Source organism: Oryx dammah, unplaced genomic scaffold (assembly GCF_014754425.2).
Source record: "Oryx dammah isolate SB20612 unplaced genomic scaffold, SCBI_Odam_1.1 HiC_scaffold_28, whole genome shotgun sequence".
Taxonomy (NCBI): Eukaryota; Metazoa; Chordata; class Mammalia; order Artiodactyla; family Bovidae; genus Oryx; species Oryx dammah.
Genome location: NW_024070212.1, coordinates 26,669,184 through 26,741,272, shown reverse-complemented (window position 1 = coordinate 26,741,272; position 72,089 = coordinate 26,669,184). Strand labels below are relative to the sequence as shown.

The 72,089-nt window shown below is 46.2% G+C and overlaps 1 protein-coding gene across 1 annotated transcript; it reads right to left on the bottom strand.

Moving 5' to 3' along the window:
• Nucleotides 1-14,897: 14,897 nt before the first annotated feature.
• Nucleotides 14,898-70,741, bottom strand: NGF (nerve growth factor). Its single transcript, XM_040230967.1, has 3 exons — nt 70,710-70,741; nt 24,483-24,606; nt 14,898-15,792 (listed from the first exon to the last, which is right to left on the bottom strand). Exon 3 carries the CDS (start codon nt 15,778-15,780, stop codon nt 15,055-15,057), a length of 726 nt encoding a protein of 241 aa, XP_040086901.1. The 5' UTR covers nt 15,781-15,792; nt 24,483-24,606; nt 70,710-70,741; the 3' UTR covers nt 14,898-15,054.
• Nucleotides 70,742-72,089: the final 1,348 nt, after the last annotated feature.

Sequence of the window (72,089 nt, the reverse complement as noted above, 5' to 3'; positions counted from 1 at the left end):
ATTTATTTTCTTTGATGTTTCTTGAAGAAACACAGAAGCACTTTCTTTGCTTTATCTCATTTGGGTTACCTATAAGGTAACTCTACTCCCTATGGGTAGTAACCTAAATATAATTGGCAGATATTTCCCCCTCTACTTAACACCTACTAACACCCTTTTGGACTAGTGTTCTATAGAAAACATTTTGGGAGAAATGGCTGTCACTCCAGCTGTCTTTCCAGAGATCTTGCGATTGTCAGTAAGGTTTAGATTTTTCTGTCAAAGAAATCAAGGTAACATCATCATCTGTAAATCACCAAATGTATATGGACCAACTAGTCATTGATGTCAGGTGTGTTAAAATTTTCTTGGGCTCTTCATGATTACAAATTATCCTCCATGTAACTGTCCCAGTGACCTTTCTAAAAGTGAAAATTGGAGCTTTACAGGCTTACCATTGCCTATTCAACAACATCTAAATTCTGAAGAACAACATTCAAAGCTCATCATAAATGACTCCTACCTGCTTTTCCAGTCTTATCTCTCCTGGCTCTTGTGGACATTATGGACTCTGTTCAAACCACTTTCTTATGGTTACACACTATCCCATTCTTTCCTTTACCTCTGTGCCTTTGCAAATGTTGTTTTTCTCTGCTTGGAATTTCCATTTGTCCTTGTATTGTTCTCCAAGCCTCAGCTCAATGCTCCTCCTGTAAAAGCGCCGTCTCCCCCCACCCACCCTCCCACCCCCTGCCTGCAGCTTGCCTCTGTAGGCAGAGCTAAGAGCTTTGTCTCACCTCACATTATCATTTATGATATTTATATCTATTCCATTACTTACTCAATAATTGGATCATGCCTGGTTTTTCCACTTGACTGTGAGCAAATACTCTTGTCTTATTCATATTTTTTTGTCTTCAGTGTCTAGCACATATTAAAAAGTTAATATGTGTTTGTTGAAAGAACAATGATTAAATAAAAGAACAATGAAAGTAGAGGATGATACCACTTGGTCACAGATTTGCAGCCAGTGTTAAATAGTACTGGAATGAGAGGAAAATGGGCTTAAAATTGCATGGTTCCCAGCTGATTTCTTACCGGTAAGGAAAAACACTGAACAAATGAAAAGCATTGCTGAATGATGTGACCCTTCAGTTCAGTTCAGTTCAGTTGCTCAGTCGTGTCCGAGTCTTTGCGACCCCATGAATCACAGCACGCCAGGCCTCCCTGTCCATCACCAACTCCCAGAGTTCACCTAGACTTGCGTCCATTGAATCTGTGATGCCATCCAGCCATCTCATCCTCTGTTGTCCCCTTCTCCTCCTGCCCCCAATCCCTCCCAGCATCAGTCTTTTTCAGTGAGTCAACTCTTCTCATGAGGTGGCCAAAGTACTGGAGTTTCAGCTTTAGCATCATTCCTTCCAAAGAAATCCCAGGGCTGATCTCCTTCAGAATGGACTGGTTGAATCTCCTTGCAATCCAAGGGATTCTCAAGAGTCTTCTCCAACACCACAGTTCAAAAGCATCAGTTCTTCGGTACTCAGCTTTCTTCACAGTCCAACTCTCACATCCATACATGACCACAGGAAAAACCATAGCCTTGACTAGACAGACCTTTGTTGGCAAAGTAATGTCTCTGCTTTTCAATACGCTATCTAAGTTGGTCATAACTTTTCTTCCAAGGAGTAAGTGTCTTTTAATTTCATGGCTGCAGTCACCATCTGCAGTGACTTTGGAGCCCCCAAAAATAAAGTATGACACTGTTTCCACTGTTTCCCCATCTATTTCCCATGAAGTGATGGGACCAGATGCCATGATCTTCGTTTTCTGAATGTTGAGCTTTTAAGCCAGCTTTTTCACTCTCCACTTTCACTTTCATCAAGAGGCTTTTTACGTGACCCTTAGGGAATGGTGAAACTTATGTAGAGAAAGACGTCAGAGAGGCACCTAGTGTTTCCTCACGAAGGACTTTTGTTTTTCACCCATATCGAATCTTCTCTAGCACCCACAGTTTCTTCTTCTTCTTGCTTCCTTATGCTTTTCAGTAGGTTCAAAAACTCCATGTTAAACACAAAAATCAAACAAAAACCATCTATTACGCTTAAAGTTCTATCTTGAAGATCCATGATAGACCCAATCAGAGTCATTGCACATGCTGTATTTTGATTTCCTCAAGGCATTGACAGTGTAGCTCATGAAAGCCTTGCAGACAGAATGGGGAAAGGTGGATTAAGAGTTATCTGTCAGGCAAGTTTAAAGAAAACTGGCTGTAGATTGGACTTAATCTGGAGGTAGGTTTTGGTGACAAGCCAAGCAACTCTCTTCCATTGCCTCACCTTCCTCCCAGCTCCCTCTCTTGGGTTCTATTCTAGCCACACTGGCCTCTTGTCAACTACCAGGACCTTTGGGCTCTCCTTCACCAGACCTTTCTCATAAGCCCATTGTCTCTGCCTGGAAGTTTCCTCACTTTTACCCTCACCTGGTTGATCCCACTCATCCCTCACCTCACACATGACTTTCCCCCAGCAAGATCAAATCCCTCTGTGGGGGGTGCTCCTGGTCCCACACACTTCTATTTGTAACTGTCATCATTAATATAATTTCATTTATATGTGGGCTATCTTGCTTCTTCACTAGACCATAAGGTAGTTTTTCTTTTTCCATATCTGATGTTTTTCCCCACTGTATTCCCAGCTTCTATGCAGCTGTTGGCTTAGATGAACAACTTTATGAATAAGAAAGTTAAGGTCCAAGTTAAGCAAATGCAGGTATTTGGATTTGCTTAACTTGCAAGTCTGTGGAAGTCTGCCTGGGGTCCAAAGCTAACAGGAGCCAGCAAATAAACCAGGCAAGAGAATCAGGACTCAGACCAAGAGAGTTTGCAATTACTTCTTTGGACTAAGGTCTCATTTGTTGGTGTTTCTTTAAAAGCTCCAGATTGGCCTTATCCTTCCTCATAGATAAGAAGATCAGTATGTTACATTATGAAATTAAGTTTCATAAAGAACGCAAATGATCAGTGATCAGTCGAGTTATTGAGCGTCTCTTATTAGTCTTATGCTCGGACCTCTAGGGGGAGCCCAAGGCTTCCCCCTCCTCTCACAAAATGGAAGGGGTGGGGCTCTTAGTGAGAGCAATAATGCAATTATAAATGGAACTAGAGTGAGCAATTGCTGTTTTATTCACCCCTTTCCAGCTGCTCTCATGTTCTTTTCTTTTTCTTCCCTGCTCTGCTTGTCATCAGATGTGCTTGTTTCAGTGAGTTCATAAAAGTTCTACAAACATCAGAGGTGCTCCTATTCAGGTTGCTGGAGTGGGAGACATTATACGGATTTAGGAGCCAATGCTTGCACCAGCAGCATAATTAGAAGTAAAGATCAAGCTTATGCCTGGTGCATTCTTGGTGCCTTTATTCCTTAGGCTGTCATTATAGTGGAAGTAGCTGGCAGAAGGTATAGCTAACACATCCCTGAGCCAGACACTGTGATAGGCTCTGGAATTCGATCATGAGTTAGACACAGTTCCTGCCCACAAAGACTTTAAGTCTCACCATTCAGTAAACCACACGTCTGTGTTTAAGCTAAATAATCACTGGCAAAAATGGGAGATGGAGAAGTCCTGGTTTAATAACAGTAAGAAAACAACAAAACAAAACAAAAAAAAAACCCAAGCAGTTATAATTTACCATAAACTCAAAAGGAAATTTTAGAATGATGTGGCAACTGAAAAAGGTTGTGTAATTTTAGACGCCATTAATAGACATATGCCATGTGGATCAAAGGAGTTAATAGTCCCATTGTAATTAGTGCTGGTCAGTCCACATCTGGAGTATTGTGTTTCCTTCTGGACACCACATTTGAAGAGGAACATGGATAAATTAGAGTGTGTCCAGAGAGGGCTGGCCAGGATGGTAAAGGGGCTGAAAACCCTTTCATACAGAGTTGATTGAAGGACCTGGGAATGTTTAGCCTGGGAAATAAAAGACTTAGGTGGGGGACAAAATAGCTATTTTCAAAGATTTGTCATATGGAAAAGAGCATGTGCCAATTCTATGTGTTGTTCCAGAGAACATTTCCTAGGGACAATACTTGGGTGAATGGGTCTAAATGTTGGGGAAATATTTTTAGTTCAATATGAGGAGAAACTTTCTAACATCTAGGCTGTCCAACAGTGGAATGAAAATCCTCTTTTCTTAGCACTTGACTTTCTTGTCTCCTTTTCTGCTTCTCCTTCTCAAGGTCAGAACTGGTTTACAGGTTCCCATTTCTTCTCTAAGAGTCTCAAATCTTTGATCCTTTTTGGTCATTCTAATGGAATGAAGTCCAGGAATTTGCTTCTATATGAGTGAAACTAGCTCTTGACAGCTGACAGTATGCTAAGCGCTCTGCTGCTGCTAAGTCACGTCAGTCGTGTCCGACTCTGTGCGACCCCATAGACGGCAGCCCACCAGGCTCCGCCATCCCTGGGATTCTCCAGGCAAGAACACTGGAGTGGGTTGCCATTTCCTTCTCCAATGCATGAAAGTGAAAAGTGAAAGTGAAGTCGCTCAGTCGTGCCCGACTCTTAGCGACCCCATGGACTGCAGCCTACCAGGCTCCTCTATCCATGGGATTTTCCAGGCAAGAGTACTGGAGTGGGTTGCTAGTGCTCTACAGAGGTGATAACGCTTATTGCAAAGGCATGAGGTAGATAAAATTATCAATGATATATCATTGTCTATTTTAGAAGCAGAGAAATAGCTTAAACAACATGCTCAAAGTCAAATATCTAATGCTATGGACTGAATGGTGTGCCCACAGGGCTACCCTGGAGGTTCAGGCAGTAAAGAATCTGCCTGCAGTGCAGAAAACCTGGGTTCAATCCCTGGGTTCGGAAGATCCCCTGGAGAAGGAAATGGCAACGCACTCCAGTATTCTTGCCTGGGGAATCCCACGGACAGAAGAGCCTGGTGGGCTACAATCCATGGGGTCAAAAGAGTAGGATATGACTTAGCAACCAAACCACTGCCAACAGCAATCAAAATTTAGATGTTCAAGCCCTAACCCACAATGTGACTGTATTCAGAAATGGGGTCTTCAAGGAAGCGATTAAACTTAAATGAGGTCATAAGGGTGGGGCCCTTACCCAGAGGATTAGTGTCCTCATGAGAGCTCTTCCTCATTGTCTTTCTGTCTTTCCCAGCATGTGAGGACACAGTGAGAAGGCAATCATCTATAAGCCAGTAAGAGGGCCCTTGGCGGGAACTTTGATCTTGAACTTCCTGGCCTACAGAACTGTGAGAAAATACATTTCTGTTGTTAAAGTCAATCTATGGTTATTTTGTTATCGCAGCCTGAATTGGTTAATATAGCTAGTCAGTGGGAAAACCAGGATTTGAACCCAGCAATTCTACTTCCATAGCCTACTCTAACTACCCCGAGGCTATGTTTGCCTCTTCCCTACCAAAATATAAATTCTTAAAATAAAAAAAAAAGAATTTTGGTTGATTAGGATTTGGACCAATGTGGACTATTGGAGCAGGGTTATTGTAGTTGTGTGTTTTTTTATGGTTAATAAGGGGCAAAGAAAAGCATGTAGCTTGTATGGGTGTGTCAAGAGCAGAGATGTTCAATGTGTTCCCCTGGATTTATCATTATTTGCCACTTGAGCTGTGCACAGTGTCTTTGTCAAAAAAAAAGCAGTACTTAGATCCACTCCATTGCCCAGATGGTCTGCACATGTCACCAGGCTGAGAGCCTTCTTCATTCAGTGGCACAGTCAGGATTCTGATTTAAACATTGCCCTTCTTTTTTTGACACTCTCCCCTCATTCCACTGGGATCTGGGTATTCCGTTTTCATTGCATATTTATTGCTTTACAGAGGACAAAGCCTTTTAAAATGAATAAGAAAATTGAAAAGCCTTTTTTCCTCCTAAAAGCCTCTATGACTCACCCAATACACACAAACCACAACCCAATAAAGCCATGATTAAAGTCTATGTAGAATAAATCTCTGAATGAGTAGAGTTTCAAGTTCTGTTACCACAAGTCATCCAAACGCTTTGATGTATGTTGGGCCCTCTTGCTCATAGAACTCTGTCCCTATCATCACTTTCCCCAGCCATGAATCCTAAGCCTGTGTGATTTCTCAGTGGATAAGAGTCATGTTTAACAGGAGGCACATAGGGAAGGCTTCCCGGAACACATGGAGAAAAATCAGGAAAATGCCCCAAGTGAAAGGTAAATCCAGAAGAAAAGAATCAGCAGCAAACAGATAGTTTTCCCAGCTGTAATCCTTGTCTGTATTGAATCCAGAGGCTGCCAGAATAAGTGAGCAAGACTGATTTAGAGGAAATATTGCCCACATTTTCATCTTCTGGCTCTTGTTCTGTGTAGAAAATAACCACAGCTCAAACAATCTCTGAAACAAAATATTTTCCAGATAAATTTATATTTATCACCTAGAGCTACAAATCTCTGGCACTGAATGATGCCAACCAAAGAACTTCATTAAGTTATATAAATATATGATTTCTGATATAAGAATACAACATTCATTTGGTTTTATTGCTTCCATCAAATATTAATTCAGAGAGAACTAGGTGGCCATCTGTTCTGATAAACTTTAAGTAGCTTGAAATCGTCACAATTGCTTCTAGCAAAGTGTCTCTTAGGGCAACTGAAAGCCACACTCTTTTGTGTGTGTCCATGATATTTTGCTCAAAATAGTAATATTTTTACTTAAGGATAAAAGAGAGATTATAATGGCAACAGCAACTGTTGTAAATACAGAAGGGACCTGACTAAATAGAGAAGAAATCGAACTGGTTGTTATTTTTAAATGACATTCTTCAAATATAACAAACCATAAATAAACTGTATATCACCCTTTAAGGATGAGACCCAGAGGTGGAAACTCTACATATGGTTACCAAGGGATCTAGTTTGAGATTTTCAAGTGCTTCAATGACTCCTGATGTGGTTTGGCTATGAAATTCATCTACTTGAAGCTGATGGGTGACAAACTCTGAGATGGAAAAGTGCTACTTGTTTTACACACTGAATTGTGACATTTTTTCATTTTTACAGCCATTGCCAATAGTTATATCAAATGTTATGTAAACTGTCCTCAGTGCAGTAAAAAACAGCCCCTCTGGGGAGTTTTAGGACAGTTCACAGTGTCTAAGGCCAATGAAAATGATTTTTCATCCCTCTGTTATCAAGACAAGGAAACTACAGGTCAAAGAGGAGAGGGAGCTATGGTGTTTGCTTGTCACTAACTTTTTTACAACTAGGATAAGCCTGGTGTTGTGTGGCTGGTGCCTTTGTTTCTTTCTGTCTCAACACCAAATACACCTTCGAGGTCTAACACTTGCAACCCTGCCTCCGCCCCGGGTTTCTCTTTGCAATAAGTCTCTGCCTCCTTGAGACTTGGTTGTAGCTCCCATTGCATTCTTCCCAGCATGATGTGAATTGGATCTGCCCTTTCTGACTTCTCCCTTCTCAAGGGAGGGACAGCAACTCAGGAGTGTAAGGCAGAGGCTGAATTCCCAGTGACTGGAGCAGAACCAGCTCTGTTGTACCCAAAGCCAATTTGGACTCTGAGAACTAAAGATGTGTCTGGTTAGAGTTCCCAAGGGAGAACTGAGGTCTAGACCATGGGGAGGCCATGTGTGGTCTATGACCTTGCTACTCAAGTGTGTAGTCCCCGGAGTAGCCTCATGGACAACGTCTAGGGACTTGTTAGAAATTCAGGATCTCAGCCTCCTACCCACATGTTGAATCAGATCCCCAGGTGACTCAGGAGAACATTAAAGTTTGAGAAACACTTCCCTGAAAAACTCAGGTCAGGATCAAGGTCAAGGGCACGAGGTCAAGGGTTTAGAACTCAGTGAGGACAGAAACGAGTGAGAGGAAGTCAAGAACAAACAAGTGGAGGCCAAGGTGAGGGGGCAGGGTGATTGCTGCCAATACCAGGGGGTATTTGATGTGCTATGGGTGTGTGGCTGTAGTTATATTTGGACTAAAAGTTGAAAGAAAGATCAAAATTCTGTGTCTAGCCTACAGTTCAGACATACAGCTGGAGGCCAAGGAACCTCCTCTTCGGTCTGCTTAGGGCCCAGCATGGCACCTGCATGTCGCTGCTGTGCAGCTGGTCTCTGCTCATCCGATTAAGTCCCCTCAGCCTCTCCTGGCAGTTATACAGCGGCTGCTGCTGCTGCTAAGTCACTTCAGTCGTGTCCGACTCTGTGTGACCCCATAGACGGCTTCCCATCAGGCTCCTCCGTCCCTGGGTTTCTCCAGGCAAGAACGCTGGAGTGGGTTGCCATTTCCTTCTCCAAGGCATGAAACTGAAAAGTGAAAGTGAAGTCACTCGGTCATGTCCGACTCCTAGCGACCTCATGGACTGCAGCCTACCAGGCTCCTCCGTCCATGGGATTTTCCAGGCAAGAGTACTGGAGTAGGGTGCCATTGCCTTTTCCAAGTTATACAGCATGGGTGATTAAATGGAGAGTTGCCACAGAGATTGGAGATACAGAGATTCTTGTTTCTCTGTCAAGAGTTTTCTGATAAGATTAAGACATTTTGGTATATTTTGTAGCAAAAATCACCCTGATAAATCAGAAAGGAAGCAGTATCATATCCCTTGAGAGTCCAGGCAGTGCCCCAGAAGACCCAGGCTCCCACTGGGGTGTTGACCCATCAATGTGCCATTTCTGCAAAGAGGAGAATGGGGCTGCTGGTTCTTGCTATTATTGTTGAAAAGTTCCTGCCTAGATGCCAAATCTGGAGCCTCGTTGCATACCTGTGAATTGTTATTGCCAGCCTCTGCAGAGCCTTTGGAATGAGCTCGGCTTGCAGCAGCCTTCTCCTGGCAAGAGTTAACGCTAAGGTGCAGCTGAAGGAATGTGAAGGCTGGAAAGCCAGCTCGGGGGATTGCTATTGCAATCAGAAGACAGCCCAAGTCCGAGTTCTAAAGTCCTTTGAAGGGATGCCAGCTCGGACACATGTTTCCAATTATCATATGCAATCTCGAGACAGTGTGCAAGCTGCACTTTCATTATGTCGAAGTGAAAGGGATGGTGAGGGCTAGATAAAGGGGGAGAGGCCGCCAGGCCGGAGACTGCACCTAGCCGTGGCTCCAAGTGTCAGCCAGGGCGTCAAAGCTGGCCTCCCACCCAAGTCCATCCCTGGAGCCAGGGAAGCACGGTGCCCACTCTGAGGGCCCCTCTTCTTCCTATTTACTTTGAGCTTCAAGGAAACCAGCTGATAAAGCTGGAGGAAGTCCCATATTCAGAAGCTATTTGACTAGCCCATCGGCATTTTATTGAATACAAAGATTGAGTGGACAGCATACGGGGAAATAGCATTCACCAGTAGGATTTCACACTGTTATTATCTGAGTTTTCTCATGCTCTGTGTTTACAGGTGAAGTTGGTTCCTTTGCCAGTTTGTACCAGATTGGCCAATAAGTTCAAGTTTTTCTGTAAGATGCGATGGAAAACCTGAATGAATTTATTGGCTGACCCAATCATTCAGACCGAGGTAAAAGAACAGGGGCAGCTGTTCTCTCTCTGTCATCCAGAGCTGGGCAACCTCGTATCTGGGTTTTACCTTGTTTGTAAATCTAGAAGAAGTCCCAGCACAGACAATAATTTCACTCAACTTCTTTTCCTAAACACACTTCAGAAGCTGTTTCCTTCAGGAAGTCTTCCTGGGTTTACTATTTCCACCTGACTGCTTCTCATCACTGTGGCCATCATTCAGAATCACTGTGGCATCATTGCAGTGATTTGTCTGGTGTTCTGTGATTTTAAGTCAGCGTGTGGGTGCGTATAAGCGTGGAATGTACACTTCCTGGCTGCTTTATAGCTCGCAAGGACTCTCTTTGTGAGTGTATCTGTGTGTGCTCCTTCACGTCTGAGCTTTGCAGACCCATGGACTGTCGCCCACCATGCTCCTAGTTCCATGGAATTTTCCAGGCAAGAATATTGGAGCAGATTGCCATTTCCTACTCCTGGGGATCTTCCCAAGGGATCAAACCTTGGACTCTTACATCTCTTGCCTTGGCAGGTGGATTATTTACCACTAGCGCCATATGGGAAGCCCCCGGTGTATCTGTATATTGTGTCTTTAAGTGGACATCTAGGAATATATAGATATTTATATACACATCTATATATATATATAGATGTGTATATCTTTACATATGGTTTATACATAATAATTTACTATGCGCCAGGCACTGGACAAAGTGCCTTTCAACTCAACAAAGTAGGTGCTATTGTCATCATTCATATTTTCCGTATAAGAAAACTGAAATGCAGAGAATAAAGGTAACGTCTAATATCACTCAGCCCAGCTAGTGGTGAGGCCAGGGTTTGACTGTGGTGGTCTGATTGTGCTCTTCATTAGATGGCAACCTTGAAAATTGCTCAGATGATTCCCAGGCAGTGGCTTCTGGAATGACCTTCAGTTTAGACCATTAACCCGTTTCCTGCTGATACAGTGCAGACACAGAGGGGGTGGAGATGTGGTGGTGGTGATGGTGTTTGAGAAAAGATGGGGATTAACTTCTGTCTTAATTACCTTAAGACACTGGTGGAGTGCCTGCCACATGCGAGGTTGGGCCAGGTGCTGAGGGGACACAGATGGAGCACTTCCTTCATTTTAAGAAATAGCCCTGGGTTGGAGGGATTCTCCTCAGGAGACTGCTGCAGGAGGACCTTCCCAACTTCATCTTGGACCCGAGGTCCCTGAGTCATTTCCACAAACCCAGGTGAACTTTGAGAAGGTCAGAGCTTTCCAGTTGCAGACCCAAGTGAATTGGAAGAAAACAGAGCCCACGTGCTTGACACGTGGAAACTCTCAAAGCCAGTGGTTTATAAACTTGCCAAGGGATGGGGAAGTAAACACATCCCAGATAGCCAGGAAGCAGTTCTCTGGCAGGGATGCATAAAACAGAAAGAACAGCCTTCTGGTATTCTCCTTAAGGTGGTCTTGGTTTTAGAGCCCATAGACTTGTTCGGAGCTGATCGATACGAACTACTAAATGCTGTGCTCATATAGAACAAGCTCTTAGTAAATGCTGATGATCACTATCAGCATTGCTTGTCACAAAAGGGACTGTGATATATCCTGCAGAGCTGTCTGTTCATGAACCTCCTTTGCCTTGTTGAAAGCTGTCCACTCCATTCTAACAAACTTTTAGAGTCTCTCTACCAATTCTACTTTTCAACACTAAAATTTATTATACACTAGGCACACACACGCACACACACACATATACACACACATGCTCAGTTGTGTTCAATTCTTTGCAACCCCATGGGCTGTAGCCCGACAGGCTCCTCTGTCCATGGGATTTTTCCTGCAAGAATACTGGAGTGGTTTGCCATTTCCCCTTCCATGGAATCTTCCCAACCCAGGGATCTAACCCATGTGTCCTGCATTGCAGGTAGATTCCTTACCACTGGAGCCACCAGAAAAGTATTGTTATCCCCATTTCACAGATGAAAAGTTGTATTCCATGATGTCTACTAGCCAGATTTCCTTTACCCAATCTATGTATCTGACAGCAAACAGATATCTACTGAGTACCAGCATTATTGTCACTCTCCTACAATTAACACAGAAGTTATTAAGTTTAGAACAAATTACTTTGCCTTGCACTTGTATAGAACATAACTGTTTACTTTCAAATACTTGGTTTGGCTTCGTGCTCACAACTCTGGGATATAGGAATGATTATTTTCATTTCACAGCTGCAGGAACTGAGGTCAAAGAGGAGCTTGCCAAAGTTGCACAGATAGAAATGGGGGAGCTGGGCCTAAAAGCTCGCTCTGCTTACACCAAGCCCAGTGTTCCGATTGTCACACTGGCTGCTTCCTCAGCACCAGGGCCCCGGGGATCCCACAGCTCCAGTCAGGCCTGTGAAAGAAAGACTGAGCTTACCACTGAGGGGGACCCTGTGGTCTCGATTGCCCACACTTCTACTCAGGTCTGCTGAACAGCTGTGTCCCCATTGTAGGTTTTCTTTTAGGAGGGAATGCAGGTCCGGGGGAGGCTGGTGCCGTGCTTGAGGGAGGGGGAAGTCACGGGGACAGACTTGAAATATAAACTAGAATCCATGTGTCAAAATGTGGCTCTTGTCCCCCAGAACTGGGAATCTTGTCTCAAGCTGAGGGGAGCGTGAGCCTCACCAGGAGGGCTGAGCCGTGTCAGCCTGTGGACAAGCCAGGGTCTGCACTCATTTTGGGGGCAGGTGTGCTGGAGGGAAGAGGGATCTGGGCTTTTGTGGACCCCAGTTAAGAAGACCTCAGTGAGGCAAGTGAAGTGGAAGTTTGCGGGATTTGCAGGTGCTGAGCTTGGGCAGAATATAATGGGCAGTTCTGAGCTGTTTTTTCAGCATATTCAAGTGTCTGGGGCTCTGGTGACCCAGCAAGCCCCTGGGGGGCAGCCTGGGTGGGTCTGGAAGCCAGAGCGCCCCGCTGTGTGGATGCTGTGGGAGGGGGGACGGGTACAAACTATAGAAGGCACCAGGCTCTGGGTTGTTTTTGGACCTTTCTGAGTCTTTTCAGCCAAACTCACATCCCCTCTCATTGTGTGAAAACTTTGGCTCCCACGCTGGGACTCCAGAACTCAGCCTAGAGCAAATGTTGCCTTTGAGGGAGGCCTTAGTGTTAGCGGAGAGGGGGCACCTTCTCTTACCCAGCTGTCAGCCTCAGTCTTTCCTCAGTGGTTTGAGGCTGCCTTCCCTCCAGGCAGGCAGTGGGGTCCCAGTCACCTCCAGGGTCCTGCAGGGCTGGTGGTGGCTCTCCAGGCTCTCCACAAGTTGCAGCTGCTCACAAACAGCCTTGCTTCCCTGTGGATGCTTCTTGAATGCCTCGATCTCTCCCCACATTCAGGACCCAGGAGGCCTGTCTGAACCTCAGAGGAAGGGCCCCCCCAGAACTGTTTGTAGGAGGGGCCGGGAAGGCCAAGACCACTGGTTTTGGAGCCCGGGAAAAAGCCACAGTCACAGGTCAGCAGGAGGGCTGCCTCCCTGCAGCCTTTATCTGAGCAAGTATCTCAGCACAGAATGTTCTGGTTGGTGTTTCTTGTACATAAATCTTTATTCCAATTGCAGTAGCTTTGATAGGAAAAATAGGGCCCATTTCATTATGTTTTCACCCTAATCAAATGTCTCTCATGCCAAAGCTCCCTATGTTTCTAATTTGCCCTGTTTGGATTGGGTTGAGGATGGCGGGCAGGCAGGGAGAATTACAGATGAGTGGATACCACCATTTACTTTTTTCTTTTTTAATCAGAGGGGCAGTTTGGGCCTGTTACAAAAAACTAGATCGGCCTTTTACCCTGGGGGGAAGAGGAAGGGTAGGAAAGCAAAATTTTTGTCCCTATGTAAGTGCTCTAAGTGAAAAAATTCTGTGCCTTTGGGGAAGAAACAAAACACAAAACAGACAAAAATGTTGCAGGGGAAAGTGACACCTTGAGGATGGACAGAGCCCTGCTCCATGCTGTACCTGGAGTCCCTGTCACCTCCAACTATCTCTAAGACTCTCTTAATACAGCCAGTGTGGATGAGCACACCCCCAGCTTAAACACACACACAATCCAAAAAACCAAAACAACCCAAGCAACTACCCAGGGTGTAGGATTTCTTAGAGGCCCAGGGATCCTGATGCTGGTAAAGATGACACACCTTCCTCCTCTGCTGTGCTCCCCATCATCAGACCCCCTGACCCCCTGTCTTTCTCTTGTCTAGTGTTCTCTGTCAGGGAGGAGCAGAGTCCTCACCCCTCCTCCGCCCCTTACCCGGCTGTTTGTATTGGTTCTCACTCATCTTTGTCATCTTCTCTGCAGGTCCCATGACCCCATCCACCTTTGGTCACTTGTGGAAGTCACCCCGGTAGGAATTAAAAAGTTCTTTTAAAAAAAAAAGTTATTTTTGGTCTGGTCTCTGGCTCCTGTGATTCTGGACTGATGCTGGGGCCACTGGAAGTTGCTGTGGGGCTGTGAATGGGTGGCAGGAGTGTTAGAGGTCGTCATGTTTTCTGCGGGAATGGAGTCTTTCTGCAGGAAGCCACCGGGGGATAAATTGAGGGCCAGCCATTAGAACTAAGGCAATCTTAACATGTAATCAGATCTACCTTGACAGGCCTCCTGAGATTATTTTGTTACAACTCTTTGAGAGAGCTTTTCAGCAAAAAAAAAAAAAAAAAAAAAAAGCAGGTCATCCACTCACAAAAAGAGCCTGCCTCAGTCTTTGGTGCAAGTCTCCTCCTATACATCTAGTGAGCCCTTCCAGGACCCAGCCTGGGCCCTTCTGAGGTGGGAGGTAGCTCTATGCCCGGCAGGGATCTGCCTTCTAATGAGGCTCCATGAATTTCCCCAAATGAAGCATTCAAGGCTCAAGAATCTGGGCTGTGGGGCAGGTAATCCAAGGATTAGGTATCTTTGGCTCTGGAATGCAGAACAAAGTTGCAATCCAACAGACGTCCCTTCCTAATCATGCCCAGCTTAGGCTAATATCTGAACCCAGTTAGCCTTCCCTGAAGTGGCATGGCTGGCTGGGAGTGACGGGTGGGTGAGGGTTACAGGTGTGTCTGAGAGAAAGAGTAAGATACCCCAGGTGGCTCAGTGGTAAAGATCTGCCTGCAATGGAAGAGATGCATGAGAGGCTGTTTCAATCCCTGGATCGGGAAGATCCCCTCAAGGAGGGCATAGCAACTTACTGCAGGATTCTTGCCTGGGAAATCCCATGGAGATAGGAGCCTGGTGGGCTACAGTCCATGGGGTCACAAAGAGTCAGACACAACTGAGCACACACACACTGAGAAAAAGCCAGGGGGTACTGTGGACCCTCCTCCCTGCAGCCTCCGAACCAAGACTTGCGAATGGTCACCCTGGGCAGAATGACTGGAAGGCCAGCACACAAGCTGCTTCCAAAAATTTAATAAATAATGATTTTTTAAAACTGTATAAACTATAAATTACCATGCAGTCCTTATAATTTAAAATAATTTACAGGTTGAGGTAGGGAGGGGCGCAGGAGAGTGTAGAGGGGAGCAGGGAAGGATTGCGGGCTGCTGTAGGTCAGGCTCTCCGCCCAGTCTTCCTGCTGAGCACACACACGCAGGCCGTGTCGATCCGGATGAACCGCCAGGCAGCCTGCTTGCCGTCCATGGTCAGCGCCTTGACGAAGGTGTGAGTCGTGGTACAATACGAGTTCCAGTGCTTCGCGTCAATGCCTCGGCACCCGCTGTCCACGGGGTTGGGGTCCCGGCACTTGGTCTCAAAAAAGTACTGTTTGAATACACTGTTGTTGATGTTCACCTCTCCCAGCACCATCACCTCCTTGCCCTTGATGTCCGTGGCGGTTGTCTTGTCCCCCACCCACACGCTGACGCTGTCGCACACCGAGAACTCCCCCCGGTGAAAGACGGGGTGGGATGACGACCGCTTGCTCCTGTGAGTCCTGTTGAAGGAGGCAGCCCCGCCCGCCTCGAAGTCCAGATCCTGAGTGTCTGCGGCCACAGGTGGGGGTTGGGTGCTGAACAGCACGCGAGGTGAGCGCAGTCGCCGCTTTTTAAAAAGTTTGGGGTCCACAGTGATGTTGTGGGTCTGCCCTGCCACCCTGGCGGCTATCGGCCCAGCCGGGGCGCTGTGGGCTCTGCGGAGGACTGTGTCAAGGGAATGCTGAAGTTTAATCCAGTGGGCTTGAGGGATGGCGTGTCCAGCTGGGACATTGCTCTCGGTGTGCGGTGCTGCCTGTATGCCGATCAAAAGAGCTGTGATCAGAGTGTAGAACAACATGGACATTACGCTATGCACCTGGAATGAAACAGAAATGAGGATTATTCCGCGGGGCGCTGAGTGTTGGTTGAGGGTGGTTTCTGGGTCCTTCGGAGTTGACCTTCCCAGAGGATGACAAGGAGGCTTCCCCAGTGGCTAAGGGCAAGGTGACCCTGGAATTTCAAACTAGGACCCTTCTGAGAGCGAAAGGCGGTGCTACGACTGTTACACTAGGATGACAGCTTAAACAGGGCTGGCTCAGACAACCTGGGTGTCTGGGCCCCTCAGCCAGAAGGGGTGGGCTTTTCCTGGAAAGAGCAGACAGAGTCCCAGAAATTCTGCCCAGTGCTGTGGTATGAACTGGGTGGCACTGCTTAAAGAGTCGTTCGAGTTCTCCACCCGCCAGTGAGGCAGTCTCACCACGGGCAGGTGGTGTGTGTGCGGCAGAATGGCTTGGGGAAGGTGAGTCTGACACCTCTCCCAGCGCTGTGCCCTGCCCAATGGTTTGAATTCCCTGGGAAAGCAGTGGGAAGGGCTGCTGGGGATTTATCTTGAAGCCTCAGCCTTGAACCTACCCTCTGCAGGTAGGAGCACCAGGTCAGCTCTGAGATTTGATGATTGAAAATCCACAAACATGCCAATCCATGTCTGGCAAAAAAAAAAAAAAAAGGAAGTATATATAGCTCTGGGACGTCTGAGCCAGTCTAGCTATTCAGCCACCAGTGCATGCCTGTAAGCATGATATTGATAATGTTTTCTCTTTTCATGAGTGATGTTTTTCAGCTTTTCAAATGCATTCACTTCAAGTTTCTTGTTAGCTTGTGACTTAGGTTAGGATTTACCATCTCTCTTTCATATGTGAGGAAAGTGATCCACAGAAATGAACTAACAGGCCGACAGTTACAAAAACTGAACCAGAAATAGAATCTAAACCTGACCCCTTACTAAGCCAGTCTACCCTTCCACCCTTCCTTCCTCCTTCACTTTCTCTTTCATTTTTAAGTGTGTCTTTTCAAAAATTATTTAATCTTAAGTGACAATAGACCAAATAGTGTAAATCATATGTCCCCACTAGCAGTACAGGCTCCTTTTGAGCTCCTGCCAGATGGGACTCTGCACCTAACTGTACTGACCTGCCTACCAGCGACCACCCCCAGGGCAACCTGCCGTGAAACTAGCTCCGTTCTTGAGCTCACTTCTGATGAGCTCCTACACACACTTGCAGATGTGTATCAGACGTTACCTCCTCTGGGAAGCTTCCTCAGATCTTCCTGGTAGGGTCAGAGGCACCCCCTAGACAGGGTGTTAAACTTCCAATGCACTCCCTCCCCATATCTCTCCCCCAGGTCATTCTGCTCTCTGCCCACTCTTCCAGCCTGGCATGGGTACCATCTCTTCCTTGAGACCTTCTCAGATCACCCAACCAATAGCCATCTCTCCCTATTCTCAATTCAGAAGTGTGTGTTTGTTCTTTTCTACTAAATCAGTGTAATGAGAAGAACTCTGCACTGGGTCTAGGGTTAGGAAAACTCATTTGGATTCCTAGTCCTGCTACTTGTTAGCAGAAACCTACTTAATGTTTCTGAGCTCTGATTTCCTCAATGATAAAAAGCGGGCAATAAACTATTTCAGGGCTTTTCTGGTGGCTCGGCAGTAAAGAATCCACCTGTAGTGCGGGAGGCATGGGTCCATGGGTTTGATCTCTGGGTCAAGAAGATAACCCCAGGAGAAGGAAATGGCAACCCACTCCAGTATTCTTGCCTGAAAAAATTCCATGGACAGAGGAGTCTGACGGGCTACAGCCCATGGGGTTGCAAAGAGTTGGACATGACTTAGCAACTAAACCACCACAAAGTCTATTTCACAGGGCTGTTGTTAGGATTAAATAGGTGCTTATACACCTATTTGGAAAAGGCAATGGCACCCCACTCCAGTACTCTTGCCTGGAAAATCCCATGGATGGAGGAGCCTGGTGGGCTGCAGTCCGTGGGGTCGCTAAGAGTCGGGCACGACTGAGCAACTTCACTTTCACTTTTCACTTTAATGCACTGGAGAAGGAAATGGCAACCCACCCCAGTATTCTTGCCTGGAGAATCCCAGGGACGGGGGAGCCTGGTGGGCCACTGTCTCTAGAGTCGCACAGAGTCGGACACGACTGAAGTGACTTAGCAGTATACTCCTATTTAATTCTGAGTCATTCCAATATCCTGTGATCAAGGACTTTGTTTTCTTCAGTTATATTGCTGCTAATTCGTTCTTGAATCACACTCCATCCACGTCTTTTCATAGCACATAGTTTTACTTCAGTCAGGCTTCTTTTCAAGCCTAATGATTTGAGACTATCTCCCCACTAGTTATAGGTCCTAGAGGGCAGAGCCTGTCTCATCCACCTGCATGGCTAGTGGATGAGATTTACTAGATTTACTTTTTTTGATGGAAATGTCATGAGAGGCATCAAAAATGAGAAAAATACAATCACAGGGTGTTCCTGCTGGGGGCTCCCCATCTGTTCTCTGTAATTGATTATTGTTAAGCTAATTTAAATGATATAAATGTATGTGATTGTCTGGGGTCAGGTGGGGGGCGGCGTGCGGATATTGTCTGTTCATGATTGTCTCTGGCTGCTGTCCAATTTTGTAGCATTTCAGCAAATTCATTTCAATGTTCTTTAGTGAAGACAATGGCAGCCCACTCCAGTACTCTTGCCTGGAAAATCCCATGAACGGGGAGCCTGGTGGGCTGCAGTCCATGGGGTCGAGAAGAGTCGGATACGACTGAACAACTTCACTTTCACTTTCCACTTTCATGCATTGGAGAAGGAAATGGCAACCCACTCCAGTGTTCTTGCCTGGAGAATCCCAGGGATGGGGGAGCCTGGTGGGCTGCCGTCTATGGGGTCGCACAGAGTCGGACATGACTGACGTGACTTAGCAGCAGCAGCAGCAGCAGTGTTTATATTTACATGTCTGTTCTTTGAATTCTCCTTGGACTTGGTCATAACATCTTACTGGTTCTCGCACCAGTTAATTTAATTGAATAAAAGTTGATACTTGTTCATGAAAAAATAAACGAACAAAAATATGTTTTTTTCTACCCCTTTTCGCTCTAATGGTTTGTGCTTAACCCTATTACCTCTCCTTGTGTTGTGAATCATGGTTTACTTCTCTGTTTCCCTCAGAGCACTTCGGAAGTGGTGCCATCTGAGTTTCCTGGGGCCCTGCGCAGTGCCTGGCGTGTAGAAGGTCCTCAAACTCTACAAGGGGAGTGAGTGAGAGAGTGAATGGGGATGTCCACAGCAGCTTGCCATCTGCCTTCTTTCCACCATGACGCCTGGTTTCCTTTGGATGCTGTGCGTATGACCACATGTTGCATTCCTAATCTGTTTTAAAGCAGTGCATTCTTCTTCTCGGTAATGTGCTTCTCTTCAGCTGCTAGACAGCTCTTTGGTGAGATACCAAGAATAAAACCACCAAATTCTTTTCTCTTTGGTTACTTCAAAAAATGTTTGTGCTTGCTCCAGTTCTCCCACCAGCCATGCAGAGAAGGCAGTACCACATCTGGCCTTTTGGCCGCTGGTTCTGCAGGCTGATGGTCTCGCAGATAAATGTCCAGCTGATTAGTCAGTTGGCTGCTAATTCAAGGCTTCAGCTTTCGCTTCTTTCTGCTTCTCAGAAACATTATCTCTCAACAGGTAGATGAAGGGAGAAGAAATGAAATGGAAATTCATCCCTTCACATCCATATTAGTAACACTAAAGAGTTTGGATAGGGAAATGAAAAGACTACAATGTAGCCATCAAATGTGTTTGATGATAATAAGGGACACACTGCTCCCTATTTCCCATTACCAGAGGCTCCCACCTCATTCTACAGTCTCCCCTTGGCTGAGCTCATCCTCTTCTACAGAGTCAACAGAAATGTCTGTGCAGTTGATGCCCATGCCGGGATCTCTGGTCCAATTCCTCTTTTGAAAGCCAGTTCTGAACTCTCAGTTTCGTGATAGGCAACTCCCCACGGGTGTCGACGTTTTAAAACCAAGCTGTCCAAAACAAGAACCTTCGTTTTCAACATCCCCACCAGGACCACCATCCTCTCCTTTCTCTTTACTCAAAAGCAGCTGCCCCATTTTGGGCCACCTGATGATTTAGGAAAGTAGTTTCACAGCTACTATCTCTCGTGAGCCTCTCTCCCCATCCTCCTCAACATGTTTCTCTGCATCTCTGTTTTCTATTCCTGGAACCACCATTTGCTTCATTTGCCAGCCCCAGGCCTCACCTCCTCACTGGACTCTGCGTTTTCCTCTCTGCCTTTCATCCAGCCCTTTTTGTCTGTTTTAGTGTCATCTTTTGAAACTGTGCTTTTTGTCCTCACCTCTGTGTTTCTGGTTCAGGTCATGCAACAGTCTCCCAACTTATGTCCTGGTTGCCTACCATCCCTGGTTGCTCCATTTAACTTGCTAAAGCACTACTCTGATCACATCACCATGCTCAGGAGATCCAGAGGTGAGCAGTTGTCTAGGGAGCCACTAGGACTGCTCAGCCTGGCCGATAGACCCTGCCTTCCATCTACTCCCTCCACATATTTTGCATTCCTGGCAAAGAGATCTCCTCACAGGCTGTGCCGGCTCTGTGCTTCCCCACCGCTGCCCTCAGTTCAGACTCTTCTGTGCCAGGCATTCTCCCCTTTACCCTGCCCCCCACCAACCAGTGCCTTTCTTGCTCCCCACCTCTGCTGGTCAGAGTCCTTACCGTTGGCTACAAGAGTCAGCTTCAATGCCACGTTCATCGCGGAGCTTTTCTTGTTTTCAGAGAGACCGACTCTCTTCCTTCTCCATAAAGGAGAAGCATTTCTTTAAAATTCTCTTACAGCATTGTATTCTGCTCTTAGCCTCCCTCCTAAAGGGCAAAGTCCCTGGAGGCAGAAGCACATCCTGTTCATCTTTCCCCGTGCAGGTGACCTAACCCTCATAAGGAGCTCCACCTCTAAGAGCCTGAGTGTGTGAACAAGTCTCTTCCTTCTGTGTCCCTTCATTTCTCCATCTGTTTATGGTATCTTTCAGCTCTGACACTCTGAGTGTAAGCGATTATAAAGTTTTCTGCTCTGCCTAGAACTCTGCTGGTTCTACTCAACTGACTACACGGAGTTCTTAAAGTCTAATGCTGCTCCTCAATACACTGTCAAGGTGACCCGTGGTTGTGGTGGTTGTTTATTTGGTAAGTCATGTCCAACTCTCTGCAGCCCCATGGACCGTATCCTGCCAGCCTCCTCTGTCCATAAGATTTCCCAGGCAAGAATACTGGAGGAGGTTGGCCATTTCCTTCTATAGGGGATCTTCCCCACCCAGGGATCCAACCTGCACCTGCTACATTGGAAGGCGGATTCTTGACCATTCGGCCACCTGGGAAGCCCCTAACCTGGTCTTCACTGGGGGTATTTGAACACAATGGAGATTTGAATCATGAAGAGATTGCTCTATTGTTTCATTAAGATTTTAAAATGTTGCAAATATATCTCTCCTTTAGGCTTTAGAGCAAAAGGATTTTTTTTCCTAAATTGACTTACTCATAATAGTAGGCCCTGATAACAAAATCTTTTGTTTAAAAAATAATGAGTAGATAAGAAATAAAAGAAAAAATTAGTACGTATTTTATTCTAGTGATTTAAAGTACAAGGCACAGTTCACAAAAGAATATTCTCTCCTTGGTTGATGTGAACCAGGGAGGAGTTTTATTTATTTATTTTTAAAAACAAACTTTGAAGCTTTACTTCTGAAGTGGTGACAGCCCTCACTGGGGTTTCACTAAGCAGAGACCTGTGAGTAGAATGATTACCTGGGGAAGATGCAGTTAGGGGCTTGCAGGATGGAACATGTTCTGTTTAATGTGTGAATGTCTGTGTTTGTCCTGCTCCCATGAGAATGGAAGATAAATGACTAAGAGTAGGGGGACCCGCCGGGGGCCTTCTTCCATCTATTCAAGGGCCACCCAGCTTCCTTGCCCTCTTCTGGGCTGGAGGTACATTCTGTGGTTTTCCAGTCATTCACATACTCCAGTAATAAGAGAAATTTCCTGCACGTAGGTGTTCTCACCTGAATAGGTGGTGAAGCTGCTGGGCAGAGCTAAGTAACTGGTCCATCTCTGTGGCCAAGACAGCCAGTGCCTTTCAGTGAGTGTGCCTTTGGACATGCCTTGTAGGGGGAGTGAGAGAATCCCTGCCTTGGCTGGAAGAGTGCTGAGAAGGAGCTGTTAGTGATTCTTAGACTGGCGATTATCTTAGTGAACCAGGGTCACGAAATGCTAGCTGGAGAGGAAATCCTTGTGGCTGAGAAAATCCAGCCTCCTTCTCCATCTCATTCGCCACATTAGAGTGTGGGTCAGGAGTCGTTTCGTGTTTTACACTTGGCCTCCACTCCAAATGTAAACTGACTGCTGTCTTCAGCTCTAAAGACTGGGACACAATTGGTTGTTGGGGCCTGCATGGAGTGAGAGAGGAATTTTAGGGCCCCTCAGCTTCCCAGGCAGAAATCCCTGAGGCTGCCACAGAGAAAGGCACTGACATTATAAAATCCAGGTCCTCTGCTAGCATCTCCCAGGCTGAATTTATTATGGGGAAGCATGAACTGGAAGGCACGTCAGAGCTGATCAAGTCCAGAGGTTCAATGCATTAGAATCTGCATTGATTTTAGCCCCTGGAAGGCTTATTAAACTACAGACTGGAGGGCCCATCCCCAGAGTCTCTGATTCAGTAAGTTTGGTGTGGGGCCTGAAAACTTGCATTTCCCACAGCTTTTCTTGGAAGAAAAGCTATGACAAACCTAAACAGCATATTAAAAAGCAGAGGTATCACTTTGCCGACAGAGGTCCATATAGTCAAAGCTGTGGTTTTTCCATTATTTACGCATGGAGGTGAGAACTGGACCATAAAGAAGGTTGAGTGCTGAATAACTGATGCTTATGAATTGTGGTGCTGGAGAAGAATCTTGAGAGTCCCTTGGACACAAAGAGATCAAATCAGTCAATCCTAAAGGAAATCAATCCTAAAGGAAATCTTTTCTTGGGAGAAAAGCTGTGGGAAATGCAAGTTTTCGGTCCCCACACCAAACTTACTGAATCAGAGACTCTGGGGATGGGCCCTCCAGTCTGTAGTTTAATATCTGTAGTTTTAAAATCAATGCAGATTCCAATGCAGGGGCTAAAATCAATGCAGATTCTAATGCATTGAACCTCTGGACTTGATCAGCTCTGACGTGCCTTCCAGTTCATGCTTCCCCATAATAAATTCAGCCTGGGAGACGCTAGCAGCGGAGCTGGATTTTATACTGTCAATGCCTTTCTCTGTGGCAGCCTCAGGGATTTCTGCCTGGGAAGCTGAGGGGCCCAGTGAATATTCATTGGAAGAACTGTTGCTGAAGCTAAAACTCCAATACTTTGGCCACCTGATGCAAAGAGCAGACTCATTAGAAAAGACTCTGATGCTGGGGAAGATTGAGGGGAAGAGAAGGGGGTGGCAGAGGATGAGATGGTGGAATGGTATCAATGATTCAATGGACATGAGTTTGAGCAAACTCCTGGAGATAGTGAAGGACAAGGAAGCCTGGCGTGCTACAGTTCATGGGGTTGCAAAGAGTTGGACACAACTTAGTGATCTAACAATAACATCGTGTCCAATCCTTGAATCTTAGAGAGGAGAGAAATGGGCCTCAGAAAGGCATGGCGACCTGGGGTTATGCAGCTAGTGAGTGGCAGGCTCTGCATGTGGGCGCTTGGCACTGCTCTGCCTCAGCTGTTCTGGAGGTGAGAGGGCTGAGGCTGCACACACAGTATAACTGATAGATCCTGGGCTGCATTTATTCAGCCTCTAACATCAAAATGAAAATCCCATTCAGCAGGCTGTAAGTTTTACCTTCCTGAAGCCATAAATGCAGATCCAGGGAGTAATTAGGTACTTAGTTATTTTATCTGGTTTATCAGGTTTTCTCGACATCATGTAGGCTTGATCCAAAAGCACTTAAAATGCCCATGACAGAAGTATGCAGTCAGAAACTGCCAGCAGGTGCGGGCACCTGTGGATTTATCGTCTACTTCAGGGCAGAATGGAAACGGAATCTACTTATCTGAATTCTTAGAGACATCTTAAAATGAATGAGGAGAGATCATAATTACATCTTATCAGTTTATTGGGCATAACTGTCTCATTACCCAGCGCAACAAATCTGGCAGGTGGGTCTTATTCTTCCCATTTTATAGAGAAGGAAACTGAGACACAGTAAGAGTAAATATCTTGACCACAGGCAGAAGCCTCGTGGAAGGGGAACTCACCCTTGTTTCCAGACTTGGAGCTCTCCCTACCCTCTGCTCCACAGGCAAGGGCATGAAGAGTGATCAGGGACCTTCAGTCTCCTAAGATCACTTGTTCAGACAGATCAAGAGCTGTGTGGAGGGTCTGGTGCTGTCTGTCTCTTGGAGGTCCTGTGTTCTGATCCTTTAGACAGGGTGGCTCAGTATCTAATCATGTCCCTGAAAACTGTGGGACCAGCCTGAAAGCAAGAGTGACATCCTCTTCAGACAGGCTCTAGGGGCCACATGTGGGGCGTCACTAGGAGACCCCCGGGCCCCTTCTGATTGACAGCTAGCACCGAAGTCCCATCCTCAGCCGCAGGCTTGTTTTCAGCTAGCCTGGCATCTCTAGAACTAGGAACCTTGGTGAGCCAGATGCCCTGTGGGTGCTTACCTTAGAGTGGCCAGGACAGAAAGCTGCTCCCTTGGAAAAGCCGTTATTGGGCCCAGACGCTGAGCTGAGCTTGGGTCCAGCATGCCATCCAGCCCCTTGGACTGCACGACCCCAGGCCAGGACTCTGTGGGAGGAGAGAGCTGGCATTAGATGGGTGCTTCAGTACGTTGTCTAGCAGATGGGTAGCTGTGCCCCAAGCAAGAGGATAAAACTCATTTTCCTGAGTGCTAGGACTCTGCCAGCATCAGAGCCAAAGAAGCTGGAGCTCAGCTACCGAAATTGCCAGGGGCTTGACCTTGCCCAGACGGGGGTGGCATCCACCTCTCATTCTGGTGCCCGAACTCTTGGTATCTCCCTGGACACAGTCTATGGTTGATCTTATGCCCTATGTAGGTGCTTCTAGTCCCACATCAGAGTCCAGCTCTAACAGGTCCCTAATCCAGCATCAAAATGGAATCCTTCTGTACATTATACAGAGATATAGCATACCCAACTCTGGACCAGTATACCTAAGGTAAATTATTCAGAAGATAAAGTCCTGACAATGAAGAACAAGCTGGTGCCTTGATGAAACTCCAGACCAAGTCATGGTGGAAAGCAAGACAACTTAACCACTTGATAGATAACAGAGAGCTCTTACAGAACTAGGATGACAATCTCAGAAATCAAAGTTTAGCAAAGACATATTTTAGGAATCAGGAGCTAGGGAGCTGGTACAATGAGAGAAAAAGTTCTATTCAGTTTTAGGTTGTAGTTCCTGGAAGCAATTAGGTTTCTATTCTCCTTTTACCTTTATAAACCTTGTATACGTAGGCACTTCAATCATTCATTCAACAATATTTCCTGAGCACCTATTTCTACCATGTACCAAATACTGTCTTAGGTGCTAGGGACCCAGCAGTGAGTAAGATCAACAAGGTCTGTACTCCATGGAGTTTACAGTCTTATATAAATAAACATAACATCTTATATTCTCTACATGCCCTGCAGGTAAGCCGGATAGGATGATAGAGGGTGATGGTGGGGTGTAGTGAAGGGCCACTAAAGACAGGATGCTTAGTGGAAATGGTCTTCCATCTCTGAAGAAATGATCTTCAAGTTGAGATCTGAAAGATGAGAAGGAATGGGGGAGACAGCATTTCAGGCAGAAGGAACAGTAACTGCAAAGGTCCTGGGGGGTAGAAACAAGTCAAAGATGCCAAGCATGTAGGAAAGAGACCTAAGAAATGAACTGGAGAGAGAGAAGAATGTAGTGAGCAGCTATGTGTGCAGGGGTGTAGTGACAACTACGGTTTCACCCTATAGGCAATGGGAAAGGAGAGGAAGGCTTCAAGCTGGAGGGTGACATGAGATATTTTTACAAATGCGTGAGTGAACTATTAATGTCTACTGTAGAATTTTATTGTAGGTATGGATAGCTCCCCCCGCCAAAAAAGTTCCAAAATGACACCTTTATCTCTCCTATCTAGATTATCTTTTCAGCTCCTCAACCCCCCTTTCCCAGTGTGGACCCCCTCCTCCATCTCCCTGTAACACCCACTCTCAGCTTGAACAACTGAAGCAAAGGTTGGTGAAGACACCACAGCCTCCAAATCCCTGATCATGCAGAGGAGCTGGAGGACAAGGTGGTGGAAAGGGCATGGAGTGATTTTCCTGCTGCTGCAAACTGTGAAATTAAGGACTGGGATGTTATCTTTTCTCTTTCTTACGCATTCTACTTAAAATATCCTTTTTCTTCAGAAGTACCAGAAATAGCTTCAAAACCTCAATTGGGGTTGAGGCCTAGAGATGAACACTTAGTCAAACACTAAAAAAAGTTAGATTTTGTAGCAAAGGCCTTGTTCACCCTGAATCACGGTTGAACTGAGCACAGGCCTCCAGGTAGGAGGTGGGCATTCCGGGATCTGGTTCCATCACTCACGGGAACAGGATCTGATCGATCTAGTCCACAAACCCTTCAACTGGGTGTTTGACCATATCTGACTGATCACCAGACTGGAAACTACAGAACTTTGTCCTGGCCCAAGTTGCCAAGTATCTTTAGGCCTCGCTGATCTTTCTCCACAGATGAGGAACCAATAGGGATGCTAGCTAGCTAAGGTCCCCTGAAGCTCTGATCGCTGTGATTCTATGGGCACTAATATCTCCAGCCTGCATCTATACTGAGCATCTAAGGAATGCTTTCCTTTCTGTACAAACACTGGGATTCATTTATTTCATTGATTAAACTCTAAACTTGCAGGCACCGCACCAGCCACTGTGCTAGGTACTAGGGACACAAAGAAGAATGAGACATAAGCACAACATCCAAGAGCAAAGAAGCTAGAGGTGAGGAAAGCAAATACATGAACAGCATTTAAAGCACAATGTGCTAAGAATGATAGATAATTCTGACATGATGTGGGAAACAGCAGAGGGAAGAATTCGTTTTATCTGGCCAGGTCATAGAGGAAGTAACATCTGAGCAGGGTTGTTAATGATGAATAGGACTGCATCAGGGAAGAAGGGAAGGAAAGCTATCACAGAGCCCCAGAAGTCCCACTGGCTTAGGAGGGGGTGTTGGGGAGGGTGAGAAGAATATGTGGTGGTCTTATACAGCAATAGCAGGAACTTATGAGCTTGCAGAACTCACTGCTGTAGCCTACCTGCTGACTATACCTTCCAATGTGACACAAAAGCCCCTACTTAAATCTAGGGAACAATCAGGGAAGTAACAGTGACTCTCACTGAAAACATTCTATATATTCCACTATATGCCAGGGTGGCCTCCAATCTAGCTGATTTGAAGGGGAGGGATGGTTGATCTAAATCAAACATTCCACAACTCCTAGGCAGAACTGCCTTCTTGGGGGATGGGCTGTAGATCGACCACAATAGCCCCTTTTGCACGCCAGGGTCCCCTGCCAACCACATCTAGATGTTTGAGACCCTGTCTTGCATCTCCTTTGGTCTTCTCTTGTTCAGTGTAGGTACAGGTAGTTTCCTACTGGAGACAACAATTTCCTGCCCAGAATACTGAAATCCTAAGTGATTGTCATAGATATTATTGTCATTGTTTTTAGTCTCATGCTAGTGAAGGTTGGGGCTCTAAAATTAAATCTGATTTAAATATTACCAATTTCTAATGCAATGATATTAGGAACAAACAGCCCCAAATGCATATCTATTTTTAAAACCTTGTCTTTTCTCATGCAGTAATCACTTAATCAGAGAGCTTTTTCACTTTTATAAATGCATGGAAATAAATCCCAGCTCATCTCAGGACCATATTCTATTCCTTCTTCAGGGCATGAGGGAATACTACCGTAATCTGGTATTCCTTCTAGACCAGGATAATGCTGGGTCTCAGACTTGAAAGCACCATTCTCAAAGTGAGGTCTACCATAATACCAGCAATATCTCAGAATTTCTTAGAAATGTATATGCACCATAGGCCTAGCCATGCTTAGTGAAACCCAGCAACTCTGAATTTGAATCCCTACTGCTGATACTGATGCATACCTATGTTTCAGAAGCACTGTTTTGGAGGGTTCCACTCTGGACCCCCTCCAAATGCAATCTCCCCCTGGAGTGAGGGACTCAGGGCTGACAGACAGTGACAACTCAAGAGTCAGAATACTTCTGCAGGCTGCCTGCTTGACCATAACTTTCCATATTACAATTAATATTATGTCTAGATTCATGCCTCAGAACCCAAGATCAATCAGCCTGAGTCAGCTGGAGCTAAAGGTTCTTCTGAAGACCCCCTGAAGTTGAGCATGTTTGTATGGCCCTCTCTGTTGACACTTGTCTCAGCCTCCCTTGCACTCTCATAACGTCTCAATGATATTTTGGTTAGTTTTGAAATACAAACTATATTTTGTAAAGCTTCCAAGGTGACCCCAAGGAAAGGTCAGGGCTGAGAATCACGGCTGCACAGGATGAATAGAAAACTTAACACTGGCTTTGATGAGCTAGCAATGAAGAAAAACGATCAAGAAATGAACATATCTCAGAAAATATAAAGTGCAGGTATGGTCACACCACAGGCAACAAGAATGTGTGAGCATATAGCTCGCAGACTCTTGAGGGGAAGTTGTCTCTGTCTCCCCTTCCCACACTCCACCCCCAGAATTATCTAGGTATAACTGACATTTGTGAATTTTGAAAGTTTTTTTTTTTTTTAACTCCTTGCACACCACTTAAAATGTTCTTTGGTGTTGGAGCTATGATTAGCTTATTATCAAGCCCAAGGACTATTTGCTGACATTTTTAAAAACAAAAATTGGGAGATGCTTGACTAAAAAGACTTCTTAGACCACTCATCCCTCACAGGTACTGGGACCCAATGGCTAGTCCTAAAACCAGCTTACATCACATCAAAATGCTAGAGTAGATGGCGTAAGCTTCAGCCCCCTCCCTCCTGAATTCCACCTGCTGGAGTTCTGTGAGCTGGGAAAACTCACTATGGAGGTTGGGCAGCAAGAACACGTTGCTGAGGGCATAATAATAACTGTTGGTGCTGTTGCTGTGGTTTTCATTGCTGTAACTGTTCCCCTTAATTCTTCCCTCTCTCTGTTAGTTCTCACTCTGAGCCTCTACACAAAGAAAATCTGAAATCTTTTACATTGAAAGTCTCTTTTTCTAATTTTTAGCCTAATCAGACATTTTTTAGTATGGAATATGACTGTGAGGTTTGCTGACTGGGAGCTCTTTCTTTGGGGAAAAAAATTCAGTTTTGGCCTTTTCGAGATGATTTGACATGTTTTAACTGTTTAGTGGTTTTGGCACAACCAATAGGAAAATAGTGCATTGGCAACAGGACTTAGGAAGATATTCAGGTTCAGCAAAACCGCTATTCTTTTTTTTGACTGAAAGTTTCAATGCTGACAATTCTGAAGTGTCTTAACACATTTCTCTAAAAGAGAAAAGGTCCTATGGCTCTTTTGGAGATTCTCGGATAAATTACAAACTCTTCCTAGCAGTTCCCCAGAGAGGCAGCTCAAGGAAGAAATCATCATGGTGCTGACCTTGAGGTTCAGAATCAATCCGCATTTGGTACAAATGTGTGTAGCCTTCTGGGGCGTGTGGTGGGACACAGTTGTCAGGGTACTTGCCCGACTGGATCTATGAGTTGTGGACTCACAAACCATGCAATGTCAGAGCCATAGAGAGGTTTTCATAACATGGGTAATCACAACGACACGAATGTGGCAGAAGGTAAGATATCTAACACAGCAGCCTTCCATAACAGAGCTGAAGCCAGTACATTTTTGCAAGAATGTGCTACTAAATAACAGTCCTTGTAGTGTGGCCCATCAGCTTAGTAATACTAATGATATATCTATGATCTACATTTGAGTGCCAAAAACAATCCAATAGTTTTTCATACTTTTCTGCAACCCTAAGAAAATGTCTCCTCAGTTCCAACTGGCTGATTCTTAAACCACAAGAAAAAGATCCATTTCAGTTCTGTGCTGGGCTTTTCCTGGCTATTGTTTGCATACTTGGGACTAAGAGCAGACACAAGTATTGGGGAAAAGGGCGAACTCTAGGGTTGGTTGGAATCAAGGTTTACATCCAATAATATCAGTGCCTACCAAGGCCTCCAGCCTACTGTAGATCGATGACCACCTGGGATGGAATACGTGAATGAAAACAAAACGCTGCCAATGAGAGCCAACTGGGATCCAAGCTCTTTATTCCATTTGCTTTATCAGATTAACTATCCTCAGCTCTTCTTGAGCTGGCCTTTTCCTCTCAGTGTGTGGTACGTTTTCCAAGCAACGGGTCAAGCAATGTTACAATACATAAGTCTGTAATGCAGTTCAGATGTAACTTCAGAAATTAAGACCAGCTAAACATCCATAGCCCTGAAAAAGACCTGGGAAAAATCCTGACTAAACAGACACACAGTGTTCTAGGGCTTAAAAAAAGGCAGGCAATTCATCCTTCCATGAAAGAGGGATAACAGACAAGCTGTGGGACTTGAATGTAAAAATCCCTGTAGAAGGCCACCCTTACTCGTTAAAGAGTCCATGAGATGTTGCTGTTGTTCACGCTGTCATGTCTGACTCTTTTGTGACTCCATGGACTGTAGCCTGCCAGGCTCCTCTGTTCATGGGATTTCCCAGGCAAGAATACTGGAGTGGGTTGCCATTTCTTTCTCCAGAGGATATTTCCAACCCAGAAATTGAACCTGCATCTCCAGCATCTCCTGCATTGGCAGGAGGATTCTTTGCCATTGAGCCATCTGGCTATTTCTTTTGAGCAGCTGGACTTCAATTTCACTGCAAAAACTGTTGCACCCCAAACACCCTGCTTCCAAGAAAACATGGATCACAGGCAGCCAGCACATTCTGGGGATACCGAGTCCCAAGGACACATCAGATACCATCCCATTCCATACCCCCTCTAGGGAGAGAGTGACAGCTCCCTCGCTCTTCTGTGCTGACATTTCCTGGCTTGTCTGCTGACTTCACACTCAGAAAATCTGACTCAAGGCATGAAAGAGATAACGCAGCCCAGCTTTGCCCAGGCATGCAGCACATGCGAATCCTAGGTAACCCGAGGCTAAGATAAGAGCTGGAAATGAAAAGTTTATTTGCATGTATGTGTTTGCCAGGAGGCTTTGGGCTATTTTAGCTACTTCCTGTGTATGTCTTTAACAATCCCAGCCCCAACTGGGCACTTATTATACAGATCATATATGCCTGATGGGGACTGTCAGAATGTCAATGGGCTGGTTAACTGTTGTTTAGTCGCTCAGCTGTGTTCAACTCTTTGCGACCCCATGGGCTGTAGCCTGTAAGGCTCCTCTGTCCTTGAAATTTTCCAGGCAAGAATACTGGAGTGGGTTGCCATTTCTTTCTCCGAGGGATTTTCCCGACCCACGGATCAAACCTGTGTCTCCGGCACTGGTAGGATTCTTTACCATTAAGCCACCAGGGATTCCTGGCTAACTGTAATAAGGGGCTGACAGGCATTAAAGCTCCCTTTAAGGAGTTTCATCAAGCTCCTTCATTTCCTCAGGAGGAAAGATCAGGGGAGATGAAAACCTGCTGTCTCCCTAAAGTCACTTGATTCTCATACAATTATATCTCACAACATTCTCAGTCTTCTACTGTTTCTTCTTTTAGGCCTTATTTGACCATGACATCATGAACAAAAGCAAAACCCCCCACTCAGGAAATTTACTCCAGAGCGAACAAAGGACCCACAGTGCGTATCGTCTCCAGGGCCCAGAGCACTGTGGGTAATTAGGAATTCCAAAGATGAAGGCGGACAGTTTTCCCTGTTCTATCACTGCACACACAGAGAGAGAGAGAGAGAGAAACCAGGCACTCAGTCACTCAAGAGGCAATTGTAGATGTTTAAGTTTCAAAGAAATAGGAACTATTTATTTTAGAATCTCAATTGTTATTTTACAGAATTATAAGGTGTTAGAGCTGTAAAGAGAGTGACTCTGCAGGTCCCCTGATGGCCGAATTAACATGGCCCTGAGGTCTGGGACTGGTTATATTTTAGCCTCACCACTTATCAGCTGTATGACCTTTAGCAAGTGACTTAACCTCTCTTTGCCTCAGTGTCTCCTCTCAAAGGTCAGAAATGAGTTGTTGAGAGGCTTAAAAGAAATAAGCATTTAGCCCAGGGCCTGGCACCTAGCTGGTGCTGCATAAATGCCAGCCCTTCTTATTAATACCATTAAAGACATTCAGCTATAATCTGGCAGTGGGTTACTGGCAGGCTGGGTGCAGAATAGAAAGTGGTGCCCCCCGTCCATCCCGTGCCCTTGTCTGGCTGTCTCCGGCAGGAAGAAATCCTGTTTATGTTACAGTCGTTGTTTATATGCTAGTCTTTTTGGAATGGCTGGCCAGGCACAGGCTCAGTGGCCCCGTCTGAGTGCAGTGCAGTGCAGCTGCAGGATGATTATCTGCAATCATTTGCTGACAAAGATGCTGAGTGACGAACTAAGATATTTGTTTTCGAAATAATCCATCTTCTTCAGCCTTATCAAGTCAGAGGAAGGAAGCTACTCCAGCTATGACTAAAACTTGCCAGGCCCTGTGGAGTTCATAGCGTCTTTGCTGATGGTGACTGCTGCCTTACAGGAGAAGTAGATCACAAGAAGAATATCAACACAAAGGTATCTTCATGGTCAAATGTATGCTCACTTATCCAGGGACTGGGGACAGATTTTGGCATCTGCTGGATCATTAATTTCTTGAGATCTTAGGTGTTTTTCTCTCCATGGGGCTGTCTCAGAGTAGGCCCTTGTGTGTGTGTGTTAGTCGCTCAGTCGTGTCTGATGCTCTGTGACCCCATGGACTGTAGCCTGACACGCCCCTCTGTCCATGCGATTTTCCAGGCAAGAATACTTGGGTGAGTAGCCATTCCCTTCTCCAGGGGATATTCCTGACCCAGGGATCGAACCCCACATCTCCTGCATTGCAGACAGATTCTTTACCACCTGAGCCACCAGGGAAGCCCCAGGCCCTTAAAGAATGTTAGGCAACAGAAATGAAAATTCTTCCCACAGCTGCACCAGGCTATTCAAAGTAAATCATTTTTTAAAATATTATATTGATTAATAACAAGAGGTCCCAATTTATATTCCTGGATTACTGGGTGAGCACCCCCTGTCATGTTGACAATGCGGTGTTTTATTTAGGAAGGAGAATGCCCCGTGGCTGGGCTGACAGGTGCACTGCTAAGGAACCAACTGTCTTAGCTCTGAGCAAAGCCTCATTCCGCCTGCATTACCAACACTAAAAAACACACAGGTGTCGGGCAAAACAAACTCCTTATTTCTGGCTTGCTTATTTTTCTTGTCCAGAATTTCTTTGGAGAAAGCTATGCTCCAGTCCAGCCATCGGTTCCCTTGTGCAATCCACTGGGATGGCAATCACCTCATTGTTTAGTTACAACCCATGAAAAGATGAAAAGAAAGAAAAAAGCAGAGCACACACATACAGAATGAGGGTGGAGGCCGCACGATGATAATGAAAACCATTTGTTAGCATTTCACTCCTTTCTTTGTGAATCAGCTGAGTTCCTGGCACCACGCCTCTGTCTGTGAAAGGGAGCTGCACCTCCAAGGCCTTCCAGGGACTCATGGCACCATGTTCGGTCTAGAGTGTCACCCTTTGTCCTCAGGCCCCAGGTCCCTGTGGGCCACAGCCAGCAAGCCTGACTCTGGTCCTCACCGTCTATCCTGGGGCCCTTACCCATCCAGTGTGGCTGTGTGCAGCCGTGGTGACCTCTAAGCTCTGCCTGAGCCAGATATGTATAAAGGGCTCTCTTCCTTACCTGCAGTATCCACCCATCTGTGTCCAGGATTGCAGCCTCAACTTTCTTTTTAATTATTTCTACTTTTCTTTCTCTCCACAGACCTGATTTCCATATTCCCAAAATAAATACTGAAACATTTTTTAAGGATAAAAACCAATAAATAAATAAAGCTTTCAATAAGCAAAACTTCCCAAAACTTACAGCCAGTAGAATAGTATATGTGCTTCCCTGGTGGCTCAGTGGTAGAGAATCCACCTGCCAATGAAGGAGACAGGAGTTCCATCCCTGGGCCAGGAAGAGCCCCTGAGGAAGGAAACAGCAACCCACTCCAGTACTCTTGCCTGGGAAATCCTATGGACAGAGGAGACTGGCGGGCTACAGTCCATGGGGTACAAAGCATCAGACATGACTTATCGACTAAACAGCAACAACAGGACGGCAGTCTGCTTAAGCATTTTTGTTTTGCTTACATTGTCCCCAAGAAAGGAAGCATCTTGAAATACATACATTGTAGTTACAGGCTGAACCCAGCACCAAATGCTCTGTGCATTTGTGCTCATGAAGGCCTAGTACCTAGGTGTCCCATGGCTCTCTGCCCACCTTTCAAATAGATCACAGCATGTATACAAGTCAGGTCTCTTATTCAGACCCACAGAGCACAGCAGCATCATTTCCAACCATGACTTCCACCACCATCGCCACCAGGATTTTCTCCATCGCCATGATCACCACCGTCCAGTCATTGCTACCATCATTCCCTCAATGCTTCCTCACCACCGCCAGCCTGTCATTCACCCATCACCACCACTAGCGCCACTACTGCCACCATTTTACCATCACCACCATCACTAAAGGATTAAATAACTTTCTGGAGTCAGGCAGGGAAGTCTGACCAATGTTTCTCAAGGCTTCCTCTTGTTGACCCAGAAGAGGGCCAAGCTGGGGGTCATTTAGTCCCTTGTAAGTAGTTAAGTGAGCTATTTATGTTCCGTATAACTCCCAACTGAGTGGTGAACAGAGCTGGGTCTAGAAATCTATATTCCTGCTTTCCATCTACATATTCCATTAGACTATTTCCCAGCACCCATTCTGGAAGTTTTTTTTTTTTTTCTCTCCTGAGTTTTGTTATTGTCGTTAACTTTGTATTTCTAATAATGTTGATAACATTAGTTTAGACCCTGATAAAATTCTCTCAAAATAGGAGTACCTACAACTATCAAGGACATTGTAAATAAACACATGTACACTTCCAAAGGTAAAGAAGGAACTATATGCCTTGTCTTCCAAAATGAGGCTGCTTCTTCCATTTGCCTGTGCAATGTTTGAGGATCAATGCACTACTGTTAGGAGAAGGAAATGGCAGCCCACTCCAGGATTCTTGCCTGGAGAATCCCAGGGACAGAGGAACCTGGTGGGCTGCCATCTACCAGGTTGCACAGAGCCGGACACAACTGAAGCGACTTAGCAGCAGCAGCAGCTCTACTGTTGCCAACCGTCTTTGAGCTTTTCTATTTGTTCACAGTCTGAAGGCGAGTGGGCTTTGTGCTTAGGCCCCTGCAGGAGGGAGAGCTCTCCCTGACCCCTCCCCTCAGCCTCCAGGAGGTACCCCTCAGGCTAGTGTGACTCTATGCAGTGACTGACTCCCACTTGGAAGATGGGGGGAGTTCCCTAGGAGTTAAAGGCCCCTCTGCACCAGCAGAAGGGCCACCAGTGTCCCAGAAGAGGGCTGGCTCCCTGGCACTCTTCTTCCTCCAGACATTTGTTTAGACTCCAGAAGTTTGAGTGTAGGTTTACGGGGAAAAGGGTGTCTGGTAGGATAGAAGCCCCCCGACCCCAAAACCCCTAGGCATCTCCCTTAGCCTGCCTGAGAGGCACCACAAAGGATGGAATTACCAATATTTTAGGTGTAAGATTAAATGTAATGTAATATGATGCATTAAAATATAAGTACTTCAGACTTCCCTCATGATCCAGTGACTAAGACTCTACACTCCCAATGCAGGAGGCCTGGGTTCGATCCCTGTTCAGGGAACTAGATCCTCCATGCCACAACCAAGAGTTTTCATGCTGCAGCTGAAGATGCTGCGTGCCACAGCTGCTGCTGCTGCTACTGCTGCTGCTAAGTCACTTCAGTCGTGTCTGACTCTGTGCCACCCCAGAGACAGCAGCCCACTGTCCCTGGGATTCTCCAGGCAAGAACACTGGAGTGGGTTGCCATTTCCTTCTCCAATGCTTGAAAGTGAAAAGAGAAAGTGAAGTTGCTCAGTCGTCCCCGACTCTTAGCGGCCCCATGGACTGCAGCCTACTAGGCTCCTCCGTCCATGGGATTTTCCAGGCAAGAGTACTGGAGTGGGGTGCCATTTCCTTCTCCGGCATGTCACAGCTAAGACCCAGCAAAACCATATATGTATATATACTTTGCTAGCATAAACCTTGGGCTAAAAGTGAATACAACTACTACCACTAATAATAAGCAACATTTATTGTGCATTATGTGCCAGACATTCTACCAACAGCTTTCTAGAGATTACCTTTTAAAGTACTTATTAACAATCTTCTGAGATCAATATTATCCCCAGTTCACAGATAAGGAAACTTCCACTTGGAGTGGGGAAGTGCAAGTGCTTAGTGGGTGGCAGGAAGGACAAGAGCGCAGGGCTCCCACTCGGTGGTCAGTGCTCACCACCCTTCTCCAGATGCTCACAAGCCTGGTGGTTCAGAGGAGCAACAGCTTTGTCCTCTGGGCTTTGTACTGAGAGTTGGTTTCTGTTTCTGTGATATGGATAATGTAGAGCTGGGATCCTGCATATTCTCTGTTCTTGAATTTACCTAATTGCTTTTAAAAGTTGAATGGGGCTCTCCTGATTTATGGAATGCCTTGACTTTGCCACTTCTCTGTCATGAGACTCTCCTTATTTACTACCTTGAGGGAGTCCATAGACACTGAAATACCCTCCTTACTTAAATACTCTAACCACCAAGAAATAGAGTCTGGATGGACCCATTATTCTGACAGTAATGTAGGCATAGACGACAGATGTTTAGTGTGCTCAGTTGTTACTTACTGAGCAATTTATAGACAAGGGAATGTGTCTATTCCATGTACTGTCATATTTTGTGGATAAGACTTCCTCTTAATTGTGAAACTGTGAAAAAAAGCCAAAAAACCACAAGAAGACAGAAACTACTCACTCTGGGCTGGGATGTGATTCTCTGTTGGTTGGCTTTTTGGGTGTGAAGACCAAGCCAGAGCCTGATGGAGCCAAGTGGAGTCTGTTAATATTTCCATTCATGGACATGCAATAGAAAACTATCTCATACATTTACAGGAAGACATCACATATAATATCTTTGTTGTGCTTAATCAGAACCAGAGTAAAATTCCAGTCACCAAGAATAGAAACTTACCCTAATGATTTCATTTTTATTCCAAAATATACAGTGTTTTCTCTGCCTGTTCTGTTTGTCACTTTCTAAAACAAGAAATTACCAAGCTATGACTTTGGTTTGAGGGATGGGCGAAAGCAGTAAACACTGAACAGAAAGTCAGAGAGATCGAATGTCAGGGTCCTTGGTGGATGAGCATCCAGAAGGGGATTCAGTTTGTGGACTGTTGACTTTATTTCCGAGAACCATGTAAATTACTAATCAGGGTTCAATTGTCCAGGCTTCACGCTCCCAGCAGTGAGTACTTCATGTATATAATAGGGGGGAAGCAAAGGCAAAGAAGAGGGTGAGTCACCATCAGTGCCTTTTTTTTTTTTAAAGAAGACTTGGTTGTTTTCATTGTTAGCCAATTAAATGGTCTTTTCCAAGAAGAATGAGAATCTCATGCTATGAAAAACAGACAGGACACCTAGACGAAAGGGAAGCACTTTGTTCTGATTTGCCACATTGAATTATACTGAACTGAGTAAATGGCTTGCCATTAGGAGTCAGGCTGCTACGTTGCAGCAGATTAACGGTTTTCATTTTAAGTTCTGGAGTGAAAATCTGGCAATTTCTTTGGCCCACCAGTCTACAGCCTTCAGAAACTCCCATTGAAGGAGACGGGCTTGCTGTCTTCTAACTTCTCAAAATAGTGTGAGCAGAAAGAGTGCAAATCACAAGAAGGCTTTTCACCGGTGAGCAATAGCTGTCACCTACAGGCTGACAGTGACATCTTGGCAGATACACCAGAAGCACACACACTGGCCATGAATTATGTGGCTTGGCCCCATCCCCACTGGGCGCCATGGGGCATCTGAGTAATGCTGGCATTGACGATGGCTCTGGCTTTGGTGCTCAATCTGCTGCTTCCAATTAGGGGCCAGCCTGGGGCCGGGGCCAGGTCAGGGACAGAGGGAGAAACGCCTCTCTCGTTTCCCATCAGCTTGGAACTTGAAGAGTGTTTGTGGCACGAATGAATGAGTTCTGAACAGATGGAATCAGACCAGCCCAACACCTGCAGGCACTGGGACAAACTCAGTGAGCTGGGGTTCGCCCTGCCCTTAGGAAATCTGATGTCATCATAGAGGGAAACTGAAGACATGGAATGAGAACGATGGAACTATAGTAAGAAGCACTTGAGAGAGGAGGAGAGTGGGAGGAAGTGCAAAAGCAGAAAAAGAGAGCAGAGAGAGAGAGAGGGCAGGAAAATGACCCGGGCCGGGGGTGGGGGCAGTGGCCAAAGTGGCAAGAGGTGAAGGGAGACCCAGAGGGCAAAGGAGCAGTAGCAAGGAGAGGGCAACCGGAGGGAGAAAGAAATGGGAGAAAGACACACAGACTGAGAGAAGACTTTGAAGATGGCCTTGGCCTCAGCTCCAGTGAGGGGAAAGACACACTTGCACAAATCGTAAACAGACATGCTCTTCATCCTGTGATGACGAGATGTGATTCCTGGATTTCCCTGGAGAAACAGTCCAAGCAAAGGTAATCAGAGCCACTTATAATTAGCACCTCCTTCCCTCAAGAACCCAGATTTCACTGAATTGGCTTCTGGTGACCATACAAGATAATCCTGATGATGTTTCAATTAGCAGTCAATGAGAATACAATTTCTGCTGGAAAAATTCCAAATCTGAGCCCAGACCGAATGATAGCATTGCCTTGGCAGCATGACACAATGATTTCATTTCACAGGTTAGGGTAAGGCCATATCCAAGGCAATGGCACCCCACTCCAGTACTCTAGCCTGGAGAATCCCACGGATGGAGGAGCCTGGTAGGCTACAGTCCATGGGGTCGCTACCAGTCGGACACGACTGGGTGACTTCACTTTCACTTTTCACTTTCATGCATTGGAGAAGGAAATGGCAACCCACTCCAGTGTTCTTGCCTGGAGAATCCCAGGGACAGAGAAGCCTGGTGGGCTGCCATCTATGGGGTTGCACAGAGTTGGACACGACTGACGAGACTTAGCAGCAGCAGCAGCAACAGGGTACACCATGCCCTGAACACAAAATTTCCTCGTCACAGAGCCGCTGTGCTGGGTGTGCCAGACTGACCCTCAAAATAAATGTGATCGTGACCTCACCATTATCAGATGCAGAGAAAATGCCTTGGAAGAGAAATTGCGAGTGGAAAGGACAAAAGGACAACAGCAGGGGAATCGGGGCTTCCCCTTGATGGGAGATCCAGCTGGAGTCAGTTAGAGTGTAAACTTTGTTTAATCAAATCCTCATTAATAAACCCCCTGACCAAATCCAAACACAGATAAATGATGATGCCCTCGGAATTCACATTGAGCTTGCATCACTGCTTCACCAGGTGCCATGCATAAATCTGGGATACAGGCTTCTGGGGCTGGAGCTGCAGAGAGGTGGTCTTGGGGCTGCGCTCCCACCACTAGACTTGGGCCACTGCCATTTTCTGGTCACTGCGGCCCAGCCAGTCAGTGAAGGAGCTGAGGGCAACCACAGGCTCTGCCCAAGATCCACTATGCTTCTGTTCCCAGTGTGGCAAATGATAAAGGCAAACCAGGAAGGCAGCACACCTGGAAACCATCCCATAATAAAAATGACTGGATGAATTAGCAGTGTCACAAATTTAGGAACACTTTCACAGGGAGGGGAGAAGAGCTGTTCTCCATTGTTCCAGGAGACGCAACTGGGGGGAATGCACAGAATTGGAAGAGGGATCCTCCCTCAACACGAGGTTGCCAATGATGCCAAGCAAAGGGGAACTACTACCTGCTGCGGTAGAATTCCCTGGCATGAGCCATACTCAACTCAGGCTGAATAAAGATAAGAGCCTCTCGGGGCTTCCCCGGTGGTCCATGGCTGAGACTCCGCCTTCCAATACAAGGGACACAGGTTTGATCCTTGGTTTGGGAACTAAGATCCCATACATCTCAGAGCAACTTTGGAGCCCAAGTACCACAGTGAGAGAAGCCTGCATCACGCAGCAAAGACCCCACGTCCTGCAACTAAGACCTGATGCAGCCAAAGAGAAAATAAAATAAAAAACATTTAAAATATAACAGTCTCTCATTCTGGGGCTTCCTTGGTAGCTCAGACGGTAAAGAATCTATTTGCAATTCACGAGATCTAGGTTCAGTCCCTGGGCTGGAAGCTTCCCTGGAGAAGTTTCTCATTCTAAGAGTATTAATCTTGTGTAAATTATCAACAATTAGAACAAATAAAAGGAGGGAGAGAGAGAGAAAAGGAAGGAGAGTAGGAAGGAGGGCAATGATAGAAGTAAAGGAGAGTAACGATGTAAATACTGAGGGTGATTCTTCTTGTAGTCCTACAAGCTAGCACAGGAGGTGGAGATGCAATTCTTCATCAGTGTCCCTTTCCATCAACCTCTCCTTCTGTGAGCCTGTGTGGATTTAGTATGTTTTAAACAATATGGCCCCTTTGAAGCCAACAACATCCGGTGCTCCACCCAAGAAAGAGCAGTCTGTTCCCACATTGAAGGAAAATCCAGCTGGTTAAACTTATTGAGAGGCATTGTTATTCTTCAGCACAGGGCCTTCCTAAGGGGCTTTTGAAGGTAAACTTGGCTTCACTTCACTGCTGTCTTGTACATTGACTTTAGAACACAGACCTGCTGAAGGGCTGATAAGATGGTCTTAAACAGAAGGTGGATGATGTGGAGGTAGCTGCAGGTGTCCTATTGAGCTCATGGTAGCCATTTCTTTGCACGTTCACAAGACCCCTTGCTATGCTGACTAGAATTACTCATCTGTCTTAGTTGAGGCTAACAAAGCATGACCTGGGGACTGAATTTGCATTTTCTGCATTGGCAGGCAGATTCTGTACCACTGAGCCTCCAGGGAAGCCCGTTATTCTTTACACTTTTGGGGTGGGTTTCCCTGGTGGCTCAGTAGTAAAGAATCCACTGGCAGCGCAGGGGAGGCAGTTTCAAGACGCCAGTTTGGTCTCTGGGTCAGAAAGATCCCTCGAGAAAGGAACGACAACCCGCTCCAGTATTCTTGCTTGGGAAATCCCATGGACAGAGGAGCTACAGTCCGTGGGGTTGCAAGAGTCGGACAAGACTTTTAGCGACTAAACCACCACCATTTTCTAAATAGGTTTCAGTGAGCCATGAAGAATTTTTTATAATCAGAATAATGTATTTTAAAACAATTTGACAGTTGTATATGTAAAACTGTGGAAATATCCATTGAGTTCACCTATTAGTCCCACTTTTGAGACTTTATCCCACAAAAATAATTCTGAGGAAAAATCTATACTTATGACTTTTCCCCCTAAATTATTTATAATTGCACAATCAAAAGCCAAGTGTCCTCAATAATGGGATAGGTCATTAGTTACTTGATGGAAATCTTTTTCTAGAACTTCTGTGAGTCATTAAATATGAAAACTGAAGAGTCAGTAAGAACCTGGAGGAATGCTTATACTGTAGTGTGGGATGAGGGGTAGGGTGAGGTGGTGGCGGAAACAAGTTAGGAAGACTATGTATGAAATCTTTGCAGCCAAGGGAACTCACATGTGCACAGGGGCCAGGCCAGGAAGTAAATATCTAAAATAAAAGCTGTTGTATTCAGTGTTAGAACTTAGGGTGATCTCTTTCCCTTCTTGCCCATTTCCCAAATGAATCGTAATATCTCTGTAATGCCTTTATAATAAAAATAAGGCCCATAAAACTTTCCATAAGTTCTTTCTGGAAACTTGTCAGGTTTCAGGTGATACCAGCTTTTGTTTCTCTCTTAGTGTTCCCCTCAAGGAGCCCAGCCTGGGCTTCTGCACTCTGCGGTGAGGCAGCTAATGTTACTAAGCCAGCAGGTTCACTCCAGGCTTTGGGTGGCTGCAGGTGGGGGACAGGCTTAGTCTGTGACCAGCCTCTCTTTACTCAAGTCACAGTTTCATTGCTTTGAACAGAGAATGAGAAGCTGATGAATGGTTCCGGGGCCTATGGACACACTTTCTATACTTGGAAGTTGTAATGAGACTGGGATTCTCCTTCATCTATTGTTGACTTAGGTAATTCTGTTCCCCCAAAGCTCACATGAGGTTTGGATATAATGGCAGCTCCTGATTATCTGTTCTATGGAAGGAAAATATTGGAAACAAACCACCAAGCTATTTGTAGTTCGAGCGCGTATCTTTTGGTTGTGTTCACCCCAGGCTTGGGGAAGGGTGTGGGGAGAAAGAGGGTAGGAGGAGTGGGAGGAGGAGGAGGAGGAGGGAACCACTGACATCTGAAACATGCCCAACCCTCTCCAGGAGTAATGCTAGGGGCTTGCTAGTGTGTGCTTCACTTCCACGTCCCAGACAGACAAGGGAATGGAGACTCAGAAGTTAGGTAACTTGTCCCAGACCACACGGGCTAGAAAAAAGGAATTATTTAGTTCCAAAGCACAGTAGGCCTTGATTTCCATGCTCTGTGCACAAACAGATAATCCACAAAATGAAAAAAAAAAAAAAAAAAGTCTAGAACTGACTTTAATCACCAGGGGTTCTCCTATAGTAAATGGCTCTCAAGCAAGGGTGATTTTGACCCCCAGCCCCACCCCAGGGGATATTAGGCAACATCTGGAGACATTCTTGGTGTCAGAATGGGGTGGGGAGTGGCTACTTGCATCTCAAAGGTAAAGGCCATGAATGCTGCTAAATATCCTACGGTGTGTAGGTCCACCTACCACAATCAAGAATCATCTGGGCCAAAATGTTAATAGTGTTGAGATTGAGAAACCCTGCCATATCATAATAGAACCCAAAGTAACTTAACCCCCCTACATTCACTTCCTTGTTCACTTTTGAAATGAAGTTTCTCTGCTTCTGAACACTTCTCAAATATATAAAGTGTCTGAGATGCTGTCTGCTTACTGATCATATGATTAGGAACCACTCAGCATACGTAAATCAAATAAATGTGCATAAAATCTAGATGACAATGCCAAGTTCAAATCTGAAATTTATTAAGGGAATATACAGTGAAATTGCTAGCAAGAAATTAACAGCTCCCCAAGTGTTACCAATTGTGGCTAACCTAATCTGTATTAAATTCTATAATGAACAGCTAAACGTTCTCTTGAGTCTCAGGATTCCCATTTGGAAAATCAGAGACTTGGCTGTTCTCCAATAGCAAGGTCAAATCACTAAGTTTTAACACTTAAGCTGTATCTCTAAGCAGATAAAATTGTCTTGGTTTGCTATGGCTTGCCCATTTGGAGGGGCAGCACACATTAATTTTGTTACTTCCATAGCATTAAAATAGCCCTTGGATAACTAGAGCTAATGAATTATTTAATGCTTTTGTGGTTCACCATAATTTTGCAAGCATAGAATTGTACCAATATTTGAGAAAAACTCTTAGAAATTCTGCAAAACTAAAAAGGACTCAGGGATCATCTAGTTTAGTCTTGAATTCATCAACTAGTTTTCTCTGGACGACCTACTATATGTCCAATTCCATGCTCAGTATCAGAGAGAATACTAGACAGGCATAAAGCACAAGCTTAGCACCAAGTAATAAACAGTATCGGGGAGGAGATGAGACCAGTACACAGGAAATATTTAGTGAATAACAGGTTCTAAATTGTGTCGTGCAGACTGTTAGCAATGACAGGGTTCACATGAAATTGTTGATATTTGTTCACGTGTTTACCGCTCCTGTTACACTGACAGTTACTAAGAGTACAGGGACCTTGACATTTTCTTCTTGTGTCTATCTTGATGTCTAGACAGAGCCTGGTCCTTAGAAACCAACAAATTAATATCCATTTAATAAATGAATGAATGATCTCAAAAGGAAGTGGACCTTGAAATCACGGAAATGTCTAAATCAGTGTTTCCTACCCCTTGGGGTGTCAAAAGAAATTTGGTAAAACAAGGGTTCCATGGTCAGATGCATTTGGGAATTGTTGGATTAGAAACAGTTTTCTTTAATCAGAGCTTTCTATATGCCAGTGTGCACTGGGAATCTCTAGAAGGATTCACTTTTTTGAGTTCAAACTTACTTGATCATGGAAATATTTTTTTTTAACTGAAGATTTGGTAACATAAATTTGAATCCATACACTTAGAAATTTGAGAATAAATTATCCAAAGAAAATGATTTCTTGAATTGATCAATGCTTCAAAAACAGTATAATGGAGCCATAAAATTATGACTTGGGGAATCTTGAGAGAGAGGAGAAAAGAAGTTCTGTCCTTCTAAACCATGCTGTGTGAAGGGAAGACCAGAATAATTTTTATGCTGCCCTTGAGGAACTCTTATAAGTGGCCTCTCTGCATCTCTGGTTTACAGAGTCCAGTTTTGGCCTACTATAACAGCTTAAGCCTTGGATGGACATGCTTTAAAAATTTGGATGAGTCTTTTCTTAATATTCCCAGTGGGCTTGTACTTTTATTTTTTTAAATGTCTTTTGCCCTGAACTGCTCAATGGGGCTTGATAAATTCTCAGCAGACTGCTGGCCCCAGAGCCCTAGAAAATCTGGGACAGCTGCTGCTTGTTTTCCTGTAAATCTGCACTTGCTTTGATTTTGGTGGGTTTCTTTACATAGTTTCCAATTATAAGGATCACTTATGGGCACCAGTCTACAAAAAGGTAAAAGCAAAAATACCTATTAAGTTTCTTTACCTTATTAAAAGCTTCTTTTATCTAACTTTAATATAGCTTTCAAATGTAGAATTGTTTTCCCTTTTCTAATTAACTTTTGAAACAAGTCTTCCAGATCCCAACGGGTTTTTTATTAAAAGACAGAGCAGTTTCAAAATAATTGATGGTGAACTGGGGAGTTGAGTAACATTCTATTGCCATTGGGAGAAAACACAAGCAGACAAGTGACATTCTGTGCATTATTTCTGTTGGAACATTTGAGCCTGAGGATACAGTTGAAGGCAGTGCTAAATCCATTTCTGCAAGTTGCTTTGTGTTTAAGATGAATTTGAAAAATGATTCCTAGTACATTGTGTCACGTGCTAGCCCAACATATAGCCTGGAATTTTGTACTTGGACTTTCTAAAGAAGCGAGTTATCGGGAATGGGCCTCGTTATAGCTCATCCTCAGTATAGACCAGGGCCTGGGGGCACGGGTCCTGAGGATGACACTGCAGAAAGACACCAAGCCGTGTGTGGTTTCCAGGTGGTGCAGTGGTACTTTCCTGCATCTGCCTGCCGATGCAGGGCATGCAGGAGACTCGGGTTCAGTCCCTGGGTTGGGAAGATGCCCTGGTGGAGGAATGGCAGCCCACTCCAATGATTCTTGCCTGATGAATCCCACGGACAGAGGAGCCTGGCAGTCTACAGTCCATGGGGCTGCAGAATTGGATATGACTTAGTGACTGAGCATACTGCAAACACATGGACGCAGCACCTAAGTTGAGGAGCAAAGTTGCCAGGTCCTATAGAAGTGTAGCAGGATGGGACAGGAGCAAAAATCCTGGTGTGTCCACCTCACCAAGGTTTGTCTGCATGGTGCTGTGGAGGACGTATGGTACACCCTTCCCCCCAAGACAAAGCCTTGACCCTGGTGGCTCACGGCCAGGCAGCCCTCTGGTCACACTTGCTTCTGCCGCTTCCCTCCAAGCTTGGCTCGGGAGGCTGGCTCTGCTGTGGCTGCACCTCTGTTCTCTCCAGCACACAAAGCTCCGTTTGTGCTACTCCTTCTCCCCAGAGTGGCTGCCTAAGTTCTAATAAAATACTGGGACCATCTCTCAGAAACATGAACAAACTGTCTGGGCACAGTGCCCCTTATAGATGATATGAACTGGATTTGAGTCACATAATTTGTGGCTAGCAGTTAGCAACTGTTCAACTTAAGTCAACAACCATGTGATGAGCACCTGTTCCATGCAGGTGCACCATGCTAGGAATTGTGGGAATTACAAAGAGGAACAGGACTGGTCTAGCTGGAGTAATAAGTACACAAAGAGCTAATCTGAAATGCAGAATGAAAGTGTATTGTTAATGCACTCATTCAGCAAATATATGTTGAGTACCTACTACCTGCCAAGGCACAAATCAAGATATAGGGAATCAGTAGTGGACAGGGTGCAAAAATTCCCTGCATTAAGGGATCTTAAATTTAAGGGATATGGACAGAAAATAAATAGGGACTTCCCTAGTGGTCCAGTGTTTAAGAATCCACCTTCCAATGCAGGGGACATGGGGACATCCCTGGTTGGTAACTAAGATCGCACATGTTGTGGGGCAACTAAGCCTGCAAACCCCAACTACAGAAGCCCATGCACCGTGACAAAGAGCCCATGTGCCACAATGAGGCCCAGGGCAGCCAAATTAAAAAATTTTAATAAGAAAATAAAAGACGTTTAAAGAAAGAAAAAGAAAGGACAAATAACCAACAAAGTGTCAATTGATGGTAACTGCTGGAAAAAACAAAGATGATAAGGATTTGGGAATTACAAATTGGGGAAGTGCTACTTTGTAACAGGAAAGTCCCATGAGGTGATGTTTAACAGAGATCTGATGAAGAGTGGCAGAGAGCTATGCAGAAATGTGGGAGAAACATTCTAGGCAGAGGATGGCCAGTGTGAAGGTCCTGAGGCAGGAACCTGTTTGGCTGAAAAGAGTAAACATTCCCCTGCAGCTGGGGCAGACAGATCCCTGGGGAGAGCAGCAGAAGATGAGATGTCAGAGGCAATAGAGACAGCCCTTGCAGGACATTCTGAACCATAGTGAGGGCTCCGGGCTTTATTTTTAAAGACAGAGGGAGCCATTACAAAGCTTTGAACAGGAAAGTGACCTGATGTGATATATTCTGAAAGGAGCACTCTGACTGAACCTGCACAAAGCAGACCAAGAATAGAAGCAGGAAGATCAGTAAGGCAACTCCTGTGATAATCTGGCAAGAGGTGGTGATGATCAAGACTAGCATGGCAGTGGGCGGGCACGGTGAGAGGCAGTGTTGAAAGAACAGGGTGAACAGGATTCCCGCGTGGACTCTGATGTGGGAGGAGTGAGGAAGAGGAGAATCAAGAATGATTCCAGGGTCTTAGCATCCAGCAGGAGGGAGCTGTAATTCACTGAGATGGAGAACACCAGGGAAGGAGCAGGTTTCAAGGGCAGAATCAAGAGTTTAGGTATGGACGTGGTAAATTGCTATCCCTATTGGATGAGAGTTCGAGTAGGCAGTTGATACCAAAATTTGGATTTAAGGGGCGAGGTCAAGGACTGTAAATATAAATTTTGGAAATATTGGGATTTGAAAATGTCTAAGATAAGGAGCCTGGAGAGCTAACTCACTATTCTTCTGTAGATGAAATTAAGTCTTCTTGCCCTGAGACTCCAGAGAAGGCAATGGCACCCCACTCCAGTACTCTTGCCTGGCAAATCCCAGGGACAGGGGAGCCTGGTGAGCTGCCGTCTATGGGGTTGCACAAAGTCAGACACAACTAAAGCGACTTAGCAGCAGCAGCAGCCCTAAGACTCCCTTGTGCCCTTTCTGTGCCTTCGCTCATCAGTCTCTGGAAGCTTCCTGAAATCAGAGACTGTCTTATTTAGCTTCCTATTCCGTATACCACCCAGCATGCGCCTGGCATGTTAGAGGCTGCAGACCCTTGTTGAGTTGGGCTGAGCAAACCATTTATCAAATACCTGCTATACACCCAGGGCTGTGCTGTATGATATTATCAGTAGTACAGGACACCAGTAGGGAGTATCATTACGCATCAACCAGGAAAGAAACCAAGAGGCCATCTGTCAGACTGAAAGGAGATGCACAAACAGTCAGAAAGTGGTCAGGAACCTAGAGTCTGGTTTGGTCTTTGTTACTCTCTGACATTGGCTAAGTCATCACACATCAAATATCGCATTTGTAATATGACCTGGACTGATTACCTCTAAGAGTCCTTCCAGTCCTAAATTTCTGCCTCACCAAATTATGCAGTGTTTATAGTAGTAAATAGGAAGAGATCTAAGACCTGATGGTTGTTGTTTATATGCTAAGTTGTGTCCGACTCTTTGGACTAATTGACAGGTCCCTCTGTCCATGGGATTTCCCAGGCAAGAATATTGAAGTGGGTTGTCATTTCCTTCTCCAGAGGATCTTCCTGACTCAGGGATCTCCTTCATTGGCAGATCAGTCTTTACCACTGAACCATCAGGGAGCCCTCCAAGACATGATGAAGGTTAGGAAATTCAAGTTGGGCTCTAGATGTTTTTTTCACACTCATATATCTCAGGTAAGTTCAAAAAAGAAGACACGTGATACATGCTCATTGCCTACCTATTGTTTTTGCAGAGCTTGGGTGTCACCTTTAAAAGAAAATGAAATATATGTGTTTTATCAAATGATAGCTGTGTTTTATCAAATCTCTCATATGTGCCAGGTATTGTTGAAAATACTTTATCTATTTATTTGGCTGCACCAGGTCTTCGGTGCAGCACGTAATCTTTAGTTGTGGCCTGTGGGATCTAGTTCTCTTACATTGGGAGAAGAGAGTTTTAGCCAGTAGCTCACCAGGGAAGACCTTGCTGGAAATACTTTATATGGATTATCACACTTCATGCTCAGAATAGGTCTATGAGTAGAGTTCTTTTGTACAGAGGAGGAAACCAAAGCCATACACACACACACAGATAAATCTCAAAAACCAATCAACCAACTCACTCTAACCATGTTTTATTCAGATTATAGAATCTTAACCTAGAAACCTCAAAGAGAGTCAATATAATTTTGATTTAACTTTTAAATCTTAGAGCAATTGAAAGAGTTTATTAACTAACTAGCCTTTTAAGACATATTTTTCCCAAATGACATTGCATATTAAAAACAAAGATTTCCCCATAACCTCAAGAATTGTTTATAACAAGTGGAATATTACTTGTAGATTGAGTCTAATTTTCTTGAACAGGCATGCACAATTCCAGATAGGCCTCCGTGCTTTCTATTCCAATCCCACTACTCAGAGATAACTAATGTCAACATTTTGGGTACACCATGTTGACATCATGTTGACAAGGAATTGTCTTTGGTATTCAAATTTTCATACCAATTTAGTTTCTAGAAGTACTTAATTGTGACACAGGCCTGGCCCCTCAGAGTGTGTGATGGAGAAACGAGGGGTTTCGTCTTGCCCAGTTGGTAAAAATGGAGTCTTGCACAGGGGTGAGGCAATGGAGCCATGGCTTCTGTAATTTTCCAACGTGATGGCATTTGCATGGAGCCACCATCTGTTTGCAGGGCAGCTCTGATGGCTGGGCATCTGATTTCAATAAGAACAGAGAGTGGCTCCATCCCACAGCGCATTAGCAGGCAGGCACATCTGCTCTGTCTCCACACTCCACAAGCCAATGGAAAGTTGGTCTCGTGGAGCCTGTGGTCCTGCTTGACAACAGAAGACAGTAGTTGCTGTTGGAGCTTGTCCAGTCGTTATGGAGGTCAAGTTTTGACCCAGAGCCTTTCAGAGCTTAGAAGCCCTGCTGGTATTGTTCTTTATCATTAGTTGTGTTGTCTCAATTAGAAAAAGACAAAAATCTATGAAGTCTGGATGCAGAATTCTCAAGTCTGGAATTCCTCCCACATGTGGAAAATAAGACTCACTCGAGGAAACAATGCCACTGTTTTTATCACCCACATACTTTGGGATCTGACCACAGAGAATAATTTGCACTTTATCCAAGCTCTCTTCACCTGGGGCTGATAAAGAGCTTCCACCAAGCAGAGCCACAGTCTGGGGACTGCAGGCAGGGGACCCCTGCCAAGTAACTTACGTGGCAGCAAAGTAAGTACTCGGTGCTTGCTGTCTTACTGGTAACCCATCCCTGCACTGGCAGGAGTCCTGTGTCACTGAAATGTTTGGGTAATTATTGGCATTAAGCCGTTTTATTTAACAATATTTAGACAATGCATGTAATAACATAAACTAGTTAATTGTTTTGATGTTAATAAGGAAAACACCCCCTTGATCTTCAGACCGTGTGGGTTTCAGTGGAGTGAACAGAGAGTCCATGCTGCTCCAGGAGATGCTAAATGGGCAACATGAGTCTTCACCCTCTCAAAGGCTGCCTCTCCCCTGGCCCCTAGTACACAACTTTCCCCTTCTCCGGGCTTCCCATCCTCTCTCTGGCCTCTCTTCTAGGACCCAAGGGGGCTTTCCAGGGGCAGGTTGCACCCTGATCATGTGGAGCTTTTGTGTGAATCAGTGGAAGATGAGCCCCCACTCACCACCTAAGGTGGATGCCCGATACAGCAGGGGTCCCCAGACTCCAGGATCGAATGCCTGATGATCTGGGGGGGAGCTGATGTAATAATAATAGAAATAAAGTACTTGAATCATCCCCAAACCATCCACTCTCATTAAGTCCATGGAAAAAGTTGTCTTCCACGAAACCACTGCCTGGTGCCCAAAAGGTTGGGGACTGCTGTGATAAAGGACACAACCTGCATGCCTGCAGTCCCTCTACTGATGGGTGCATAGGACTCCACTCTGGACTGCCTCACTGACTCACGAGATCTGGGCCAGGACCCTGGAATTACTGCACATTGCCAGAAGGGTCAGTAGGTAGCCCTGGCCTCCAGATCAGCGGTAGAAGATGGATGGGGAGGGGGTGCAGCTCCTCCGCATGGCAGCCAGGAGCAGTCTTCACACCCACCTGCCTCTTGTCTGCATCACTGTGGGCAGCTCACCCTGTGCCAACCTCCTTTGGCACATCTTCTTTGACCTCTAGCCACCCTCTCTCCTTCATCCGCTCCTCCATGCTCTAAATACAGAGCACCCACAGACAGCCACCACTCCAGGATCACCATGTCTCTGCCACCCTGGTGGTCCACCTGCTGGTCTGCCAGCTTCGTCCCGTTTGGGGAGCCTCCATCCTTCAGCACAGCCCCTGCCGCCCTGCGTGTGCAGTTTGCCAATCAGATAATCAGATTCAAGACTGGGTGTCAGTAATGCTGCCCTGATCACTTTGGGTTTTGCTTTTAAGGGAAGCCTGCTGGAGAACCCCAGGGACGGGGGAGCCTGGTGGGCTGCCGTCTATGGGGTCGCACAGAGTCGGACACGACTGAAGCGACTTAGCAGCAGCAGCAGCAGCAGCTGGAGACTCACAGTCCCCTAAGTGGCTGATGCCCACAATGGGCTATGGGAAGATAATGTTGAATGGCTTCATAGGACCCCATAAGTTGGTCCTTGCATATTCATGCCTGGCTCTGGGTAGAATCCTAGCCAGACTCACTGGTTGGTGTCACCCAGCTTTTGCATCTGACTAGAGATTAAGCTAGTAAAATGGTTGAGTTTCCACAGCACAAAGGGTGCCTTCTCCAACATGGGCCAAGTGTGATCATCACAGGCTCCCATCCAGAAGCTGGAAGATGATCAGAGGGAATCAAGTAGAGTGTCCAGCTTCTTTTCCCAACCAGACCATATGGTCAGTATTTTTCTTCAAGATTCCCCATCTCAAAGCCCTGCTCAACCTCCTCCTCTGCACCTGCACTGCCATCCACAGCCACTGTTTGTTCCCCTGTATTCTGTATGCACAGCAGACACCACACACACACACACACACACGTGCACACACGCCTTGGGAACAAAGATACTTCCAATGCAAAACATCCCCTTAGTGACGTCCACCTGCCTTCCTGCCAGTCTTTGTTAAGAACTCAAAACTCACTTTTTCTTTTGGCAAATCCCTTTAGGAAACTGGGAGGACATTGGAGGGTACAAGGATGGGAGAATTGATTGACTTTTAAAAACGTCACCAAATCATATATTCCGTGAACTCTGACCTGCACTCACTTGGCGATTCCTGTATCTAGAAGCAGACTGGGGAAACCAGTAGTGGTGCCATCTCCTAACCTCATGCCCTCGGCTGGGCTTTCAGCCCCTGGTTCTTGTGCCCTCAGCAGCCTGAGTTATATTAAGGAAGAACAATGTCAGCCTAGCAGCCTTAGCCAGGCTCCGAATTCCTGAGGGGTCACAGCCTGATTGAGATCTGCCTGCCAAGTGTCTCATGCAGCACTGGGCAGGCGTGGGTGGTTGATAAATATCATTAGATGGCAAGGGGGTGACGAAGACCACAAGAACGGGCTCTTTCTTAGAAGCCAGATGGCCCAGGGTCTGATATAAACAGCCCCAAGGGCTCAGTCACTTGTTGACAGTGCCTTTCTGAGAACAGGCTCTTGGTAGAGACTCTGCAGGCAGGGGACAGGCATTTGGCTTAAAGGGCAGGATTTGTGATGACCACAGCAGGAAGCAGGTGGAACGTAGAACCATCTTGGTAGGGTTCTCCAAAGGAAAGGGACCTTGATTTGTAGCATCTTCTGCTTTCTGGGGTGTAAATACTCCCACCACAGCCAATAGCAAGATACTAGCGTGACTTCACTGAGCGTGAAGTTGGGAAGAGAAGTTTGCAGTGGAGCAGGTGTGAGCCTGCTTGAGCCCAACTCCCGCACACCACTATCAAAAATATGCTTCCTGGATGAGGTAGGAAGACTTCCCTTCATCTTGGGAACTTCCCTCCTTCTTTTTCTCCTGCCTACCTTTCAGATCGCAAATGAATCATGCCTTTCTCCAGGAACCTCCCCTTCCTTCCTAGGACCACCCCCCCCCCCATAATGGCACATGGATCTTTCACATGAGAACTCAGAGTGGAAACTGCTCATTCCTTTCTGTTTCTTGCCACTGTCTTCCTGTCTGGTCTGTAACCCTAAGAGGGAGGAACTTTGTACAGTTTTCATCCACCTGGAATCATAGGTGCCTCACACAGCTCCTAGCACAAAGTTGGTGCTTATGAAATAGCTGATGAAAGAGTGAGAAAAAGAAATGAGCTAAGACCTGAGCTGGACTTGCCTGCTAACCTTGATTTTAGACAAGGCACTTCACCTGCTAGCTTTCTGGCTTTTCTCTCCCTTCTTTTAAAAACGTGTATCTGTATATAAAGACTGCATGATTTTGCATGATTCTTTTGATGCTAGGAGTTTATGGATATTTGAGTCAGAAATGTAGGGCAGTTTTTGAATGTTGGCAGCTGCTTCAGCAATGTCTCCACTTTTGTGTGTGTGTGGGGGGGTGTGTGTGGGGAGGTGGTTATAAGTGCCTGTGCATGTGTGTTTATGTGTGTGTGTGTGCGTGTGTATGTGTGGTGTGGAGGGTAGACAGGGGCAGACAACGGAAGCCTGAGAAAAGGGAGAAGAAAATCTCATAATAAAACATTTCCATTTCCTTTTCGTGTCCAAGGCCACTGGGTCATAGAAGAATCCATATGACAGCCAGCCCTGTGGTATTAGATTCATCCGAGTAATTCTTTTTCCCAAAGGCTGAAGGCTTCCTTGGAATTAAAACGAAGTAAGAACTTCCAATAATTTCCTAAGTCTCTTGTAGGCAGGTCCAAGTCTTAAACATCCTTATATCCTGCTAAAGCCCTGAACACTGCAGAGATAACCCAGTGACACCTGCTGAATAGTTAGCTTTAAGCAGACCTCACCTTGGCAGTAAGAGTCCTAATCACCAAGTTTGTTGGGACCAAAATGTTCCTCCATTTTTATAGGTTTGCCCAGGAACACATGGGCAGAAACATCCTCAGGACATTTTATAAATTTTGGTAGCTTTGATCACAAATGAGGCAGCTTAAAATTTATTTCCCCTTGAGTCCAAGAAAGCTAAAGGACCCTTGTCTCTGGGATTTCTTTTCTGTCCCAGTCTAGCACTTTCTGCCAAGAAGAATGGCAAAAGCTAAATTCTGGGTCCCGGACTTCCCTGGTGGCTCACCAATAAAGAATCCTCCCACCAACACAGGAGACACAGATTCGATCCCTCATCCGGGAAGATCCCATATACTGTGGAGCAACTAAGCTCGTGCCCCACAACTATTGAGTCTGTGCTCTAGAGTCTGGGAGCTGCAACTGCTGAGCCCACACACCACAGCTACTGAAACCCTCATGCCTAAAGCCTATGCTCCACAATAAAAGAAGCCACCTCAATGAGAAGCCTGCATACCACAACGAGAGAGGAGCCCCCACTTGCCAAGAGTAGAGAAAAGCCTGTGCAGGAAAAAAGACCCAGCATAGTCATAAAGAAATAAATAGAAATATATTAAAATTATTTTTAAAAAGCTCTGGGCCCTTTTCCTGATTGCTGCAGAAATTCATTTCAAGGGCTACAGGCCCCTTGCTTTTGTGACCATCCCAGAGATAAACGGTGAGAGCCAGGTGGCACCACCTCCAAAGCCCTGTAAGAAAGGAAAGGAGCTGCCCCCATCCATGCCTAGCATGGCATCACCTTTCCTCATGATGAAGCCACGTGGTGGCAGGGAGGAGAAGATCCCCGAAATCTGAGGGAGTGACTTTCAGCTGGCTGTAAATGCCCTGAGACAGGGACAGACCCTTGCATACGGATGAAGGCTGCTCCAGCCTAAATCCTGGAACAGTGCTTAGGTTGCATGTGTCTATATATAAGCCTGACCTGAGTAAAGAGTTGAGAGAGGGCCTGGCATGTAAAAGACAGGCTGTGATAACAAAAGTCGTGACAAGAAGGGTAAACCTTTTGAGCCTCAAGTGCATGGTGCTGTGTTAACCATCTATAAGCATTATTGTAGCATTATGTAATCATCACCACAACTTTATTACTCCCATTTGATAGATGGCTTAACTGAGGTTTACCTCCACAACTGAATAGTAGCCACAGTGACACCACGAGGTTGAACTTCCGCCTTCCTCAGCTAGGGATTTTCTCCCAGTGTTTTAAACTCCATCCCCTTCTCCTCTCACTTCACAAAGACCTTAAGTTTCAAAATATTTCCATGAGTCATTGACTGAAGTCTGAAATTTTACTTTCCAAGATTTTAACAAAATAATGTGAGTAGTTGCCATTTGTTGAAGAGCTTTTAGGTGCCAAGTACTGTGCTGTTACATATACGCTCTCATTTAGCTACTGCTTTATAAAGGAGGTATTGTTATTATTCCAATTTTACAGTTCTGCCAGGCTCCTCTGTCCATGGACTTCTCCCGGCAAGAATATTGGAGTAGATCGCCATTCCCTTCTCCAGGGGGTCTTCCTGACCCAGATGTTGAACCTGGGGCTCCAGATTCTCTACCATGTGAACTACCAGGGGAGACCTTACAAAGGAAATATTGTTATTATTCCAATTTTACAGCTCAGGAAACCGAGAATCAAAGAGAGTTTTTGTAATGTATGTGAAGTGACACAATCAGCAGGAAAGAAGGGCCAGGGCTCTCCTTTTGCTTGCTCTGTTGTCTGTGAGTGGTTCGCTGCCTTCTGACCAAGGGAATTTGATGGCCTCTGAGAGCGTCTGCCCCTGGGATAAGCATCCGTCTGAGTCTTTGTCAGCCATGTATCTCCAGCGTGAGTGAAGGGTCAGAGATCACCTTTTGATGGAGTAGAAGTTTGAGAGCATCACACCTCTGTATACCAAGGACACATAATGATGGAAGAGAGCTCCAGAGACAAGTTGGCAGAAAGGCTGTGTGACCAAGAAGTCAAAGCTGAGTGTCAGCGGCTGTCTGAAGAAGCAGGGCAGAGATGGTCAGGGGTATTTTATGACTTCTGAGGCTGTGTGACAGACAAGCTCATCACCCTAGCTCCGTGAGGCACCTGGGACCCAGAAGGCTATGAGATTGCGTCTGCGGGAAATCCGTATTTCTATGGACTGAGTCAGGGCTAAATTCGACATTAGGGCGATGTAACGCATCTGAATTTCATCACCATTAAATCACTCTTTAGACCTTGTAAATGTCCCTAATGATATTTTTGGTAGGTTGGAGTAAGCTGTCTACATCTGAGGTGTATTACTTTAAACCTACATTAACAGGCTCATAAAATAAGGTGTTGGCTGGCTAATCCCCTGTGGTCATACCCTCAGAAGTATCCAGGCAGCAGAATGAACCAGTTATGAGTAAGTGTCCTGAGGTAGCCCCGAGGGCACAGACCCTGACCTTGTGTCACTTGGAGGAGACGTGAGGATGAGTGAAGCTGAGTACCTGGGACCAAGCATTCCCCTCCTCAAAGGCTCTATAATCTACAGACTCTGGATTCCTGAGACCCTGGAAAAACAATCCACGATCTGAACCCACTCCTCTCAAGAACTGGACATTAACATCCTTATTGTGAGGCATCATGGGGAGGCCAACCTGGGGCAAGGGGCACCCACTCATCACCTGGATGTGCTGCACACAGATTGTACATCATCACAGGTGGCATCGGGGGGTTTGCTTTTTTTAATTGAGGCACAGGAACAATGTTTGGCAATGGGTCAGAATGTTAGAAATTAAGACTATCCTGGAGCCACGATTTTCATAATTATCTCATGATACATGGGGCAATACAATGTTTATTCAGGGCACAGTCTCTGCCTGCGAAATCTGATTCTACCCTTTACTGGCCTTTCTAGCTTCTTAGGCCCAACTCAACAGTTGCCTCACTTGGCTCCTGGAAAACTGATAGCAGAAGAACTTTCAGTTTCTTCTCTAGAAACTATTAATACAGCCAGCCCTTCGGGATGAGCTACTTAGAGACTTTCCCCTGAAGATGTCCTCTCTTCCTCTTTCCCACACCTCCTCTCTCCCTCTATACTGACCTCTGTTCCTGATCTGAACCAACTTGAGCCTAGATTTCTCCTTCCTGCTCCTGCCTTTCTCCCATTTGCCTCTCTTTTCTGGCTCCTCTCTTCAAGCATACATCTAAGACCCCTGAGCTCTCCAACTTTGCTCTCTATCCTATTGAATATTAAAGTCCACAGCTGGCTCTAATCTATAAGAGGTGCTCCCAGGTATATTCATGCTTCAGAGGAGGCCAAGCTTCCAATGCCCTGCTCCATTTGGGGCCAGCTTAGCTGAACAGGTGGGGACTCCACAAACTTGCAAAACAGCCCTCCAGGAAGCCTTCCTCCACAAGCCGGATCCCACTGATGGTCTCCTTTCCTAACCTTCTGTAGTAATCGCTGTCTGTGCCATATGCATCAACCATTCATTCGTTCACACAATGAATACTTCTTGAGCTCCTATATGTGATGAAGCCCTTGATGAACACAACAACGTCCCTGTCCCCGTTCTCACAGTCCTGTGGAGGAGTCGAATAATAAACAAACAAAAAAACGAATAATAAAACTAAGTAGTATGACATAAATAGAGCAGGGTAAGGGGGGAGAGTCTACCATGGCAGGGTTTGGTTGAGTGGGGATAGATGTATTGAGTTACAGCGCTCAAGAGATGTGACACCCAAGCATAACTAGATGATGATCAAAAGCTGACTATGTGAAGAAGATATGTGGGTGGAAGCGTTCCAGATAGAGGGAACCGCAGGTGCAAAGGCCCAGGACAGTATCAAGAATGATGTGTTGCAGATACAACAAGAAGTTCTGTGAGGCTGCCACACAGGATACTGGAGGGAGGGTCAGGGTCCAGATCACACATGCGTGCTCCCCTTCACCTTTCTGACATCTGGAGCCAAATAGCTCTTTGTTGTTGGGTGCTGTCCTGCGCATTGCAGTATGCTTAGCTGTATCCCTGGACTCTGCCAGCTCGATGCTGGTATCAGCCCCCTACTCTCTCCACGCGTGACAAGCACGTGTCTGTCATTTTTGATGTTTCCAAGTGTCCTCTGGGTTAAGAACCACTGAAATAAGGCCATGGCCAGAGTATGGATGTTATTCTATGTGTAACTGGAGGGTTATGAGCTAGGAAATAATGTGACGTGATTCACATCTTTAAAAGGGCACTCTGCTGTTAGGTTAAAAGGTTGTAGGGAACAAGAGTGGAGGCAGGGAATCCAGGAGGAAGTATCTGTAGTAATCTGGCTGAGAGATGGTAATTTGGACTAAGAGGCAGTAGTGGGATGCGAGAAGTGCCCAGGTTCAGTATTCAGTTTGAAACCAAGAAGACTTGCTGGTGGATTGAATAGGAAAGGTGATGAGCTACTATGTGTAAAACAGATAATTAGTGAGAACTGCTGTACAGCACAGGGACCTCTGCCTGGTGCTCTGCGGTGACCTGAATGGGGAGGAAATCCAAAGAAGAGGGGATAAGTGTGTACGTATGAGTGATTCGCTTTGCTGTGCAGAAGAAACTGACCCAGCAGTGTAAAAAAGCACTGGGTTGTTTGAATGGGCTTCCCTGGTGGCTCAGGCGGTAAAGAATCTGCCTGCAATGTGGGAGACCTGAGTTTGATCCCTGGATTGGAAAGATTCCCTGGAGAAGGGATCAGCTACCCACTACAATATTCTGGCCTGGAGAATTTCACGGACAGAAGAACCTGGCAGGCTACAGTCCATAGGGTTGCAAAGAGTTGGACAAAAGTGAGAGACTTTCACTTTCAGGTTGTTTGGCTAAATAGGCCAAGAACTATAGAGAATATAATACTAGTAGGTCCAGGCAAGAATACTGGAGTGGGTTGCCATTTCCTTCTCCAGGGGATCTTCCCCACCCAGGGATGGAACCCAGGTCTCCCGCATTGCAGGCAGACGCTTTAACCTCTGAGCCACCAGGGAAGCCCTGGTTGGCTTAAGAGTAAGCTTCTCCAAGGGAGAAACTGTACACTGTTTCTAGTTGTGTCCCTATAAACTAGCAGAAAGAACATTGTAGAATGTTTGTTGAATTAATAAACATGAATAAGTGAAAGAGAAAAAAATAAAGGTGATGAGGAAGATCTAATCAAGGTTAATTTCCTGATTTGGGGTCTGAGCAGCTGGGAATAATGACATCATTGTCTCAAATAGGGAAGACTAAAATTAGACTTGGAAAAGAGTAGTTCAGGGGTCAACAACTCTAAATCTGAGATGTCCATTAGATGTCCAAGTAGACATGGCGATAGAACCTGAGAGCCTGGAGCGCGGGAGAGAGGGCCAGACTGGAAGCAGACATCCAGAAGTTGTAGAACCTATTTAATGCCTGGAGAGGCTGAGATAGACCATCTAGGAAGAGAGGAATACAGATAAGAAAGGACCCTGGGCTGAGCCCCAGGCACTCCTATATTTAGAGGTCAGGAGAAGGAAAAGCTGACAGAGGAGACAGAGGGGCCATTAGGAAGCTTCACGTTCTGGAACCATCCTGCAACCACATCTGCCTTGGACTGTCCTCAGCCAGGTCACAAGCTAAGCAGAGAGCCCCTCGGGTACTCATCCATGATTAATGCCAAGCACCACTACAAAGCCAAGTTTTGGACAACCCAAGGACTTAGCAGGAGTCACGTTGTTTAATCTTTACATCAAGAGGTAAGTGCTACTAGCCCCATTTCACAGCCGAGGAAACTAGAAATTGGAGAGCTGCAGGAACTTGCCCTGGTCACATGTGTTTTCAGCCCCACTGCTGGGCCTGCAGCTTTGGAGAGTCTGATTCCACATCGATGCTCTTTCCACGGTGCCCTTGGCCTCCGCCTCGCAGGGGCCCGCTCAGTGCCTGGCACAGGCCTCTGTTCCCACCGTGGCAGGAACAGCTTGTTTCTTCCCAGGATTATGTGAAGTGCTTTCACATCTGCTACTGCATTTGAGACGGGCAGGGGAAGCTGGGATGGCACACACAGAGCCAGTGATGGTCGAGGTCCCTCACCTAACTCAGGGTAGAGCCAACGCTGGAGCCTGGAGTGTCAAAGTCCTTTCCCAGGGTTCTCACATCTCACCTCTTATACCTACAGTCAAGGTGTCTCCCCAGCTGGCAACCGTATTCAAGGCAGAAGGTCGTTCCAGTATCCAGGGGCAAACTTATTATTCTCATTTTACAGATTAAGAAACAGAGGCTCAGAGAGGCTCTGTGATTTGTCCAAGTCACACAGCTCAGAAGCTGACCCAGAAATAAATCCCCATTCTCCTAGCTCTCAGTATGACAGCGCTGAAATAAATAATCTATATCTGACAACCATTTTTCTTTCTTACATAACAGCTTTCCCAATCCATAAAAGAAATAAGCTTCAGACAGGTTTCTGGAATTTTCACAAGCATGAGTGTTGCCAGTCATAATTCTGGTTCATAATCATTAAAGAAGTGAAAATGAGTAGAATATGGATATTCTGTGTACTGTGCCAACTTAAAATTACTTTTGTTATGCTTAGTCATAAAGGTGATTTAAAAATAGCCTACAACAAATAATATTTGTTGCTTTATTAAGCCCTCTAGTTTCTGACATGTCCCACTCTTTTTTAGAAAAATTCAAAACAATACTCAAAAGTTCCACTCCCAGAATATTTTCTTTCATTTCCAAGATAAATGGAAATGGAGATGCTGACACATGGGTGTGAAATCTGGAGTCAGGTTTTGGTGTCTGACCTCCTCAAAAAAGAAAATGAAAACATTTCTAAGTGTTCACACTTTCCTCGCATAAGGACAGATGCAATACCCTTGAACCCAGATGAAAAGAAAGGTAATTCATTTCATGCATAAGAAACAGTCCTGGTGGTGTGTCATGTTCTGGGACAATTGATTCCATTTGTCAATGCAAGTTTCAGAAAGGGTGGAAATATGCTTTTTTTCCTCCCCTTTTGGGCACAGAAAATGTAAGTCAGCCTCTGCTTTTTCCTAAACAACAACAACTCAGGTGCAACAGTGATGGATTTAACAGCCTCTTAGCTACTTTGTTAATAATCTGGTCAAGATCCCAATGCTTCACTCAATATAATCCACCTGCTTAAGGAGCAAGGGGCTGTCTATGATGTGACAAATGTCTCTCTTCTGCTCTAAATGTTATTATTTTTTTAAAGATTTTTTTGATGCAGACCACTTTTAAAGTCTTTATTGAATTTGCTACCATATTGTTTCTGTTTTCTCTTTTGGTTCTTTGGCCGCCAGGCATGTGGGATCTCAGCTTCCCAACCAGGGATGCAAAATGCAGCCCCTGCATTAGAAGACGAAGTCTTAACCACTGGACTGCCAGGGAAGTCCCTATAAATGTTCTTTTACATGTGCAACTGGCCTGATGGCATGAATTTTACAGGGGATGGTGGGATGAGTTGTGGTAAAGAAGACTCTTACAGAGATGAAAATTATAACACGCCCACTTTCTCCCCGTAAGGCCCCCTGCCCTGCAACCTCAAATAGAGATGTCTTAACTGCCTAGAAAAACTGCCTAGAAAGGAGCATTAAATCTTTGGTCTGGACAGGAATTCAGCATTTGAGGAGATGTCACTAATAATCCTCTTTGAATCTGAGTGGTGAAAATGGGGCCCCGGTGGGGGTGGGAGTTGCATTTTACAGAGAGAGCACTGGAATGAGCCCCAGGGGAGCACGGGGAACACAAGAGGGAGAAGGTGAAGCTTCCTCCTGAACAAAGAGGCGGCAGTTTGTCATGGCTGATCTGTCCTCAGGGGACTGTATTAGCCAGGCTTTCAAGAAAACGGGGCTATGTCACCTTTGTGGCCCCTGGTGTGGGTCATTCTTCCGCGTGCCCTCAGCTGGAGAGGGGAGGTCTGGGGTCAGTGACAGACTGGGCCAGGTTGAGGGCTGAAGTCAGGATTAGGGTTTGGCTTACCTGAAGCCGTCAGCTCCAAGCCCCACACTAGGAGCCTGTAAGCTGTTTATAGCAGGAGAGAAATTGAAATCCTCCGCACTGGGGCAGCCTGGAGCCTCGCTCACAAGAAAATGTTAGGCTCCCTGCTCTGGGCAGGGACTGCTTAAGAATTTGACAATGTCAACATTTTAATAGTATCTTAGCCCTGTTGTCCTTATAAAAATATACTGAGAAGGAAAGGATGTGATTTGTGGGAACAGAAGCTCCTTCCAGAGTCACTGTACCACCACATTAAGACCAAAGAATTTGTCCCGGTCACAAGGCCGGGGAAGGCTGTGATGCTGTGATACCCCGCTGATGGTTCTCAGTGACAGGGAGGGGGATGTCTTGGGCCCTTGGGACAACTACTGTCATGATGATGTCCAGGGAACAGAATCACAGAAAGATGCCTCTGCCAACATGAAATAGAAGAAAGAGGGTAGAAAGGTAGGGATACAGACAACATACCATGCTATTGTTTCTTTGCTAGGCTGGCCAGAGATCTCAGGGACAAAAACATTTAGGGAGGTCATCATTCTAATGAGGTGGAGTAGTCCGAAAGAAGAAGATAAAGAATGAGTAGGCAGAGGGGGGAAGGAGAAGGCCATTGATGACTGAAGTGGCTCTCGCTTACTGAGGTCTCCTTGATGGTAGACCCAGTTCCAAGCACTTCATACATCTCTGTCATTTAATCGACACAATAGCCCTATGAGGAGGCAATTAGTCTGACCTTGCAAATGAGGAAACTGATGCTTAGAGAACTTAAATTCCCTAACATCATACAGCTAGGAATCACAGAGCTGGGACTTAACCCCAAGCTTGTCTGGCTTCAGAGCGATGCCCTTTTCTAAACCATGCTGTTGTCTGTGCCAAGAGCTTTTCAACTTTTTTAACCATGACTCATAGTGAAAAAATACATTTTCCATCATGATCCAGTTTGCACACATATTGTGTAAACATATATACAATTAAAACAAAGTTTTCACACATATTTCCCTTTGTTCCATGCAATGCATGTTGATTTTTTTAAATTTTACTCTATTTCTTTCTTAAAAAAAAAAAAAAGTTGTACCACTTAATTGATTTCTCATCTCCCTAATAGGTCCCAACCTGTAGTTTGAAAACCATTTTCCCTTACTTTATTCTATGACAGTGAGTTTGAAATGTTTTCAGCTTCTTGCTTGATCCCTTTGGATGCTGGGCTGTATCTCTGTTTCTGAAGCAAGCTGCTAATCATGTACCCTGGACCATCCCTCTGGTGAGGGGACATCATTAATCAAATATTTCAGAAATTACAAATATCTGACAAAGCCGTTCGCTTGGAAAAGAGTCAGTCCAGGAAACCATCCAGAAAACATAATCGCTGATCTCAGGCACCAACTAGTAATATTTTAAGCAATTGATGCATGCTTTCGCAAAAGAAACTATTTTCTCTGCTTTCAGAACTTACAGGACACATCTGCTCTGACGGGACCATGCACAGCCACCATCTAACAATAAGTGCCCAAGGAAAAGAACAACTCAAGGGTCTGTGAAGACTGTCACTCCCATCATCAAGAGTAGTGTTGTCTTTCTCAGTTTTGGGTGAGTGCACCCAGGATCTGAAATTTGATTGCTTTGCAGTGGAGTGCATATGTCTCCACCCTGGTTTAAATTTGGGGTGATTTTGTTTCAGCAGCTAGGGGCAGGGACAGGGTTGATTGAATCAGATTTCGATCATGGAAAGTAAGGTCCTGATCAGGTGGCTTCAGCACAAAGTCAGCCTGAGGAGCCGCGGACTCAGTGACTTCACTCCAAACAATGTGCATGCTAATTGAGAAAACATGTTCCTGTGATGGCCTCATGCAAAAATCCAGATTTATAAATTTTTTTTTTATTCCTAAGAATTCCTTGAATATTTGCCATGCATGTCTATACAGCCTCGCGGAGTCCTTTTCCTTCTTATGGAGTAGAGTTCTGTTTTTCTGCTGTTGGCCCAGGTCAGGTTTTTAAAGTGTGGGATTCTGATAGAGAAGCGGGAACGCAGTCTTGGGCCTTGGGGAGAAGCGGGAAGAGGGTAGGAGGGGAGAAAACAGCCTACAAACACTGTCCTTCTCTAGGGACAGGAAAAGCAATTGAAGCCCAAGTCCTCGGAAAGCCACTGTTCACAAAGCTCAGTGAATGGCCCTTCTTCATGTTTCTGGTCCTTCATGCCCTCTGGACTGGCTAAACCCCACCTGCCCACCATTAGGACAGAACTCAGGCTCATTGGACACCGCCAATGTTCCAAGCTCTGGATTAAGTAAGGGCTTTCCAGCCCTTCTTCGTCTCACCCTCACAACTGTCCCCTGAGACTCGCATTATAAGTCCCTTTTACAGATGAGGAAACTGAGGCTTAGAGTCATTATGTGGTTACAGAGCCAATAAGAGACAGAGATTGGGTCTGAAGCTGGTTCTGTTTTATGCCAGGACTGCTTTTATACAATCCTACCTGCCTGCAGGACATTCCCTTCCTCTAGGAAGCCTTCTTAGAGGACACTGGTCATTCAGGCCTCTCAGAGTTGATGGGAACTTCTTCAGCTAGTTGCCATTTTGATACTGCTCTCAATTTCTCCAAGTGTGTCTATCTGGATAATAAGATGAAACTGCAGGCAGGTTTTGTTGATCTGCATGAATGCTTTGAAAAGTGAAGGATCTACACACTCAAGCACAAAGTTTGAATTCTTGGAAAAGTTGGAAGATCTGGTCACATTGGGTCTATAAACCTGCAAAGCAACAGACTGTCTGTCCTTTTATGATGGGGCATACCCTCTAGTTCTCTGCAGCCCCCACCAGCCTAAGTCTTACCTAATTTATATTATCTGATGAGCCTCTGAAGCCATTTATATTTTGATTTGAGAGCAGGCTCCTTGGGCAGAATTTATATTTATTATGACTCTCCACAGGGCCCAGGCCCTTGGTTAGCATATTAATCAAGATGCTCATTGGAAGAAGGCAGATCCATCCATGGCCTGATGTTGCCTTCCCAGGGTGGGGACTGTTTCCCCTTTAACCACAGGTTATATGCTATTTAGCAACAGCTGCCCAGCCACTGACCCTTGGAGTGGGAGAGCATGAATGCCTGGCTGACATAGAAAATTTCACTTCCTCCTCTTCCTTCTCTTGTGAACTTGATAAGACACATAAAATCCTAAGGAAATGAGTTGTTGGAGGGAGAAGTTGTTATGTGGGGTAAGGAACCAAAACATTCTTAAAGCTGCCAGTACAAATGGCCATTCTCAAGAAATGCCTTATTTAGAGAGCATTACATAACATCTCTGAGATACAAGTCTGAGAAGTTTGCCTCTGAAAGAAGAGCACAGGAGAATATCTCTGAGTTTCCTTTCACTTTGATATTATGAGGCCGAGGTAGTTCAGAAGATGAAATGTTTGGTTAAAATTCTCTCCCAATGAGAATGTTAATTACAGAAAGTCAAAATGAAGGTGGGTAAATTCCTAGAGAAGATTCAATACTTCCAGAAAGATTTCTTCTCCCAGGGCAGCAAAGCTTTACACATACAGAGGCATAAAAAAATGCAAAAATAATGTTGCTCAGTCTGAAGTGAAAAGCGTACCTCAGATCAGTACCACTGAGGGACAGAACAACAGAAAAGAACTCGTGTGTTGAGTGCCTGCTCAACTGTGTGCCAGGCCTGTGCTGGTATCCCACCAATATCACCCTGCTTGAGGTGCCCAGCCCAAAAGAGCAGGTCCTACTGTTACCTCTGTTTCACAGAAGAGGAACACCAGGTACAAGAGACGCCCTCCTGCATCTCTGCTTTCGTGGTGCTCATCTCCCTCCTCCCTGCTTCCTTAGTCCAGCAGCCTTTGGGAGCATGACTGCTCTTTCTTTTGAACAGTCCAAAGGGAGTCTGCCTGTCTCAGCATCTTCCATACAGCATGGGGGCTCAATACCTGGTTATTGACAAGGATGAGATGGCACCCTAGCATGCTAACCTCCAAGCCAGGGCTGTGCTGTGTCTGACTCTTTGAGACCCCAAGGACTGTAGCCTGCCAGGCTCCTCTGCCCGTGGGGATTCTCCAGGCAAAAATACTAGAATGGGTTGCTGTGCGCTTCTCCAGGGAATCTTTCCCAAGCCAGGTCTGCTCGGGTCCAAACACGGGATGGCGTTTCACTAGACTGGACAAGTGAGAAATGCAAGTCACTTTAACCCCGCGTCAGATCCACAGTGACTAGGGACTTAGACAGTACTTCCCTCTCTGGACCTGGGCTGAGCTCTCATGGTTTCCAGCAGGCAGACCTCCATGGGCTCACTTGGGAATGTGTGTGGTGTTCAGACAGATGATATATTCCACCAACCTGGCTACTGAGGGGACAGCCAAAGGAAATGGGAAAATCAGCCCATCTGTGTACCAAGTAGCACATACTTTGTGGTTACTGGGAGCCTATTCTGTAGCAGTGGATTTTAACTGCCCTTAGTACGGAACAGCTTCTGGGGGAAGCTTGGGTTCATCCTCACTGACTTCGGAGCCAGATCATTCCACTTGCAGAGCTCTCCACCTGCAGAGGCCACCTCAGGCAGTGCCAAAACCTCTCCATCTGCTTACCCCAGTGGGGAATTTTCAGGGAAACCCTGACTGTCTGACTGACTAATACTACTACTAATAAAAAGATTTTCCGCGTGTGAAAGAGGTTGGCCAAACTTGGGCAATTCAAAAAGCATTGTTGCTGGTCCTACTTGACAGATTGCATCACCAGACCAGTCTCAGTCTCATCTGGGAATCTTCTTACATCTCTGATGTCCTTTTTTCTTTTTTTTGGCCTCATTAAGAATCAACTACAAACCCTGCCAGTTCTACTTCTTTGGTAGCTTTCCCTCTTTAGCAACTGAAGTGTGTTGCTGTTGTTGTTCAGCAACTGAAGGGTGTTGCTGTTGTTCAGTTGCAAAGCCATGTCCAGCTCTTTTGCAACCCCATGGACTATAGCCCACCAGGTTCCTCTGTCCATGGGATTTCCCAGGACAAGCATACTGGAATGGGTTGCCATTCCCTACTCCAGGGGTTTGGGAGTGGGTAGCAAGAAATAAAAGCCTGCAAAGAAATTATTCATTTTAGCCCTTTACACTATGAATAACCCAAATGGCCCTATTTTTTGTCATCCAGTGAGACCTTGTGGCAGAGGTAAGGATAAGTGAGAATAAGCCAAGTGCTATATATAATAAGCCCAGTACACCATCCCTCCAGTGTACATTGCTAGCTTACTTTTTCAATTAAATGTCACGTTATTGATTCCCATTTACTCTCACAGCTTGGGCACGGTTGTATTAATTTGATATCAACATGTGCCCACATTGTATTAAGTGTTGTCAGTGCCGGGGAGGGCTCTGCTTCCTCGCTCTCTCATTCAGAGCAGCGACCTCCCGGTGCTACAGAGTGATCCATTTAGTAAAGGAGAGAAGGATTTCCTCCCAGTGCTGTGGTCACCCCGGGCAGGCAGTCTGCCGGTATTTTTAATAGCATATGGCAGAGAAGGAAGCCGCCATGCTCTAATACCACCGGTCCCTTCCCCCCAACTCTTTCTGGTTTTCTTTTCATGTGGGCCATTTGTAGTCACACTCCACTGACAAAAGCAAAGGATGATGCCTGGCAGGACCACAGCACTGAGTTTCCTGAACCCTGATACGCTGGCTCTTGAAGGATGAAGCCCAGGGCTGGATCTCTGAAGTCCCAATTCAGTGATTAAGTAGAAGATGGCCCGACCATAAGGCCTGAAAGAAAGGTCCTTATTGGTAATTGCCAACGGAGTTCTCAACTGGGAGCAGTATTTCCCTTTTAATAAGCATTTAGCCTTCCATGGGGGAGAGGGGATTTTGGGTTGTCACCATTTCTGTCATTTTGGCAGGTGGGGCAGGAATACTCAACTTCCAGCATTACAGAAATAAGTCACCCTTAACCAAGAATCTTCTCCAAATGCCAACAGCCCCATTGAGAAACACTGTTAATACACTACCCTTCTCCCATAGATTGGGAAAGTGAAGGCTGCGAAGTTTAGTGACTCGCTCAAGATCACAAAGTTATTTTCCCTTCTGTCTTACAACTCAAAAACTACCACAAGAAGTTTACCCAAAATTCAGGAGAGAAATATTAAGAGATCATTTCAGTATAATTTCTCTTGAGGCAAACAACCTCTAGGAATTCCTCCAAAACGTGTAAAGGTAACCAACCCATAGAAGAGTAATGAAAAACTCATGAAGCACAAGATCTTTTTTTATTATGTGATTTCACTGTTCTGGTCTTGGCTAAATTTTGTGGCTCAAGGTCTATCATCTTGGCTTAAGTAGGACAATTCCATCCCTATGCATAACCAGCGGAAAGGTCAATGACCACAAAGCCTCGGCTTCTCCAGCTGCGTTTCTGCCTCCGGGCCATCTCGATTTTGTTACGATTTGGAGATTGGATGTTAACCATCTCCCTACTGTCAGGAAGCAAGATCCCTGGCAATGGATTGGGGAAGGGTCTTTCCCTCTTCCTTTACTTGCTAGAGGCCACAGAATGCTGTTCTGTGAAACTGGCCCAGAGTTGATTTCTCAGGACTGGCTGAGCCTAGGAGCTGACTGTTTAGTTGATGGTTTGCAAGTTCAGAGGTGCCAGTCAAAGAAAGAGGAAACCCTCTGGGAACATGGGTTGTTTGCTCAGAGATATCCAGACTTTATATGAGTCCTCAGCAAGCCTTCCACCGCCTGCTGAGGGCAGAGTGTCATTTTCTGTGGCTCCAGCGGAGTTGCCACTGAAATAAAGCACTCCATGACTGTGCAGCTGAAGTGCTCAGCACTCATTGAAAAGGAAAGTTGTGTGATTTTCTCATCAGTTTAATCTCAGCAATGATGAGAAACTTCCCTCGGGCTCCAGCCCTGCCCTGCCGTGCCCTACCCTCCCTGCTGATGTTGGCAGCTGGGGCCCCCTTCCTGGACACTGCACAGATTTTTCTCTGGAAGAGGAGAGTGTGAAGCCTCATTCCCTGCTCCTTCTGCCCCTCCAGGTTGAGGAGACCTGTGGTGGGAAGTAGGAGAAGGTGAGAACCCCACTTGTGGACAAAGGTTAAGGATATGGAAAGTCCCTAGTACTAGGATGGCTGCCCCGAGTGGAGCCAGTTTTCCAATTCTCTAGTGGGTCTGGGGAGTTTTAGGGTGAGACGGCTGTCCAGGGATGGCATGGCACTAGCAGCTGCTATAAAATCCTCTGAGATACTTCTACAGTCCTATCAATACATGTGTCCCCGAGACCTTGGTTCCCCATTTCCCTTGGTGCCTTCTAACACTCTTCCCTTCAAGGTTGCCCTTTTTCCCCACCTGCACAAAAACATTGGCAAAAGCCTGGGGGAGGATTCTGGTGGCATGTGACGTTAATCCCAACCCCCTTCAAGGACCAGAGTCTGAGGAACATTCATTTCCTCTCTGAGTCAGCACCAGCAGGGCCAGCCTCAGACCCCAGACCACTCTCACTCACCCGCCAACCCCAGTCCTCAGTTACCTCAATGTCCGGGAACACTGACCATGGTGGACTGACATTCGGGTTGCCAGGCTGACCTATGACTTCTCCACAAAAGAGACCCTTCCTGACCGAATGGAGTCCTTGTTCAGTGGGTCTTCAGAAGGGGAAAGTTTCAGACATTGGATAGGAAATAGCAAACACTGCGCAAGAAGGGCTGGCAGGGCCCAGCGGCTGTTGTCCTTCTGCACCACGCTGAAAAGGAGAAACAGTCCCCTCCGGCAGACTTAAGTGACAGCTTCAAGAGTCTGAAGACCCTGGAGAGAAGATACTGGTGGGTCTGCCACTGCCCTTTCTGAATTTAAGAATGTAGCTGGCCATGCATGTGTGGGGAACGGGGTGGGGGCGGTTGGCACTGCAGTGGGTGCGCCCAGAGGATGGAGCCAGAACAATTAATCAAGTGCCTTTTCTCCAGGATTTCCACTGGCCTCAGATGACAGAGGGGGCAGAGATACCCAGGAGAGTCTTATTTTGGTTTCCAGCTGGGAACGTGCACTAAGTTTTCCTTAATACCCATAGCACCCAAAGGCTTTGCAGTAATACACTTTAATGCATGAAACACCCATAAATTATCCGACAAACTGTTACAACTTCCAACCTGGAACAACTTGGAAAAACCAGCCTAGCAAGCACGCTCTTTTTTAAATCTCTCAAGTCACTAGAGAAGAGAAAGTTCAAGCAGAAAACACCTTCCATGAGAATCTCAGATTTTTTTTTTTTTTTGGAAAGCAAAAGGAGAGTCCTAATCTGAGTGAAGCCGCTTGTTTATGATTGTTCAAAGATGCCGCTCCTTGACCCCAAGTCCTGTCTCTCCCTCCTCCGGGTCTTTGCTGCCTGGACCTAAGGCGCTGCCCGCCTCACCCCTTCATGCCAACCTCTACACCTGGCAGCAGACAGCTGGAGGTGAGGCGCGTGACCCACGTAGCAGGACCTTCCAAGGAGGTTGGTCAGCAGGCTTCCTCCATCATCCCCTGGGGCCATCACTCAGGACTCCCAGCCCTTCAGCGACCCTGGCTCCACTCGCTGCACCAGCTCCAGAACCCCCTGCCCGGTTCGTCCCGATACCTGGGAGCCCCGTCCCGGGGGCAGCGTAGCACACGCGAGACTGGGCGCACACCGCAGCCCGCGCTCGCCGCGCATTCGCCCTCCGCGGTGCAGACCACCACTCTTGCTGTCCCGGAGCGCTCACAGCCCGCGCATCCTTCTCGCCCCGCTCCTTTACTCTCCCTCACTTGCGCTCTGTCCCCCTTCTAACCCTCGAGCTAGTCTCTGGCACCGTGGTGCCGCGACTGCAGGCGCCAGTGTTGCCTCCTGGACTTCCGACCATCCATCGGGAGATCGGGAACTCCACGACCTGATAAAGCGCTACTCCCCACGACTCGCCCGCCAGCAGAGGCTCCCGCGCTCCCGCACCCACTTGGGACGCTCCTCTCACCGCCGCACTTCAGCCCGCGGGACCTCTGGGGCGGTGGTGCCCGGAGATCTCGCCAGACCGCGATCCCTGCATACCCTCCCCCTGGAGCCTAGCCACGCCGGCCCGCGCCCGTGCCCGCGCTGCACCCCTCTCGGGCTGAGCTCGGGGCAGCCTGACTCACCGCTGCGCTCCCCTCCGGCTCCCAGCGCTCTCTGCTGTGCCGGAGCGCCGAGCTGCTCAACACAGGCTTCTTGAATTCTTAGCCCCTCCTCCCTGAGTCACCCACTCCAAATCCTTTCCCCCACTCCAACCCTCCCCGGCCCCAGCCCCGCACCTGCTCTGGCCAGGCGGAGGTGCCCGCCAGAGGGGGCTCCTGGGGACGAGAGAGGTTGGTCGATCTTGCCCCGGGAAGGCTGACTGGACCCGGCCTGGGAGGGGTTCAACCCTCCAGAGGTCAAAAGGAAGCGCACGCGGTTGGAGGGGCCGCGCGCAGAACCCGGCTGGCTGGGGATTTTCTGAGACACCAGGCTGGGGTACTGGTTGCCGACGCCCACGGGCCGACAGGCTCGGGGTGGGTGGATTTGCCCGGCTGACCACGCACCCCCCCACCTCCCCACGCTTTCCTTCAGCATTCCCTGCAGCCAGCGCCTGGAGCCCGGCGGGAGTGTCCGTCCCCGTCGGACGTCACCTTCCCTGCCCTAGCTTCTGCTCCTCCTGCTCCTGGCAGCCACAAGAGACAAGTCCAGAGACCCCTTTCTCCCGGGACGCCTCCTGTCACCCTGGGAGAAAAGAGCTCCCGGGGAGCTCTGCAAGATGAAGGGGCAGAGGCTTCTCTGACACGAGGGAGGGCTGTGGCCCTGAGAACCGTATCCCCCTAGAAGACCCTTGGGGGCAAGGGCAAGTCCACTGTAGAGAAAAGGCGCAGTGCACTTAGGCATTAGGACCTAGAATCAGAGCCTTCACTTAAGGCCCTGACTCAGGAAACTTCCTTCCTGGAGTCCCTGATCCTTCTGAAGTGAAGTGAGGTGGCTCAGTCGTGTCTGACTCTTTGCAACCCGTGGACCGTAGCCCACCAAGCTCCTCTGTCCATGGGATTCTCCAGGCAAGAATACTGGAGTGGGTTGCCATTTCCTTCTCCAGGGGATCTTCTGGACCCAGGGATTGAACCCAGGTCTCCCACATTGCAGGCAGACGCTTTAACCTTTGCACCACCAGGGAAGCCCGATCCTTCTGAATTTGTAGTCATGTTGGTCTGTGTGTGACGCCTGCATTTTTCTGGATAGAGGGTGCACAGCTTTCATCAGTGTTGCAAGAGTTCTGTGACTCTAAACTGACCTAGGAAGACAGCCTTCCACCCCACCCCAAGCCTTACCCAAATTCTTCTTTTCCTCCACCATCTGTGCTTTCTGTGGGATGGGATCTCCTGGATCACCCTCCAAGATTTCTTGGGTTCTGTGCAGTCAGAGCTTGACGGGGGAAGCATGTCTGACCCATGACCCATACTGGCAAGGCAGAAATACCCCCAAAGTCAGATTTCCACTAAATGTGCATCATTAATTGT

Excerpts from the sequence above, each read along its gene's own strand:
- NGF (XM_040230967.1), bottom strand. The coding sequence starts at position 15,780 with ATGTCCATGTTGTTCTACACTCTGATCACAGCTCTTTTGATCGGCATA.